This window comes from Gopherus evgoodei, chromosome 9 (assembly GCF_007399415.2).
Source record: "Gopherus evgoodei ecotype Sinaloan lineage chromosome 9, rGopEvg1_v1.p, whole genome shotgun sequence".
In the NCBI taxonomy this organism is placed as follows: Eukaryota; Metazoa; Chordata; order Testudines; family Testudinidae; genus Gopherus; species Gopherus evgoodei.
Window position 1 is genome coordinate 8,613,284 of NC_044330.1, and position 67,618 is coordinate 8,680,901.

Consider the following 67,618-nt stretch of genomic DNA (forward strand, 5'->3'; position numbering starts at 1 on the left):
GTGACTGGGCCCAGGACTGCACGTTGCTGCCCCAGGCCACAGCAGTCCCTGCGTTGGAGAGCACTCCTTAGCCAATACAAGCCGGCTAGTAACGCTGCCATCACAGAGCCATGGCGGCTGCCGGACTCGGTGACAAAAGCTCCCCAGCTCAAAGCTGCATTGCTGGAGACTTCCATGGCCCTGAGGTCAGGGCATCCCGGAGCCAACCCCAGGGGTTCCAGTCCCTAGACTGTGTTTCCTGGGACCAAGGCTCCGTGTTTCCGGCCGTGTGCGTTTCTCTGCTCTCCCTCCGTGGAGCTTTCCACTCGGCTCTGCGCCGATCCCCAGCATCTGGGCTCCCTAGCTTCTGTCTGCGCCACGCTCTGAACCTGCAAAGGGCTCTGGGTGGCAGGAAGGAGCCACGCTGTGCAAAGGGAACAGCGCCCGGCCCGGCCGGTGCTCCCATTTCCTTGCTGTGCCCTAGGCTGCTTCCCCTCCGCCTCGTGGCCAGTCGGGGGTGATTTCCCGGCCGACGAAGAGGTGCCCAAAGCTGGGAGGACTTCGGAACTTCCAGCGTGGACTCCAGTGACTCACGGGGTTGGGGGAAGAAAGAGCCAAGCCTTCCCCAAAGTCTTGTGACGATCCGAGCACTTTCCCATGACTAATCCCCCCGCTCGGCATCTCCTCCAGCGAAGCTGCGCTGGGCTGGCTGCTGGCACTTTGCTTTGGCTAAGGCCTGTAGGCCTGGGGAATTACTTTTCGTAATCTGTGGAAACATCTCATCATTCATGTTAGACACGGGGATTACGAATATTCCAGCAATATTTGCACAACTGGCTCTCGGCACTCACCCAGCCAAGACTGAGGGGAGGGGGGGACTCTCAGGTATGGGCTGGGGGAGGCGAGGGGGGAGCAGCTGTCTTTCATCTGCAACACATGGACTTTATTATTTTTGCATGTTCGCTCTGGAGCTGCGCTCGCTTCTTGGCTGCTCTGCGTGGCACCGTTCTCCGGGGGAAGTCAGGCTGGGATGCCTGCATGGCTCCCTGGGCTGGGAAACAAGAGGCAGAGCCGGGCCAGAGGCGTGCCCGGGCACCGAGAACCGTGCTGCAGGCTTGCGTCAGGCCTGAGCAACAGGATGCGAGAGAGGCCAAGCATTACTGTGCCAGAAATCCGCTGGCTGTCAGTCTGTCTGTCCTGTGCTGGTGCTAACCATGGCACACAGGGCACACGCTGGCTGTCAGTCTGCCTGTCCTGTGGCAGCACTAGCCCTGGGCACACACTGGCTGTCAGTCTGCCTGTCCTGTGCTGGTGCTAACCATGGCACACAGGGCACACGCTGGCTGTCAGTCTGTCTGTCCTGTGCTGGTGCTAACCATGGCACACAGGGCACACACTGGCTGTCAGTCTGCCTGTCCTGTTCCAGCACTAACCATGGCACACAGAGCACACGCTGGCTGTCAGTCTGCCTGTCCTGTTCCAGCGCTAACCATGGCACACAGGGCACACACTGGCTGTCAGTCTGCCTGTCCTGTTCCAGCGCTAACCATGGCACACAGGGCACACGCTGGCTGTCAGTCTGCCTGTCCTGTGGCAGCACTAGCCCTGGGCACATGCTGGCTGTCAGTCTGCCTGTCCTGTGCTGATGCTAACCATGGCACACAGGGCACACGCTGGCTGTCAGTCTGTCTGTCCTGTGGCAGCACTAGTTCTGGGCACACGTTGGCTGTCAGTCAGATGCACATTATGGAGGCAGACTCTGGCCAAAGGGCGAGTGGGGTCTGCACCCCAGAGGTGGGACTTGGGAGGCCCCATAAGCTGAGCAGAGTCTGTGGGCCAGAGGAGAGTCTGGGCTGCAGAAGCTCGTCTCCTCCTACATCCCAAACAGGAGGAAGGGATTTCCCCAGGCTGCCAGGAACCAGAGCCGATGGCTCATCCACATGCAGAAAGGAAAAACTGGGCCGGGCCTGGGGGATGGGGAGAGACAGCAGCGAGGCGCCCACTCCATGCAGCGACCTGCCACTAGGTCAGGAAAGGAACCACAAATGGACCCTGGGGCTTGGGCCCCAAACACACCCTATGACCCTGTCCTGGGTGGGTTGTGCCTACCCACCCCGATAGACACTAGAGGGGCCTGTCTTTTCCCTTGGCAATGTTTTATCAGCCTTGTGCCTGCAGTCTCTGAGTCATCTGGCCTGCTCCTACCAGACTCTTGGGCAGCTGGGGTGGAGGATGGTTCCTTGGTGCTCTCGATAGTGGGCATCGAGCTACAAATCTGGGGGACTAAATCCCAAGCAATGAGGCTCCCTGCTTGGGTGTGGGGGGCAGTGGGGCTGGAGCAGTGCCTGTGTGTGCTCCCGTGGGAGCCTGGTAGGGAGAGGGCATTGCACTGGTGGTGGGGTGGTGGGAGGACCAGTGGGAGGGGCCAGTTCTGAGGACTCCAGTTCCCGCTAACCTCGCTTGGAGGTTTCCCGGCGGGAAGCACCAGCCACACGACGCATGGGAGCACGGCCCCTTTGTCCCCGTTTGGGATGAAAAAGCCTCAGAACTTGAAGGTGAGAGCTACCAGGCTGGGCCAGCCCAGCGGCTCTGCTAGCCCACTCCCCGGGCTCCGACAGTGGCTGGGGCCAGCATACGTCCACCTAGAACCGCATTAATTAGTGAAAAGGCCACAGAGCACTCCAGGCCTCTGAGGGTGGCCAGGCCTGTGATGTCCAGGCTGACAAGCCCGAAACACCTTTTGTCAGAAATTTCATTTCACGGGGTGTTTTGAAATGTCAGCTCTTCGTTCTGAGTTGGCGCGAAGGGACGTCTCAGTGACCGGCAGCTCTGCATCTCTCCTCACTCTCCTCCAAACGCACGGAGCTGGGATTTGCTCTGTCATGTAACCCTCCAGCTGCCCCGAGCACAGGCCCCCGGGAGCCCTGGAACCACAGGAATCTACAGCACCCGCAGAGGGCTTCCCCTTCCGCTGCATAAATTGGTCCAGAACAGAGCCCCTGGGAGTGGATTCAATAACACCTGAGCGTTAGGGAACATCTTTCATCCAAAGAGTCCCCAGGCGGTTAGCTAAGTCCAGGAACTGCTGCATCTGGCACTGAGGCTCAGCCACCTCTGGGGTAGGATGCGGCAGCTGTTTAACAGCTCACGGCAATACTGGGACGTATTCTCCCCACCACGCTGTCTTCACTCAAATCCCTGCTTGGAAAGTCTGGCCCTGCGAATCCCCCAAAGGAAGGAGATTGCTGCAGAACGTACACAGCAGTAGAGCTTCGCGCCTAGCCCACTGTCCCAGGCCCTGCCGTCAGAGCGGTTCTGGCTCCCTTGGACAAGGGCTGCACCCCCTGCCCCGGATTCGGCGCAGGGTGGAGCAGGTTCACAGCACTCAGAGAAAGAGAAATGTTTGGAGAGGCAGCAGGCAACGGCAGAGCCGTGTCCAGTTGGGACACCAGGGTTACGGCTTGTGTTTTTGTGAAGAGTGTTGTGGGATCTTCACATCACATCATCTCCTAACACCACCCTGAGATCAGTTCTGGCAGGATGGAGAGCACCCTCCGCTGATCTTTCCCACTGCTCCCTGCAGCCCAGCACCCCTGTAGCACTTGCCTGGGGTCAATCCTGGCTGGCTGGAGAGCACCCTCTGCTGATCTTTCCCATGGCTCCCTGCACCCCAGCACCCCTATAGCACCTGCTTGGGGTCAGTCCTGGCTGGGTGCAGAGCACTCCTAATGAAGCGGCTCACACCGCTCCCTGAATTTTCCTCAGCAGTCTCCCACCCGCCTGCTGCCCTGGTGGCTCTCTGCTGAGCTAGCCAGGCCGGAGGGGATCAAAGCCTGCGGAGTCCGTTTCCTTTCCTGTGCCCAGCAAGGGGCATTCTCGCTGGAGGGGAGGGGCTCTTGTTTGGAGTCAGGATTAGCAGCATTAGAAAGGGAAGACTTAATGACACCAGTTGTGCTGGGGAATTGTGTTTCCCAGGGGATGGGCGGCGGTGGGTTCCCAGCCTCCACCCCCCCAGGAGCCCTGCCACACAAGCAGAGCCAGGACGCACAGGCAAATATTTGTGCCCAGACTTCACAGGACAGTGAGAAGGAATTTCATTCCTGCACCCACCTGCTCCCCCCACAGGACGGCATTAACCCTTCAAGGCCAGCTCACCCAGGGGCAGGCTCCGCTTAAGGCTCATGAGCTCAAGAAGGAGCTCCGGCCTTGCTCAGACTCACCGGAAACCAGACCATGGCAGGGCAGAGACCTGGGGAAGGGTGGGGTGAGGCAGCTCGGGGTCCAACAGACCGTGGCAGGACAGAGAGCCGGGGGGCGGCTCAAGGTCTGACAGACCATGGCAGGACACAGAGTCCTGACATGGCTCATGGTCTGACAGAACCGTGGCAGAACAGAGAGCCCCGGGGCAGCTTCTGACAGACCGTGGAGGGACAGAGAGCCCCGGGGAGGCTTGGGATCTGACAGAACCGTGGTGGGACGGAGAGCCGGGGTGCGGCTCATGTTCCAACAGACGGTGGCGAGACGGAGAGCTGGGGGGCGGCTCAGGGTCCGACAGAACCATGGTGGAACAGAGAGTCCTGACACCGCTCAGGGTCCGACAGAACCATGGTGGAACAGAGAGTCCTGACACCGCTCAGGGTCCGACAGAACCGTGGTGGAACAGAGAGTCCTGACACCGCTCAGGTCCGACAGAACCATGGTGGAACAGAGAGTCCTGACACCGCTCAGGGTCCAACAGACTGTGGTAGGATGCAGAGCCCTGGGGCAGCTCGGGGTCTGACAGACCATGGCAGGTCAGAGAGTCCTGGGGCAGCTTGTGGCCTGACAGAACCGTGGTGGGACGGAGAGCCCTGGGGCGGCTCGGAGTCTGACAGACCGTGGCAGGACAGAGAGCCCTGGGGCGGCTCGGGGTCTGACAGACCGTGGCAGGACAGAGAGCCCTGGGGCAGCTCGGGGTCCAACAGACCATGGCAGGACAGAGAGCCCTGGGTCGGCTCGGGGTCCAACAGACCATGGCAGGACAGAGAGCCCTGGGGTGGCTCGGGGTCTGACAGAACCGTGGCAGGACAGAGAGTCCCGGGGCGGCTCGGGGTCTGACAGACTGTGGCAGGACAGAGAGCCCTGGGGCGGCTCGGGGTCTGACAGACCGTGGCAGGACAGAGAGCCCTGGGGTGGCTCGGGGTCTGACAGAACCGTGGTGGGACGGAGAGCCCTGGGGCAGCTTGGGGTCTGACAGACCGTGGCAGGACAGAGAGCCCTGGGGTGGCTCGGGGTCTGACAGACCGTGGCAGGACAGAGAGCCCTGGGGTGGCTCGGGGTCTGACAGACCGTGGCAGGACAGAGAGCCCTGGGGCGGCTCGGGGTCTGACAGAACATGGCAGGACAGAGAGCCCTGAGGCAGCTCGGGGTCTGACAGACCGTGGCAGGACAGAGAGCCCTGGGGCAGCTCGGGGTCCAACAGACCATGGCAGGACAGAGAGCCCTGGGGCGGCTCGGGGTCTGACAGACCGTGGCAGGACAGAGAGCCCTGGGGCGGCTCGGGGTCTGACAGACCGTGGCAGGACAGAGAGCCCTGGGGCGGCTCGGGGTCTGACAGAACTGTGGTGGGACGGAGAGCCCTGGGGCAGCTTGGGGTCTGACAGAACTGTGGCAGGACGGAGCGCCCTGGGGCGGCTCGGGGTCTGACAGACTGTGGTAGGACAGACAGTGTCCCAATCCCCCCCAAAAACCCCTAGCTCAGGCCTCGGGCTGGGAACCTACTGAGATGGGTTGGGGGCTGCAGCCCCCCCAGCAGCATCAAATGAAGGACGCCTTCCCCACAGAGCAGTGAGCAGGCACTTGCTGTGTCGCTCTCCAGCTCTCTCGAATGGGCCGGGCTCCAGTTCGGTTTCATCCGGAGCCCAGGTGGGTCAATGCTGGGCTGGGGAGGGTGCTACTGCCTAGCCCCACTCACTGGGAAGGGGCTAGGGTGCCAGCCCCACACTGGGGCCAGGAGTGCCCCATGTGCTTATTCCTCTCTATTCTTTACCCCGTGCCGTTCCGTTCCCCAGCCATGGCGAACGATGGCACGTGGACCAGCAGTGGCCACTTCCCTGGGCTCCCAATGATCCATGTCAGACCTGGGGACAGACCTGGGTGCCGCTGCGGTCAGTCCAATGTACTATGGGCCCTGTGGAGCCCGCCCAGTGCTTCCCCCGCTCACTAGCGGCCTGGGGCTGCACCCGCAGCAGCATTCACATGGCCAAGGGGCCCCCTAGCATCTCAACCCCCCATGTTGCATGGGCCTGGCCTGCCCTGCACAGAGTGGGCAGCTCAGTGGTCAAACCCCTGAGCACCAGGCCTGGCTCCGGGGAAGCTGCATCACCCTGGGGCAGCAGGTTCTCTCTCTGTGGGGACGTTGCTTTCAAAGTGCCCTCCACATCCCCGGTCCTGAGAGAAGGGGGGCAGAGTGTGTGTGGGGTGCTGGGGGAGGTTGGGAAGGGATTGGAGCTGGATCCTCAGGGAGTCTGAGAGGCGTAGGGCTGTGAATGAGGTGCCTGCGGCTGTGTTTGTCCTCCAAAGGAATGTTTATTATCAATTTGCAAATGTAAAATCGGCGTGAGGAGGGGGTGGCAGCTCATCAGGGCGAGAGCTCGCAGGGCCAATGAGGTGCTGATGGGCTCCATGGCTGTGACCCGAGAGAGGGGCCCAGCTGAGCTCCCTGCCCACCCGGGTTCCCCTGGGATGATCGACCCTCCAGCAGCCCCAGCTACATGGTGCAAAGACTCCAGGGCAGAACAGTGTGATGTGGAAGCCGGTCAGCCTGCGAGTGGAGGGCGTGCATAGATTGGCTCTGTCTGCACCCCCCCACATGCTGAACACCCCCCCCAACACACACACACACAGATGCCCTGTTTGCCCCAGGGGCAGAATCCTGAGAGCTGCACCCCCATTTGAATGGCCCCATTGGCAGGTCCCATGGGGCCAGAGAGGAGAAAACCAGAGGGGTGCACCCTGCCTCCAGCCTGTTGCCTGTGCTGGGCTCCAGATTCGTGCAATGGCATTCTGCACTCCCTGCCCGTCTCCTGGTGCTGATCTCCCCCACAGCAGGGAGCCCCGACCCCTCTGTGAGCCCCCTTTGCCCAGCTGCCCTGAGCGCAGCTGGCCCATGAGCAAACAGAGCTGTTTGCTTTGCTGCCAGATTAGCAGCCCCCAGTCAATCCCCTTTGTCCCCTCGACTTTCTCTTTTATGATGGGATCTTTATGGTAGCAGGGGCTTCAAAGGGCCTGGGGGCTTCCCCTCAGCTCCCCCCACGCCAGGCACCTGGAAGTGGCCTGTAGCTTCCCAGCTTTCCCTGCAGCTAGTGCTAACATCCTGGCCTTAATGCCAGTGTGGGAACGCACCAGGGCAGCAGCTGTGGGTGGCCTTCCAGATGCCTCTGGGAGGGGGAAGGCAGGCGCCGCTGTGGGGTGTAGGACAGGGAAGGGCTCAGAGGAGATGGCACCTGACTGCACCGGAAAAGACATGAGTGAAGTTGCAGAAGGAATCTCCCAGAGCCACTCCCCCTTCCTGGCCCCTGGCACGGCCATTCACACCCGTGCAAACTGCGTGCAAATGGCTCCCACCATGGGGGAAGAGGAGAATCCTGGCCTGGGAGCAACTGTCACCCACTCTGCCCAGGTGTAAATGACGATGCCAGGTGCCAGAGGGTGGCGCCCATTCCTCTGTCATCAGTGCAGCAGCCATGCAATGGGCCCCTGCCGCCCACCTGCACCAAGACCCCCTCTGCCCCTCGCCCAGGCCTTGGTTTGAGCGCTTCTCTAACCTGGAACAATTGGTCCCCATATTCCAGCAGCTGTGACCGGGCAAGCGCTGGCAGGGCAGGGCCTCGGAACAAGGCGACACCCCTGAGCCCAGTCTCCATAGCCGCTGGAAGATGGGCACTCATGTTCCGAACACAGAGGCACTCGACCAGCCTGGGGGCATTCGGTCCCTGGGGCCCATTCGCTCCTTGGGCTCTGCTAAAGCTTCCGGTACCAAGCAGGGACATATGCCACTCATCAGCCCAGCAACTGGGTAGAGCCCCACCTAGCTTATTCACACAGGGACACCAAAGGGAAAAGCCCTGCTGGGATTCATGCCAGAGACCTATAGGTGACAGGCCCTATATCCAGGGCCACCCAGACGATTCAGGGGGCCTGGGGAAAAGCAATTTAGGGGGCCTCTTCCATAAAAAATAGTTGCAATACTATAAAATACTATATTCTTGTGGAGGCCCCTGCAGGACCCGGGGCCTGGGGCAAATTGCCCCACTTGCACCCCCCCTCTGGGTGGCCCTGCCTATATCCCATTCCCTGACCCCCACCCAGCCCCCAGCCATTCCCCCAAACCAGAACAGATTGCAGCACTGGCACCACATGGGTTACACCTAGCAAGGAACAAAAGCCAACAAGAAGAGTTCTTTAAATACATTAGGAGCAAGAGAAAGAGAAAGGAAAGTGCAGGTCCTCTACTTAGTGTGGGAGGAAAACTAATAACTGCTGACGTTAAGAAGGCTGAGGGGTTTAATGGCTATTTTGCTTCAGTCTTCATTCAAAAGGTCAATGGTGACCAGATACTCAACAATGAATGATACCGACAAGGGGGAAGAAACGCCAGGGATGGAACAGGTTCGAGAATATTTAGCTAAGTTAGATGCATTCAAGTCGGCAGGGCGGCCTGATGAAATTCATCCTAGGGCAAGGAAGGAACTAGCGGGAGCAATCTCAGCTCCGTTAGCAATGATCTTGGAGAACTCCTGGAGGACAGGTGGGGAGCCAGAGGCCTGGAGATGGGCAAACGTAGGACCTGTCATTAAAAAAGAGGACAAAGAGGACTGATGGAATTCCAGATAGCCCAGCCTACCTTCAAGACCTGGAGAGATACTGGACCCAGTGATGACACACTCAATTTGTAAGCCCCTAGAGGGTGTCAGGGTGGTAAGCAATAGCAAACAAGGACGTGTCAAGAACAAGCCATGGCAAACCAACCTCATTTCCTTCTGCTGGCCCAGCGCTGGTGAGAGATCTTGATTTGAGTAAGGCTTTTCACACCGTCCCACACGGGACATTCACATAAGCAAATGAGGCAGCCTGGGAGGCAAGCAGGGCAGAGAGGGAGGTCTGGGAGCCCCAGGTGTAGAGAAGGCAGCAGATGAGGTCACCCACTTAAAAATCTAGAGCAGCAGGGGACCAAGACCAGCACCCTGAGGGGCAGCAGCTGAGCAGGGGAGAGATGATGCCGAAGGGGGGGGCCTAGCAAGACCATGGGTCTTGAGAGCTCCAGGAGGGAGGGGCAGGGGAGTACGGAGCAAAGGGCCTGAGACATAGCCAGGAGGAGGAAGTCACTCAAAGCAGGGTGACAAACATTGGTCCCCAGTACATACCCCTCTGTTGGGCCCATGTGATCTGCCCACCCATGGTGGCTCAGATCTCTATAGCCGATGCCCCCAAAAGTACCCAGAGCAGCCAAGACACTTTGCAAACCATCCTTCTAGACAGCACTTCACCCACCACTGACCTGCAGCCCCTTCTGAGGGACACCCCAGCAGCGGTTTAATAGCAACCCCGGGCATTGCTTTGGGATAGAAAGGGAGGAACATTCCCTCTGAAAGGCTGGGGCGATTCCTGGGATCAGCAGGATCTCCTAGAGCTGGAGTTTAGCCAGGACAGGGCAGGTTAAGCCCCCTGATTCTCAGAAAATGGTCCCAGAATCATATGAGAGGCTGCATGAAGCACCCTCTGGGAGTATGGGACAGCTGTAACTCAGCCTGTCCTGCAAACAGCCCTTGCCCCTAGTGGCAAGATTAATGCAGCTCTGGGTGTGGTCTTTTATGTAAATTCCACACATTAATTTGCGTACCTTGATTGACTTCCGCTTATGGTCAATACACCCTGCCCCAAGCAGTGGCAGGGGCAGGACATGGAGCTGCAAACATGGAGCTGGCAGCTGTAGCTGGGGAGGAGTGCATCTAGGATGAGTGGGGGCTGGGGAGCCAGGCTCCATGGGGGGTCTGAAGGGTGGGGGATGCTCTCGGGGGGAAGTGGGCGCTTGCTGGGATCTATCCCCACCACTACAGGATCAGGGGGGAGCAGCAAGAGGGGAGAGCCAGAACAGCTGATCCCAGCAGCCAGGTGGAGCAATTCTAGCTCTGCTGGAGGTGTGCCCATCCAGCTGATACACAGGTGGAGCTGGTCAGCCTGCCTCCACCAGGCCTGCAGCCTACACCACAGCTGGGGCTGGGGTAGAAATAGCAGGCTTTATAGGGGCATCTTATTTCCCATCAGGCCTAGCTTCCTTAAAGAAACAGGCACACTCCAAGTGAGAACCCCTGCTCTGAGTCCTCAGCTCATGGTCTCTGAAAGCCGCTGCTTTTAGGAGTCCGTCCACGCAAGCGCAAACCCTTCTGGTCACCCCTGCATATGAGAGAGTAATGGCACCTGGCACCTCCATCCACCTAGGAGACTAGGAAGAAAGAGGAGGCAGGAGACAAGGCCTGCAAGGAAGGGGAGAGACAGCACAAGCCTTCATTCATACCAGGTAGCCCCCTTCGCCTATTACCAAGGCCACCCAAAGCCCTATGGTATCATAGTGTCCCAGCCCCCTCTCCTGTAGCAGCTCTGTTCACCCCGTGCAGGAAGAATCAGCTTCTAGCTAACTGTGGCCTAGATTAAATTACTGTAAGGTGAGTGCATAACTGGTTGAAATACCATCCTCAGAGAGTAGTTATCAGTGGTTTGCTGTCAAACTGGGAGGATGTATCTAGCGAGTGCCCGAAAGGGTCTGTCCATTCAACGATGTCATTAATAACTTGGATCATGGAGTGGAGAGTTTGCTTATAAAATTTGCTGATGACACCAAGCTAGGAGGGTTGTGAGCACTTTGGAGGACAAAATTAGAATTCAGAATGACCTCGACAAAATCAATCTGAAGTCAAGAAGATAAAATTCAATGAAGACAAGTGCAAAGTACTTTGCTTAGGAAGGAACAATCAAATGCACAGCTACAGAGTGGGGAATAACTGGTTAGGCGGTCGTACGGCTGGAAAGGATCAGGGGTTAAGCAGATCACAAATTGAATATGAGTCATCAGCGCGACACATTTGCAAACAAGGCTAAGATCCTTCTGGGGCATATGTAAGACAGGAGTGTCATATGTAAGACACTGAGCAGTGCTCTACTCGGCAATGGGGACACCTCGGCTGGAGTACTCCGTTCCGGCCACTGCTTTAGGAAAGAGGTGGATAAATTGGAGAGAGTCCAGAAGACAGAAACAAAAATGATAAAAGGTTTAGATAAACTGGGCCTGTCTGGGGACCTGACAACGATCTTCAAATATGTTAGGGGCTGTTATAATGAGGACTGTGGGATCAACTGTTCTCCTTGTCTGCTGGAGGTGGGACAAGCAAGAATGGGCTTAATCTGCAGCAAGGGAGATTTAAGTTAGACATCAGGAAAAACTTTCTACCTCCAGGTAGTTAAGCTCTGGAACTTCCAAGGGAAATTGTAGAATCCTTGACACTGGAGGGTATAAAAACAGGTTGGATAAATACCTCTCCGGGGTGGTCTTCAGGGTTTACTTGGTCCTGCCTCAGTGCAGGGGACTGGACTTGATGACCTCTTGAGGGCCGGTCCAGCCCTGCATTGCTCTGATTCTGTGACGGTTCAGGACACGGGTTTCACGTCTCATTCAAAAGGCCGCACCTGCAGCCTCACAGCGCCCCCACGTGCTGCGCTGGGGCATTGGGGTCGGCGCCAACTGCTAGGAGAGAACCCCTGCCTGCTGGCTCCCCCACCTGGCTCCCAGCAGCACAGGTTCTCCCACATGCCACACCGGGGCATTGGATTGGAGAGGAGAACACCCCCTACCCAACTCCCTGCAGCTGGATCCTTTCTCCAGCTCCAAGGAGGCAGTGCCTGGAACGTGCATTCCCCACTCTCACAGGGCCCAGCACCCAGTCGCTCTCTCCCGGCTCAGAGATGGGGCAGGCTGGGGCTGGTAGATCCGGTGAGGAGATTTTCCCTGTAAGAGCCCAGCGTGAGCTGTCCCCATCCAGCTGAGGCTGCAGCAGGACACCATGACCTCTGGCCGCCAGTCCCTGTGTCAGGGATACGGGGAGCCAGAGGGACACGCGTCGCTGGACTCTGATTGGGCTGGCAGACAGGCCAAGGGGATGCCTAGGACCAGGACTGCAAGGCAAAGGTGACCCCCCACTCCCATGATTTCAGATGAAGCTACCTGCTGCCGCCTAGTGGCAAGCTAGTGACACTGTTGGCATCGTTTGCCCCTTCTCTGCATGGGATGGATTGGGATTTCATCCACTTCCCCCCGACGCTGTCCCCAAGGATGATCCCCTTTGGGATCTGGGCTGCTTTTATTCTGAATGCCCCTGTGTCACCCAACACCTCCCCCCCGCTAGCCACGGCCTCATGCACCGTCCTGCGGAGGGGTCTCTGTTGGGCACGTGCTGATCCAGCCCCACAATGCTGCATGCAAGGGTTTGGCCCAGACACCCTCCACTGCACACTACGTGGATCTGATATCCCGAGAGCCGGCAATGCTCAGTCTAGGCCCTGGGGAAAGGCCTGCAATCGGAGCCGGAGCATGGCATCAGCCTTAGAGTTGAGACACTCCGCAGAGTGCAGTTCGCCCTCAATTAAGCTGCTTATGGTGGGTGGGCGACACCAAGTGCTCCTGACAATGCAGCTCTTTGCACTATACAGACGTCCCATTCTGCAGGGATGGCCCTGGAAGCCAGAGAGCTTAGGGACCGTTACTCCTGAAGAGCTGCGAAACACCGGGCTTCCCAAAGCAGATCAACGTGCCAATTGCCCAGGCAGGATCCAGCAACAAACCTCTCTCAGCCCACGCACTCCTCGGCACTAACCCCACATGCAGCAGCCTGGAGTTCTTGCTTCTGGGCCTGGATGCGAGAAGGGTCGCAGATTGGAGACTCCGCTTGGTACATCCCCGTTAGCCTCGCTGCTGAGGCTGTTAAATCAGTCTGGATCTGGTTAGGAGCCCTGTCGCTCGGATCTGGCCCTTGCTGTTGGGATCGTGGCCTTTGGGATCCTGCCCTCGAGAGGTGTTCCCAGTGTCAGCCAGAACTGTACAGCAACCCCATGCTCCCGGCACTTCACTTTGTCCTTTCGAAGCTCAGTTTCTTCTGAGAAACCTCAGCCCCGACTCCCACTGGGAACCTGAGACGGGCGCCCCCAAAGACAGCTGCAGTTCAGAAATAACTCCCCTGCTCCACCAGGCCGTCCGTAAATCTCCCAGTGACCCTGTCTCACCTCTGGCAGTCACTGGGTGGCCACCTGTCTGCTCTTTAACTGACCATATGGGCAGATAGATCTTGGAGAAATGCTTCCTGTCAGCGGGGGAGCAGTTCATTTTCGACTCACCACTAATGCCTGGTTGTTACAAGGGCCCAGCCACACAGATCCCATTGCAAGACTGGGGCCTCCCCCATTCCAAGGTATTGAAATGTCCTCGCCCCAAACTTCTTCTGTCACTGTCTGGAGGGAGGTTGTGAGCTCTTTGCTTCTGGGGCCGGATGCGAGAAGGGTCGCAGGCTGGAGACTCTGCATGGTGCATCCCCATTAGTCTCACTGCTGAGCCCAAGGCTTGGGCTGTTAAATCAGTCTGGGTCTGGGTAGGAACCCTGGTGCTCGGATCTGTATAGGGGGCCGCTCGGCACACCTTGGGGTGCTGTGTTAGTTATTACTGTTGTTGCTGCTGTTCTGGGGCTGGTTCTAACCATATCCAAATTAATGTAGTTTCCCTAATTACAAAGGAAAATGTCGCCCCATTTAAAGCATCCGCACTCTGCCCCCTGGGCCGCTCAGTGGATTTGGTCCCAGCAGCAGATTGGCAGCTGCCTCTTCGGTCCATGCTCTTTGCTGTGGGGTTATTCCCTGCTGGCAGCCCACGGGCTGGGCAGAGGAATCCCCCATGGGCACGGGCACCGGCGGCAGTGCCTACAGGTCCAAGACGGGGTGTGGGAGGGCAGAGGGCAGATTTATGACCCGCTGCTAAATTCCAGTTTTAAAGAGACTCCCCTTTTGGGTTCAAGCAAGAGGACGAGGAAGCCAGTTCAGTGTGGAGGCCATGGCCTCCCCGTGGCAGCTTGGTGCCTTGGAGGCGGGGTCCGAGGCTCCGTGCCCACTTGCTGTTGGCACTATGGAGATACCGAACACAGCCTGTTGCGGACTGGGGTGGTACTGCTGTGCCCTGCACAGACCTGGCGCTTCTGCTCCTGGCTCAGACTCCCTGATGCCAGGGTGCCTGCAGCCCGTCACGTCCGCAGCAGGCAAGGAGGCCGGGTAAAGACGCCCACCGCAGCTCGGCTAATGTTTGCATTGGGCAAGGCCAGGTGTGTGGGAAGCCAGGAGTGTTTGACCCCAGTGTGCTTCACTTGCCTGCCGGCCCACTGCTGCGTCTGCTCAGAACCAGGCCAGAGCTCCTGCTGGCGCATTCTCTGCCCTCCAGATCCCAGGCTGCCCGCCTAGCTCCTCTGCAACTCTCCAGGTGGGCACGGCACGCCCTGGGGAGGGAGGGAGGTAGGTCATGGGGAGGGAGGTCATGGGAGAGGAGCGGTGTTTGTTTTTGCCTGGTCTGTCTTACATCCAACTGCCCAGGGAGGCTGCACCTTTGCTGGGAACAATGGCCCACATGGCTGGCATGTGAGCATGTGCAGGTGTGTGTTTTGTGTGTGTGCATGTGTGTGCCTGAGCGTGGGCTGGACTAGTCTGAGAGGAAAGGAAGGAGACACCAGCGAACCCAGCCCTGGGCTTCCCAGACGCAGGGCAGCTGGGGGGCAAGAGACGTGAGTCAGTGGTTGGTTGCCAGGATCTTTGCCTGGTAGCCCCGGGTCCCTGCCCCTAGGCGCTTGCCCTGCAAACAGCTTCCTCCTGCAGCCTTGGGTGGAGGAGCCGACATGTGGCTGGGGTGGGTTCTGACGCTGGTCAGAGGGCCATACCCCGAGAAGATGCATGCTAGGAACCCAGAGTCCCCAACCCACAAACGGCCTCCCTCCGCCCAGCTCCCAGGAGCAGCTGGCACCCTGAGCTGCAGGGAGATTGCACGCGGGCAGAGATTTGCAGATCTGTTCTGACTGAGCCCCTCAGGCCCCGGAGCGTGTTGTGCTCTCTGTGGGACGGGCACCCAGCACAATGGTCTCTGACCCCACTTGGGCACCCCCGGTGCCAGCACGAGAGGTGGCCGTGGGGATCTCCAGCAGCATGCCCCATGTGCAGGGAGCTCCGGAGCAGAGGAAGGCTGGGGGCCCGCTCCGAGGGGCGGGGGCAGTGTACAGCCGAGGGGGTCAGGGCTATTGGCACAGCTGCGGGCGCTCGTTTTCCTCCCCGGACGGGTCATTACCTGGCAGACAGCTCCCCTGGGGAAGGGGCTGGGGTGCATAGGCATCAGGGCAGCACCCGACTAGACATCCCAGTGTGGAAGCAGGCCCTACCATGCTGTGAAGAAGGAGCCTCACCCCATCCTAAGAGGCACCTGCAACCCTGAGGATGCTGGGGGGCACAGATAGGGCCCTCCTGGGGGACACTGGGGCGTATCCAGCTTCTGCATATGCAGGAGCAGCTCTTCACTGGGGGCGAATGTGCTGGGGGTGTGTGTCTGCCCCTCCCCATTCGCGCTGGCATCCTGGCACTCACCAGACAGAACTTCGTGGGGTGGAGGGGGGGTTTACAGGCCCCCCACCTGGGCAGGGGAGCTGAGGGTTCGGAGCTCCAGGCTGGCTGTGTTTCACCCCTTCTCTTACTGAGCAGGGGGCAGCCTGGGTTTTCCACAGTTAAACCAACCCTGTGGGACTTTCATTAACAATTAACATTGAGCAAATAGCTCCAAAGTCACTTCCCTGCAGAACCCCTGCCTGGCTCCTGCAGGCCACCCGGCCTGGGCCCCGCCTGCTGGTCCCCTGCCTGGCTCCTGCAGGTCGTGTCTTCCCTGGGCTGGGCCCTGCTGGCTGGGCTCCTGAAGGCCACCACTTCCCAGGGCTGGGCCCCTGTGGGCTGCCCCTTCCCTGGGCTGGGCCCCTACTTGGTTCCCACGGCCACCCCTTCCCTGGGCTCTGCCCAGTCCCCAGGCTGCCCCTTCCCTGGGCCTGGGCCCCTGCCTGGCTCTGGCAGCTGGGCCCCTGCCTGGTTCCCACGGCCAGCCTTCCCCAGCTTGGGCCCTGTCTGGCTCCTGTAGCCGCCCTGTCCCCGGGACTGGGCTCATGCCCGTCTTCCGCGGCTGCCCCTTCCCTAGGCCTGAGCCCCTGCCCCACAGTTGCCCCTTCCCCAGGCCCTAAGGATTCCACCAGCTGTCCCCTGGCCTGGGGGCTCTGTGCCTGCTCCAGATTCCTCCCCTGCCCCTTCCTGACCTGCATTCTGCTCTGGGCTCCCATCCCCAGCAGGTCCTGCACCCAAGGCTCACACCTCCCAGCCCCACCCTAGAGCTGTGTGCCCCCTCCCCCCTGCACAGACTACTTGGCTGTTTGCGCCTGGTCTGGACTCAGCACGGGATTTTCCAGCAGCCGCTCGTGGCAGGGAGTCCAGACGGACTGGCTAGTTTGGCTGGGACGTGTCGGTCACATGGTATCAGCTAGGTTCCCTGGCTGGCTGAGCACAGAGCTCTGGCGCCTAGAATCCGATTCCTTCCTGCAAATCTTCTCAGCTCTGCCCTGCGCTCCCACTGAGTCCAAGGGTGACCCCAGAGATGACCAGGGGCCCAGTGCAGAGGACAATGCCTGGATGCACTTTGAGGGCGCTTGGGTGCAGGGCTATGGGGCAGCAGGAGCTGGGTAGGTGATAAAGCCCAGGGATGGGGCTGGGGGTAGCTCTGGGGAGGCTGGATATGGGGCTGCCCATTCTTTGCATTAGTGTGAACCCGGCAGGGCTAGATAGGCTCACACGGACATGAGGGTAACGGGCCCCTTAGAGCTCCCAGGGCAGGATGGTGGATGGCGGGGTCTGCGGCAGAATCATCAGCATCTCTATGTGTCACTTAGGGGACCTTGCAGGGTGGGGATGGGGTCTGCAGCCCTGAACCCACAGGCAGGACTCCGGTGCCAGGGGTAGTGAAGGGGGTGCTGGGAGCCCTGCTCAATGACTGCACCGTCTCCATTCCAGGTGTCCCGAGAGCAGCCCTTGACCCCTGACCTCCTGGCTGGATCGCTGGGGCTTTCTGGGGGAACCAGCCAGCTGTGCAGCCGAAAGCAGACACCCTTCCGGGCCCCCAGCTTGCATGCCGTTCACGCTTTGGGGCGCTAAGCTTCCCACAGTCCGTGCTGCGAGAGCCGGTGGGCAGGAGACGCAGACCCAGCGGAAAGTGAGGCTTGCCCGGCTCCTCGCCTGGCTCGTGCAGAGGGAGAGCTGGTGGGGCCAATTCATGGCACGAGTCGTATCGTGCGCCAGCGGGTGAGTGCAGCGAGGTGCCTGCCTCCGAGCTCCCAGCCCGTGTGCAGGACTCCAGCGCTGCGAGCCAAGGAGGAAGCCGGGGGAAGCAGGAAGCCTTCCCAAGGGCTCACGCTCTGTGACCCAGTGCCTTTCCTCGGAGGTCAGGCAGCACAACAGGAAGCCTTGCTGTGGTCACTCGGCAGCGGGAGCCGTGTGGCGTCACTCAGGGTCTCTCCCAGCCCCTGCCTTGCGGTCCGGTCCTCATGCCCCGCCAAGAGCCTGGGTGAAAGCTGCCCTAAATGGAAGCCGGATGGGAGCTGGACAGCAGCCGCTGGCCCCGGGGAGGAAGATGCAGTGCAGAGACGGCCAGCTTAGCATGGAGTTGAACCGTGAGTGCTGGGCTGGGCCACTCCCCAAGTCTGGGCATGGGGAGTGGGGTGGAGTCTCACACCTGGGCAGGGAGAGACAAGGCTCCAGAGGGGGCAGAACTGGTCCCTGCAGCCCAGTGTCCAGGGCTGTGCCCGTGACTGCAGGGATGAGGCTGCAGCCCGTGCTGTCCTCTCCTGCATGGGGATGTAGGGCTCAGAGCTATTGGCCGGGCCCCTCCCAGACCTGTAACATCAGTGACTGTGCTGTCCCGGGACATCCCAAGTCGCGGAGCACAACCCCCGGGGGCAGGGCTTTAGGAGCATGCCCCGGGGTGCCACAGACTGCCCTCCAGCCCCTGGCTCACACAGAACACCCCATCCCCATGGGCGGATGGGATGGGGCATCTCTCACTGCTTCCCCCACTCCCAGTCCTTCAGGAAAGGGAATCCCCAACCTGCCTGCCCCTGCCTCAAACAGCCTCAGCACCGAGGGCCAACAGGGGGTAGGCCAGGCCCTGCTGGGCTCACAACCTTGTTACCGTCACACGGACCAGATGTGGGATCAACCCGTTCGTGTGTGTCGGAGACTTTCACGCTGCAGGGCACTGGGGATGGGCAGGTGGGACTGGGGGGGCTGACAGGGACAGGAGGGCAGGGCTGTGCTGATGGGGAGGGAGGGGCAGGGGCCAAGTGGGTCTGGTGGCAGTGAAGGGGCAGTGGCCAGGGAATGACAGGGACGGAGGGGGCAGGGCAGGGCAGGGCTGGTGGGGGTGCTGGGGACGGAGAGGCAGGGCAGGGCTAGTGGGGGTGATGGGGACGGAGGGGCAGGGCAGGGCTGGATGTGGGTGATGGGGACGAGGGGCAGGGCTGGTGGGGGTGATGGGGATGGAGGGGCAGGGCAGGGCTGGTGGGGGTGCTGGGGACGGAGAGGCAGGGCAGGGCTGGTGGGGGTGATGGGGACGGAGGGGCAGGGCAGGGCTGGATGTGGGTGATGGGGACGAGGGGCAGGGCTGGTGGGGGTGATGGGGATGAGGGGCAGGGCAGGGCTGGAGGGGTTATGGGGACGGAGGGGCAGGGCAGGGCTGGAGGGGTTATGGGGACGGAGGGGCAGGGCAGGGCTGGTGGGGTGATGGGGACGAGGGGCAGTGCAGGGCTGGATGGGGGTGATGGGGACGAGGGGCAGGGTTGGTGGGGGTGATGGGGACGGAGGGGCAAGGCAGGGCTGGTGGGGTGACGGGGATGGAGGGGCAAGGCAGGGCTGGTGGGGTGATGGGGACGGAGGGGCAGGGCAGGGCTGGTGGGGGTGATGGGGACGGAGGGGCAGGGCAGGGCTGGTGGGGTGACGGGGATGGAGGGGCAAGGCAGGGCTGGTGGGGTGATGGGGACGGAGGGGCAGGGCAGGGCTGGTGGGGGTGATGGGGACGGAGGGGCAGGGCAGGGCTGGTGGGGGTGATGGGGACGGAGGGGCAGGGCAGGGCTGGATGGGGGTGATGGGGACGAGGGGCAGGGCAGGACTAGTGGGAGTGATGGGGATGGAGGGGCAGGGCAGGGCAGGGCTGGTGGGGTGATGGGGACGGAGGGGCAGGGCAGAGTTGGGGGGGTGACGGGGACAGAGGGGCAAGGCAGGGCTGGATGGGGGTGATGGGGACGAGGGGCAGGGCAGGACTAGTGGGAGTGATGGGGATGGAGGGGCAGGGCAGGGCAGGGCTGGTGGGGTGATGGGGACGGAGGGGCAGGGCAGAGTTGGGGGGGTGATGGGGATGGAGAGGCAGGGCAGAGTTGGGGGGGTGACGGGGACAGAGGGGCAAGGCAGGGCTGGATGGGGGTGATGGGGACGAGGGGCAGGGCAGGACTAGTGGGAGTGATGGGGATGGAGGGGCAGGGCAGGGCAGGGCTGGTGGGGTGATGGGGACGGAGGGGCAGGGCAGAGTTGGGGGGGTGACGGGGACAGAGGGGCAAGGCAGGGCTGGATGGGGGTGATGGGGACGAGGGGCAGGGCAGGACTAGTGGGAGTGATGGGGATGGAGGGGCAGGGCAGGGCAGGGCTGGTGGGGTGATGGGGACGGAGGGGCAGGGCAGGGCTGGTGGGGTGATGGGGACGGAGGGGCAGGGCAGAGTTGGGGGGGTGATGGGGATGGAGGGGCAGGGCAGGGCTGGAGGGAGTGATAGGGACGGAGGGGCAAGGCAGGGCTGGTGAGTTGATGGGGACGGAGGGGGCAGGGCAAGGCAGGGCTGGTGAGGTGATGGGGATGGAGGGGCAGGGCTGGTGGGGGTGATGGGGACGGAGGGGCAAGGCAGGGCTGGATGGGAGTGATGGAGACAGAGGGGCAGGGCGGGGCTGGTGGGGGTGATGGGGACGAGGGGCAGGGCTGGTGGGGTGATGGGGACGGAGGGGCAAGGCAGGGCTGGTGAGTTGATGGGGACGGAGGGGGCAGGGCAGGGCAGGGCTGGTGAGGTGATGGGGATGGAGGGGCAGGGCTGGTGGGGGTGATGGGGATGGAGGGGCAAGGCAGGGCTAGATGGGGGTGATGGAGACAGAGGGGCAGGGCGGGGCTGGTGGGGGTGATGGGGACGAGGGGCAGGGCTGGTGGGGTGATGGGGACGGAGGGGCAGGGCAGGGCAGGGCTGGGGGAGACAAGGCCCCGCATCCCCGGCTTCCTGTGATTCACCGTAACTCTCGGCCAGCCAGTAGAACAGAAAGTTTATCAGACGACGAGAACACAGTCCCAAACAGACCTTGTAGGCATAAAGAGGACCCCTTAGTCAGGTCCTTCTGTGGGTCCAGGTCTCTCTGGCCTCCCCTCCATTTTCCCAGCGGCTCCAAACTGAAACTCTCCAGCCCCTCCTCTCTGGCCTTTGTCTCTTTCTGGGGCTGGAGGTCACCTGATCTCCAAGCCCCCTCCTGATTCTCATGTTACGTGCTCAGGTACCTTCCCTCAAAACCAAGTCTCCCATCCCCGGTGCAGACGGGCCCAGCCAAACTCCCCTGCAATCTTCCCACTCCCTGCTGCATCACAGGCACCCAGCCCGGGGGTGACGGGTGCTGACGGGCAGAGCAGGGCCACTAGAGCAAAGGCCTGGGATGCTGAAAGCAGCTGACTAGCAGGGAGCCTCTCCCAGGGAACTCAAGGGGAGGCACCAGGCTCCTGAGCTCCCAGACTCACTGGCCAAGCGGAGCGAACTCACCCACAGGCCAGAGAATCCCTGTCCCGAGCCCAGGAATCCCGCTGGAACTAGTGTGTCTCTGTTAGAGACCCAGGACTCCGAGTGCGGGGAATCGGCCCCAGCAGAGCGGTGTCGGAGCCGTCCCTGCAGGAAGGGGCACTGCCTCTGGTGGCTGCTGCGGCGGGGCGGGGGTTCCCAGGACACAGTGTACAGAGGACACTGGCATTCCCCGAAATGCTCTGAGCCGTGTGTGACGTAGAGCCTGGCCAGGCCTGCGCCGAGGCCACCGAAGAGAAACCTGCATCCAGAGTCGCTCGCGGTGCAAACACGCATTATCAGTGGGGTGGGAGTGCGATGCACACGGCCAGCAAAGGAAGCCATTTATCCTCCCCTATCACTGCCCCACTTCCTGGGGATGGAGCCCAGCAGGAAACAAGGCCCCATTTCACTTTTGTGGTGGATACGTGCGGTTCTCCTGCCAAGGGGCACTGTCGAGTAGGTTGGGGCCAACGTTTCAGGGTGTAGAACCCCTAATTCTAGGGGGAGCTGGCGGCCTATTGCTCATGGCCTCCCTTTGGGAGATCTTCTTTGCCACACTTTAACCACTCGTGATGAAATTTTCCATGCCCAGGGTCTGCCTCCGGCTGAATCTTTGGGGAAAGTTTCAGCTAAAATGATTCTGCTGTTAGATTAGAGGAAAGGATGTCATTCTACCCATGTTAAAAAAAATGCCTGCAAGCGTTTGGCTGGGAAGCCTTTGCGCCCCCAAGCTTCGGAGTAGGGCTTTGAGATTTTCCAGAGGGCTTGCCCTGGTGGGAGTGATTTGCCTTTTGCTGACCCTGTGAAAACCAACCCCAATTCGGCCACGTTATAAGCCTCTGAAAAATCTCTGTTTGCAAAAGAGATTTTGTTGGAGTTTGGCAGCTAAATTCCCCAAAGATTCCATCTGCGCTGAGCACGCTCCAACCCGGGCAACTCCTACGCAGTGCCCAGGCTGCAGCCAGACGCCACCCCCAGAGGGCAAATGAGCATGGCCGCCCTCCGCTGGCCCTTCCCTGCAATTGCTGCTCTGCAATCAGTGGCCGCTAGGGTGACCAGATGTCCTGATTTTATAGGGACAATCCCAATACTTGGGGCTTTGTTTTATATAGGTGCCTATTACTTCCCACCCCATCCCGATTTTTCACATTTGCTGGCTGATCACCCTAGCGGCTGCTATGGCATCTAAGCCTGTGGCCTGCTAAACCCAGGGTTATGAGCTCAATCCTTGAGGGGGCCATTTAGGGATCTGGGGCAAAAATCTGTCTGGAGATTGGTCCTGCTTTGAGCAGGGGTTGGACTAGAACCTCCTGAGGTCCCTTCCAACCCTGATATTCTAAGGAGATGCTCTCGGTGCGGCACTGCTGGGGCCCAGGCGGCAGGGGAACTGGCCAGGAAACTGGACAGATGCAGAGGAGAGAGGATTGGGGGTGCAGGGAGACTGGCTGTAGAAGGGGGCAGAGAAGCTGTTCGAGAGGGGACAGGCAAGGAGTGCGGGACAGAGAGTGGCTGTGTGTGTGGGGATATAGACAGATGGTGGCAGAGAGCCTGCAGCGGGTATATGCTGGGTGGACTGTTAAATAAGTGGTTGTAACCACTAGATCACACTCCCCTCTGGAATTGATCCCAGAAGTCTTGCGTCTCTCCATTCCTCTGTTGTCAGCAAGCAGCTGTGACGCCCGCAGTGCACAGGCACAAGGAGGCCAAGGGAAGGCCGCAGGGCTTGACTTTGCAACCGTAATGTCCTTCTAGGCTTTTACCATCGTTTTTTGGCTGTAATATTCACATTTGTTCCGCTATCGTCTCAGCTGGCCTCTGCCTTCCCCTGCCGCATTCCCACACCTGCTGTCTGAGAAACCGAAAGTGAAACAGCGCAGGGAGAGCAGGGGGACACTGCCCTGCCCAAGCTGAAGCGGCTGCGAGTGGGCGGGAAATAAGCTGGGTACTCTCCAGGAGTTAGCAGTGCAGGGAAGGGCTTTTGTTTGGAAACAGGCTGATTTTCAGCCTGCACCGTCCTTCCAAAGCCCCTTACCAGTATCGGCCATGTGGCCTGGTGAGTAGGGCTCTGGGCTAGGAGACCTGGGTTCTGGTCCTGCCATGGACCTGCTGCAGGGCCTCGGGCCAGTCACCTCTCCTCTCTGCTCTGCTCCCAGTCCTTTGTCTGCTTGGACTGTGAGCTAATCAGGGCAGGGACCGTCTCAGTGTGGTTGTACAGTGCTGAGCACAGCAGGGCCTCCTTTGGTAGAGGGCTGTAGGTGCCACTCTAGACCAGTTCAACACACCAGTCACCAGCACCAAGGAGCTTTCTGCCTGGAGGTGCCCCAGCCTGTGGTGCAATGCACGGGTTAATCCATCTCAGCGGCCTGCCAGCCCCGTGCCGGGGTCAGACCTTAAAACCGTTTCCCTCTTGCTCGGTTTCTCCTCCTCACCTTTCTGCCGCCCCTTTGCCTGGCAGATCCCCTCCCCAGACCCGACTTCCTTTGGAAAGGAACAGCTTTCCCCAGGACCCAATTCTTCCTGCCTGGCACCGGGGGTCACTGACACCTGTGTAGGTGGGTGTATCGGAGACTTTGTGTTTGATGGCATTTTACAGCCACTGTCTGCAGCCGTGAATGGAGATGGGGGGGCCCACACAGGGGCGGTCAGGCCCAGCCCCTCCTTTGCCCTGGTCTTGGCTAGACAGGGGTCAAAGCTGTGTAGACGAGGTGCTGTGGGCTTTAACGTGAGCTAGGCTGGTGGAGTTAAGGTTTAGGCCCCAGTTTGAACGTGAGCAGTTTCACACGTGTTAAAGGCCGAGTGCATGGGCTGCATTAGCCTTTTCACACACATTAGAGACCATGCTCCAGCGCAGGGTAGGAGGGTCTGGGGATGGAGGAGGGGGTGGTCCCACGCCCCATGGGGCAGGGAGCTAGGCAGGTGCCCAGCAGTGGGCCAGGAGTGACTAGCTCAATTTTGGAGCTCAGCTTGGTTCGACTTAAAGCGCCGGCCTCAGGGCTGACAAGTGAATCAGTGTCTTGCCGGCAGGTCGTGGGTGGGGTGATGGGGAGCCCACAGGCTCCAGGGAGGGGGCACGGAAAACAGGAGAGGGCAACTGAGGCAGGGCCAGCAAGTAGTCAGGTAAGAGCCTCAGGGGACTAGAGCCGTGACAATAGGCCTGTGCTAGCCCTGGAGAACAGCCCGCTGGGTGTGAGATGGGGGGACGGCTCTCCTTGGGCAGGATGGGGGTAGGGGAGAAGGCGAGCTCCGGGATATTCTTGAGCTTTTCTCCCTGAAGCGCTGGGCTCTGCCCTCAGGGAAGTCTGGCCCATGCTGTCTTTCCCTGTGGCTGCTCTCAGGGCTGCTGCTCCTCACAGCCTTCCTCCTCCACATCAAGCTGTCCAGGCTGAGCCCGGCCCGGCTGGTCTGCGACAACCGGCTGATCCAGAAATACATCAGCGAAGCCAAGGACATGGAGAAGAGAGTGGTAAGGAGACACGCTCCAGCCCGGCTAACCAGGAGCTCCCCCACAGCCAGTTCCTGCCCTGCCCCCTGCAGCACCCCCTGCTGGGAGAGGCTGGGACTGGAATAGCTGGGAGCTCCCCCACAGCCAGCTCCTGCCCTGCCCCGCCCCGCCCCCTGCAGCACCCCCTGCTGCAAGAGGCTGGGACTGGAATAGCTGGGAGCTCCCCCACAGCCAGCTCCTGCCCTGCCCCCTGCAACACCCCCTGCTGGGAGAGACTGGGACTGGAATAGCTGGGAGCTCCCCACAGCCAGCTCCTGCCCTGCCCCTTACAGTGCCCCCTGCTGGGAGAGGCTGGGACTGGAATAGCTGGGAGCTCCCCCATAGCCAGTGTCTGCCCTGCCCCCTGCTGGGAGAGGCTGGGATCACACAAGCTGCAGAGTAAGGAAGGCAGGGAAATATCTTGCCTGGCCATCTGTGAGGCACAGCCCCAGCGCTGCCTCCGCTCCTCCTAACGGAGCCTGAGCTAATTCCTTCTCTTGCCCCTAGAGCCGGCCTCACGGCTGGGCTCTCCTGGGCCTGTCGGTGGCTCACTCAGTGCTTTCCACCTCCTCTCCCCGTAGAGCCAGTGCCAGGAGCTCCCCTTGCTAACCCAGCCCCTTCCTCTGCCCATGGTGGACTTCAGCCTCCGGGAATGGAAAACGAAGCCAGTGAGTGAGGCCGGGGGCCCCTGAGAACAAGTGTGGAGGGGGGGAGCATCTCTAGCAGCTGCAGCCCTGGAGTTCCAGCTCTTCCCTGGCCACAAGGAGAAGATGATCACTCAGCCCATCTTAGAGGGGGCAGCAGACACAGAGAGGAGTCCCTGAGGGGAGGGGGATATTTGTCCCTTCGTTGGCTGCTGCCCATGGGCTCAGCAGGGGGCAGTCCTGCTCCCTCGGGATCCCCCTGGCAGGCTCCCTCGCCCCATGCTGGTGGGGTGACGCCAGCATCCACGTTCCCATCATGCTGCCGGGTTAGGAGACCCCTTAGTCCCTGCAGCACTGGGATCAGGCACTCACCGCCCCCCTTCTCTGTCCCCGTCAGAATGAGACGAAAAGGCAGGAGATCCTCTGGGACCTGGCACTGCTGGTGGATGCGGTGACCGCTGCGCAGGGCCACGTGAGGCAGGAGTGTGCAGCTGCCCTCCTGGGGCAGCTCTACAAGAAAGCCAACTCCTTCCTCCTGCTCCTGAAGACCTTCAGCTGGCAGGTGAGACCCCTTCTGCCCAGTCCAGCCCAGCCTTGCCCCAGCCCCTCTATCCCCATCAGCCCTGCCCCAGCCCAGCAGGGTGAAGCGCTCGCCTTGCTCCTCTCTAAGCCTGAAGGCCCAGCTGCAGATTTGGCCCCGGGTGGCGATGGTGACACCGGAGAGGATTGCTCAGGGCGGGTGAAGCACTGTGTTTGAGGGCCCATTCTCTGTCTTGGGACAGGTCAGTGCCTGGCAGCCGGACCGCGCCTCCCGGACAACCCTGCAGAGCCACCCCAGTGTGATATTTCTGGTATACCGGCAGCTCGTGCAAGGCAAACTGCGCTTCCTCTTCCATGACCTGGCAAAGGATTTCTGCCAGGAAGGAAGCCGGGGGGTGCCAGAGCCCCCAAGCACCCCATGTCCCCAGCTGCCTCAAGGGGACAGTGAAAGCCCTGCCTGCTGATGGGGGTGTCCACCAGACCACAGATGGAGACCGAGTGGGAAGGAAGCAGATCCTGGCCCCTCACTCTCCAGAGATGGGGGGGGGGGAAGAGCAGGACAGAGAGAGCGGTGCTGGAGCAGAGGAGAGGTCACGCCCAAGGACATTAACAGCTGGCAGAGGACGAGAAAGGGGGCTCCTTCAGCCCTAGAGAGGCCCCCTACTGATGGGTCAGTGAATGTCGACCCACAGCAAAGACTTGAGAGCTGAGCAAAAAGGGGCTTGGCCCCGAGACTGGGCAGGGCCAGAGGATGCGGTTCTCAGCTTTGCACATGCCAGGAAAGGGAGAGGACTCTGCCCTCTGAGGAGGGGCTCCTGTGGGTGCACGGCGAGGCAGGACTCATTGGCATAGGCCTCTGAATCCAGTCAGCACACATGCAACACACGCGGACTCGTCCCCACCACAGGCCACGTGTGAGAGAACTCACTGCCCATCCACCAGCCGTCTGCAGCCGACCACTGCGTACTCCAGGGGTGGGGGACTCGCTGTGCCAGGGGATCAGCTGGCAGAAAGCAGCTGTGGACTTACGCACTTGCGGGTACATGACCCTGCGGCCCCAAGGCTCATGCCCCCAGGTCTCCATGCATCATCCCAGCCCAGAGGGTAATGCTGCACTTGCAGTTTATCGCGACTGCAGAAGTGGAAAGGAGACGGATTCGGGCTGCTTGCTAGAGTTAAGGAGCAGGGAGGGGGTGGGTGTCTTTTACCGGGAAAACGTCTTACGATTAAAGAGCTTATTTTTCTAAAGAGCCCCGGGATCTCGCTTAGCAGGGGGCAAAGCTCAGCTGAACAGAATAGGGATAGTGGGGGGGCACAGGCCTGCTCGCTGGAGGCCCATGCACGGGGGGGCACCAGCCTTTTTATTCTGGGGACTTCAGTGAGAAACAGACTCTCTTCCACCCACCTCCCTGTCCCGCTCAGGGGAGTGTGTGGGGCGGTGTTGGGGGCAGTGCTCCACCCTCCCCTGAGAATTAGGTAGCGAGCGCCCTCCTGTGGCCAGTTCAGGAACAGCTGGCAGACAGGTGCCTGTCCCAGAAACAGAGCGAGCTCTGGCTCCCACCCCTTCTCCTAGCCTGGCCCCTTCCAAGGCTAGCACCTCTCGCAGGCATCTCCCCTCTCACCCCTCCCCTGCAGCAATTTCTAGGCTGAATTAAATGGGAGGAGGCAGCATTAAGGAGACTAAGGCCATGTCTACGCTAGTCGACAGGTCTCCTTGGGCACTGGTGTTTCAGGGCCCTTCACACCTTTGATCGTGGTGGAGTTTTCACTAAGGAAGCTCCAGGCGGCAGAGAGGAATCTAAGGGCCAGGATTCAGCCCCCGAATGAAACCAGCGAGCCTGAGTATGCTCAACAGAGCTGTGTTTGCTGACCCCGACTCTGCGTCTGGCTTTCAGGCCTTCCCTCCACCCGGAAGGGCACAAGCTCCTGGGCTGGCGGAGCTTGTCCCAGTCCCCCATACAAAAAACTATTGGCAAAAGGCTGTTTTTGCCGGTGCCGAGGACCTTTATTGCCATAGCTGCATTGGCCAAACTCTACCTGTGGCTGGTCACTAAGGCCCACCCCATGTGTTGGAAGACTTGGAGCACACGTTCTCCAACAGGGGGCGCTCTCCCCTTTTTAGTGCGGCTGGACAAGCAGCGGGCCCCAAAACTTTGCACAGTCGTAACCCAGGGTGACGGTCTGGATATAGCCAGCAATGACCGGCGTGGGTAATGGAGGACAGCAGCAGAGTCAACTCAGAGACAGAACCAAGTGTCTCTAGCCCTTAGAGTCACAAAGGAAACCTTCCAGTGTAACTAGTGCAGCGAGGCCTGAAACACGTGACCGACGCAGTCCTGCCTGCGCACCAACAAGCCATTGTGCGGAAAGGCGTGAACTCGTCTTAAACACCAGTGGTTTTAGCTGCGTCACTATGTTACGGTCTCACACTTGCTAGCGTGATCTAAGCAGAGACAAATCCGAAGCACCCACTTTAGTAAAGAACCAGGTGGGGCTGGCTCAGTAACGGCTCCCTGTCCTGCTCCCAGCCACCAGAGAGGCCACAAAACACAAGGCCTGCTGGAAATGGTGCAGGCTTTTGCCATGCATCACTCCAGAGGGTCCAGATGGGCCAATGGAGCTGAAATCCAGCGGCCGTTGAATACAAGGGTCCCGGTCCCGGCCAGCAAGACCGTGTCTATTTGCAAAGCCTGTGTGTGAGGCAGGGTCCCAGGTGCAGCCGCGGTCCCCAGCTGCTCGGCCCCCTGCGGTTAGAAGGCCAGTTTCTTCATCAGGAGGTAAACCCTGGAATCCACTTCGAAGCCGTGCAGGTTGTTGGCATCTCCCTGGAGTCTCATGAGCAGCCCCCCATAGGACACGTAGGCAGAACTAGGGCAGGAGAGGGGCAGAGGTGAGAACAGGATCCCACGAATCAGGGAGGGGGCATCACCTCCAGGCTCCAGAAGCCTTAGTAGCCAAGAGACAGCCATAGTTGCTCACCTCCCCGGTGTCAGAGGGCCCACTCGTGGCTAAAGGGAGCCCCTGGCTACCGCCTCCATCCATCACCTCTGGGAATTAGGAGCCTGCTAGGTGAGAGGGCTGTGGTGGGCAGAGCTCAGTGTCCCAGTGTTTCCCTTAGGGATCCATTAGCGACTCTAGACCATGCTGTCCCCTCCCTTGACTACTCCAAGCTCTGGGCACCGTGCTCTGGAGGGGCACAGAACTGCACCACCTCTCGTGGACAACAGGGAAGTGGCATGGGGGGTAGGGGCAAGCAGGATACTTACAGGCGTGTGGCTGCCTCCGTTGATGTTTCATCTCCCTCAATCCTGTAAACCTTCCCGTACATCACATACTCAAACTGGTCGGCCCTGCGCGCAACAAGACAGTGGGGGTGGAGAGAGGTGCACACCCACAGACTTGACCCTCCTGCCCAAAGCAAACATCCATCAGGGTAAAGCACCAGATGGTTCCTGGAAAGCCACCTGGCACCCTCTGCACTCCTGCAATGACCCTGAATGTAGCACAGTCTGGCCTCTGCCCCCACAGCACACACGTGCGATCCAGCCCTATGGAGCCACCAATGGCCACCGCCAGCCCAAGCAACAAGTAACCCCCTGGCGAATAGGGAAAGGGAGCTACAGAAGCAGGGCCGCCAAGAACAGGCAGGGGCTGCCCAGATACAACTGCAATGATGTAGAAATGGTCACGGACACGAGAATTTAGAAACCAAAAAATAAACAGAGGACGGATAAAAATGAAAGATGAGAAGGAAAACAGAGAGAGAGAGGGGGGAAAAGTGAACGGGGGAAGGACAAGAGAGTGGGCACCAAGCAGACGTGCCAGGAGAGCCAGCAGTGCCCAGCTGCCAACTGACCACAAGGGGACTCCACCAGACAAAGGCTGGGAACCCTTTAGCTCCTTCTCCCAGGGTTTACAGGCCACACTGTTCAGGCAGCGACACTGACCCAGGGCAGCTCCCCAACTCCACGCATTCCCCACTGCCGGTACCCCTTTGTTCACTGTCCTCGGCCAGTTCGGATCCCCATGAGAGTTAACCAGACCCAACCCAAGGGGAATTCATACTGGGGACTGCACGAGACACTATTGAATTCTTGGCTACTTCCTGCCGTGTTACAGCTCCGTGCAGCATCCTGCCCCATTACCTGGACGGCCTGTCGTCAGTGGGGTTATACTCCCCATCATCCAGGGTCCCATCTTCATACAAGGTGCTGGCGATAACTAGGCGGAATTTGTCACCTGGAACACACAATAGAGGCAGGAGGTAAAAGGAAAGTCTCCAGTCACTGGCCACATGATCCCACGCACACAAGGGCAGGGGAAAGGAAGCAACACAGAAACTGGAGCACACCAGGAGTCCTAGCTGTATGGCAGTTCAAAGGTGCTCAGTGGCAAAGATGAGCGAGTCACATGTGAACTGGCTCCTAGCCCGATCTGGCCAGTCACCAGGGCCCACAATATTCAGGGCTCCCAGTTCCAGAGATGGGTGGTCAGGGATACTCAGCAGCACATCCAGGTGATGCACTCTTGAGTAGCACGGACTCCAGAGGTCATGGAGCTGTCAGGCAGGTGAAGAGCATCTCTCCTCACATCACAGCTGTTTGTGGCCACTGGATGCAGTGAAGGCCCCTTTCCTTCAGAATGGCAGCATGCATGTGAGGGCTTACTGCACTTTAAAATCACACACTTCAGATGCACACCTTTCCTTAATCTGAATGCATATCCTGGGCAGACAAGCCCCCAGTGTTATGGGCTCTCACTCAGCAGGTGCTGCCTGTTACAGGGATTATCAGTTGCCAGCCTGCGAGCACTCTACATACGTACCCAGGTCCACGGGGTAGATCTGTATATTCACATCCAGGATTAGGTCCATCTTGAAAGACTCACTTTCACAATGCAGGCGAGAAACTGGAAGAGAGGGAGCCGAACCAGTGACACATGAGATGATGATACAGCCCAGATACAACCCCAGATCCTGGGGGGAGGGAATTATGGGGCCTGTCCTCTCAAGAGCCTCAATCCCAATTTAGCCTCCAATCTGGGGTCAGGGGGGTTATGGAACCTGTCCCCGACTCGGTCCCAATCCAGCCCTCAAGGGGTGTGTGTGTGGGGGCCTGCCCCCTGCAGAACCTGGGTCCTGATCCAGCCCCAGATCTGGGGTGTGTGAGAAGGGGGGGTTATGTGGCTGTTCCTCCCTATGGCCTGGGTCCCGATCCAGCCCCGGCCCTGGCGGGCGGGGCGTAGGGGGCTGCCCCCCTAGGGCTGGGTTGGATCCAGCCCCAGACCCGGCGGGGGGGGGGGAGAATATGGGGCCGGCCCCCCCAGGGCTGGGTCCCGATCCAGCCCTGGCAGGCAGGGTGTATGGGGCTGCCCCCCCTGGGGCTGGGTTCGATCCAGCCCCAGACCCGGCAGGGGGGAGGATATGGGGCTGCCCCCCCAGGGCTGGGTCCCGATCCAGCCCCAGATCCGGCGGAGGGGGGGCGATATGGGGCTGCTCCCCCTAGGGCTGGGTCCCAATCCAGCCCCAGATCGGGGGGCGAGTGCAGTATGGGGCTGCCCCCCCTAGGGCTGGGTCCCGATCCAGCCCCAGATCCGGCGGGGGGAGGGTACGGGGCTGCCCCCCCCCAGGGCTGGATCCCGATCCAGCCCCAGATCTGGCGGGGGGGAGGGTACGGGGCTGCCGCCCCTAGGGCTGGGTCCCGATCCAGCCCCAGATCCAGCGGGGGGGAGGGGGTATGGGACTGCCCCCCCCAGGGCTGGGTCCAGATCCAGCCCCAGATCCGGCGGGGGGGGGGGGGGGGGGATGGGCTGCCCCCACTAGGGCTGGGTTCGATCCAGCCCCAGACCCGGCGGGGGGGAGGATATGGGGCTGCCCCCCCAGGGCTGGGTCCCGATCCAGCCCTGGCGGGCGGGGCGTAGGGGGCTGCCCCCCCTAGGGCTGGGCCCCGATCCAGCCCCAGAACCGGCGGGGGGGGGTTTATGGGGCTGTTCCCTCCGCGCCCTGGCGGGAGGGCCCCGGGGGAGGGAGGCCCCGGCCCCGGCCCCGGCCCCACTCACCCCGGTCGAATTTCTTGCCCTCGGGGTCGATGTCCTTCACGTCGAAGATGTCCTCGAAGAGGATCCCGGCCATGGCGAGCGGGGGGCGGCGAGCGCGCACCCAGCGCAGGGGCTCGGAGCCTCACTTCCGGCCAGCCCGCGCCCGCTCCAGCCCACGCGGAGCCGCCATGTCAGTGCGGGGCGGAAGCACGTTGCCCGGGAGTGCGCTGCGCATGCGTACAGGGTTCCTCGTGGCTTGCCTCAGGGGCGGAGACAGGGCTCGTTCACCTCCCCCGTCGCCCCTCTGCCTGTGGCGCCCCGGACGCCTGGGTTGTGTCCGCGTCCGCTCCACCTGCGGGCAGCGCCAGTAGGGGCGTTAGGTGCCCCGCCCCAGAGAGCAGCCTCCCCCAAACCACTCCCGCCCCCCTTGTCCCCTGAGGCGCGAGAGCCAGACAGCGCCGGGCACCGCGACCCTACACAAACACCCAGGGCAGCAGCAGCAGCAGCGACCCCCGCTCCGCACAACCCCCGCGGGGGGGAAACCACCTGGCTGCGGGGGTGTGAGCCTCACCCGATCTCACGCGGGCGGGGGGGGGTCTCCTGATCTCTCAGGCCCAGGGGTGTGTCTGGGGGCGGGGCCGCCCTTTAAACTCCCGGCTGCACGCGGACATTGTTTCAAAACGCCCTGCGGTTCCCACGCAGGTGTGGTGTCTGCTGAGCTGTCGGTCCCTACCCGGGAGGGCAAGCCAAGGCCCCTGGCCGGTTCCTGCCTGACCAGCGCCCCCCGTGTGTCAGCCCCTGCTAGGTGGGGCGGGGGCTTGGGGGCCCGACTTGCAGCGGAGCAGATGCTGTCCAAGTGCCTGGGCTTCTCATTAACAAATTGCAATTAAATATGTACACAGATTTCTCTGTCCTGCTGTCCCTGAGACTCCCCCGCCCCCCAGATCTCCCTCCCTCCTGTCCCTCCCCTGCACTAGGGCCAACAACAGCCCCCTGCGCGGGGAGCCGCTAGCCCCCAGCCCGCTGGTGAGGAGCCCAGCCCCGGGGATCGCAGGAGGCGGTGCTGAGCCTCCCGCATTCCCGGGGGGGGGGGCATAGCAGCTGCTTCTCCTTCAGAGGCGCCTGCCCACAAGCGCTGCACACCTGGTAGCCCCGGGAGAGGAGGAGCCGGAGCTTTGCCCTGTCAGCTGCGGGCTCGCTCGGTTCCGCCCGGGGCTTGGTGGATCCTGGTGCAGGCCGCGTAGGGGGGCTGGGGCGAGCCGGGGCCTCCAGCGATGTGCACCTAGGAAGGGCTGGCGAGGGGCCACGGCTGCCCGGCTAGGCACCGAGGCTGTGCGCAGCAGCAGCAGCGATGGCCCCTGGCAGCAGAGACGTCGCAGCCGGGTTCTGAGTCCTGCAGGGAACCGGCACCTCCACAGCCACGGGCAGGAAAGCAGCAGGATCTATGGAGTATCAGAGGAAGAAGAAATTGACCAACTTCACCATTGGGCTCCTCTTCCTGTCGGGAGGGATTGAATACGGTGAGCACTGGGGGCAGGGGGTGATGGGTAGGGGGCAGGGGGTGATGCCCTGCCAGCCAGGCCGGGCACTCAGTGGTAGACCATAACCCGGAGGGTGACTCCAGACACCTCCACTCTCTTTGCCCCCCCACGTGGCCTCTGCAGAGCTGCTGCGCCAATAGGGGGCACCCACCCTCCTAGTCCCGCTTTGTCCATGAATGACAAACCCGCTGGTTTAGGTCCTATAGGTGGAAGCCCTGTCCCTGAGGGTGGGTTTGCGAGTCTGGTCCCATCAGTGTAGCGACTGAGCCTTGTGGATGTTAGTGGACCTGGTGGACAGGGTGAGTCTCTGTCTCGACATGTCACAAATGGGGAAACTGAGGCACGGTGGGGGGAATGACTTGCCTGAAGTCAGGCAGCAAGTTGGCGGCAGAGTTGGGCTCTGATTCTGGCCTGCATTCTGGACCCTTTGTGCTGCAGTGGGGTCCCCCCCACCAGTCAGGTATCCCCCTGGCCCAGTGGGGTTCTGTGGATAGGGCTGGCACAATGGGCCCAGCTCTTGTTATAGGGGTACGGCTGCCCCACTCTGCACTCCAGCTATTCTAGACGGTCACAGGTTGGGTTAATAGATGTGAAGGCTGGAAGGGGCCACAGTGCATGATGCAGGCCATTGGATTTCACCCAGTTAGAGTAAGCCCTGAGCTGAGCCTGGATGGAGGACTGGAGGGGTAGGGGGAGAGGTGAAGGCTACGAGGATTGTCATCATTCTACTAGAGAACAGAGCAGATTGCCTTTGGAGTCATGCTGGTCCCCCCCCCCCCATAGTCCCCCTTGTGCATCTGCCGTGTGACCCTGCAGTGGGTCTGGTCCTGTCTCTTGCCAGCACATTGGATCAGCCTGTGCCCTGCCTCTGGCATGCGACCCTGTTCCGCCTTGTTTTTCTGGCTGGGTCAAGCAGCGAGCCCTTGTCTGAAACCCCGGGACTAGAGACTGTTTTAATGGCAATGCCTTAGGCCACGTGCTTGGGCCCCTCCTCCCCTCACAAGCTGGTGGAGTAGCAAAGGGATTGGTACATTGCAGTAGCTGTTTAGAAGGAGATATTGGCATCTTAGATCAGTTGTGGGGAGTCTCCTGCAACTCTCCTGGCTGTTATTGGGACAGGAACGATGGTGGATGAGAGCCATGGAGGGGTTTGGGGAGCCCAGCAGGCCCTGCAATGGGGCTGGCTGGGTATGTGCGTTTGTTTCTATATGGATTTTTAGATACATTGTTCTTTTCTCACTGGGACATTTACCCCTTGGTGAGATGTTCCCCAGTGCTCCCCAAAGTGCTGGGAATTTTGCTAGGCCTGGAGTGGGTCTTGCAGGCCCCCCAGCTCCTCCACACAGCCTGGTGGTGAGGGGCGTCTGGAGGGCCCCTGCTGAAGCTGAGCTGGCCTCCCAGTTTCCTCTGTTAATATTTCACAAGCTGCAATCTGAGTCTGTAACTCATCCTCCACCGTCAGCTAAAGGGTGGGACTGGAGGGGGCACTGCTGCTGGGTGCCAGCCTGCCAGGCTTCGGCACCCCTAGCTGACTGACATCAGCTGACTGCTGCTGCTAACACTGGGGTCACACAGGCCTTGTCCTCGGCCTGCTCTGCTTCTCCCTTCACACCCTTAGCTGACTGACATCTGCCAAGTCTGTCAAATGTGATGAGAATTCCTACCCCACCAGGGGGCACTAAGGCAGCAGGGCAGGGGCACAGGTTATAGGTTATAGGCGTTTTCTGAATCCTTGGGCCTATCAGCTCCAGTTTCCCTCCCCCCTCTCGGTACCGTTGTTTGGTTTTCCCTTATCCGAGAGCCCTGAAGCGCTCAGTGGTTTTAATGCAGGAAGGGGCCAAGGATGGCTCCAGACCCTGTGGAGCTGGGTTTTGTTACTCTACCTTTCCCAGCTGCTATTTCACTAGCTAGGATAAGATTGCAAGTGCTATCGCTCCTCCTGCTTCAGGGGATAAACCGATACCCATGACGAAGCAAAGCGTCTCCCACTCCTTCCATGAGCTGATACTACATCATCAGAGCCTTGGGATGGCCACCGTTGCAGGGAGGATGCCAGACTGGATGAGCCATTGGTCTGTTGTGATGAAGAAGGCTGCTGGACTACAGGCGCCGGGGCTCTGCTCTGGTGGCCGGTGGATTATATTACTGACCTGTTGAGCAGGTTTCCTGGATATCCTCATGCTTGAAGCTGGGATGCACAATGCAAGGGCCTGAGTCGCTGGCATCCCGAGAAGTGTCTGTAATTAAGTTTTTGTGTTGAAACAGTGAAGGTTTGATTGAGGCACATTTGCCACTGTGCACATCCCAGGCTCTTGGGTGCACAGCCTGTGGCCTGTCCCACGAGGACTGACAGGCAGCTCTCTGCGTTCCCTGATGCAGCACAGGGAGCTTCCCCCTTTCCTTGTGCCCCGCAGCTTAGCGGGCTGAGCAATCACCAGGCCTTCCCGTGGCTGGGTGTTGAGATCTGCAGCTGAGATCAAGGAGATGGCCCCTGCTCTGGAGAGCTCACAGTCTGTGTAGCCATGACAGACAGAGGGGGCAAGGAGAGAGGGGCGGGGAAAAAGAGCATTTGCCTACAGTCAGTGGCAGAGCGAAGGCTAGAGCCTAGGTCTCTGGGCTCCTTATGTGCCCTGGGCCATGGTGCTTCTCTTCAGGGTGTGGCCACAGGTGCTCCAGGTCATTCTGGCCCCAGCTGAGCTCTGGATCCACAAACGTCGCTCAGACACACAGCGTTCTGCAGTTCGTGTGGGACCTTATGAAAGGGACGAGCTGAAACTGTCCTGCCTGAAGGGTCCTTCCTGTCCGTCCCCCCTCCTGTTTGAATCCAAAGGTCTCTCTCCCCACCCCCTTGTTTTTATTAAGTATTTAGTCTCCTCTTTTGTCAGCTTCCAGCAGAAACTGGGGCTCTTGTTCCCTCCCCGCCGGTCCTGATTTGTGGCTTGCTAGAGGCAAGTCATGCCCTTCGTCTCTCCTTGTCATTCCATCTCTCCTGGCAGCTCAGACAGCAATCCAGAGCCACCTCGATGCCCTTATCTGCGTGGCTCTCTCAGTCGCCCATCCACAGAGGGGCACGAGACTTCAACCTGGAGTACAAGCCTCATCCCTGTGCACAGAACTAACATTCCAGGCGAACACTGCAGACCAGGGGAGGGAAGAGGGGCCTGTCTCCACAGCAGCCACTTTGTTTCCATCCCCCTTGTCGGTGACTTTCCATCCATGCCCAGCACAGGGAATGTGACGTATTGCTGAGTACATCTCCTCTGCTTTTGAGAGACCCAGTCTCCTAGCACTTGCAGATTCACCCAGATCTCTGGCCTCTTCCCTTATCCCACAAAAAACCATGCGTGGGTTGCCCAGCTGGAGGCCACCGCCTGGGCAAGGTGCTGCCCTGCTGTTGGGATGGCCGTTGTGCCGTTAGCTCACCGTAGAGCACCGCGTATGGGAAGAGGAAGGGAGAACTGAGCCCGCCAGGAGCTGATTTGCTGCTCCCCTTGGTCGAGCCAATGTTCCTCCAGTTCTGGTGATAACTGAGTGATGGCGCTGGCTGGGGTTCACTGTCCCCGTGGGAACGTGACCTGCGATGATGGCGCTGACCACACTGTGTGCTCAAAAGCTGGTTAGTGCCTGGAATTTAAGCAAGAAGGAAAAGGCCCCAGGTACACAGAGATGATCTGCAACTCAGTTACAGATGGGGAAAATACACGAGTTAAACAATTCCCCATTCTCCAAGCTCTCCCTGAACCTAGCTTTCCTCTCCAGCTCCCCCCTGCTCACTGATCCCCTTCATCTGTGCCAGTTACCTCGACTGCTTTGAGCTCCCCGCTGGATTCAACCTGCCCGCTGCCCTCCACTGCAACCATCTCACCAGACCTCGGGGCCTCCATGCCGTCCTCCTTGTTCTCTGCTGCTGCTAACACTGGGGTCACATAGGCCTTGTCCTCGGCCTGCTCCGCTTCTCCCTTCACAGCCTCTCTGGGGCTCTGCGCACACTCGCCCTGACCATCTAGGCCAGGGGTCAGCAACCTTTCAGAAGCAGTGTGCCAAGTCTTCATTTGTTCACTCTAATTTAAGGTTTCGTGTGCCAGTAATACATCGTAACATTTTTAGACAGTCTCTTTCTATGTCTATAATATATAATTAAACTATTGTTGTATGTAAATTAAATAAGGTTTTTAAAATTAAATTAAAATTCAATTAAAATTACATTAAAATGCAGATCCCCCCGGACTGGTGGCGAGGACCCGGGCAGTATGAGTGCCACTGAAAATCAGCTTGTGTGCCGCAGGTTGCCTACCCCGATCTAGGCTGATGACTCGTGGAGCTCCCTGTTCCCTCCGTAAACCCCACCTGTCAGCCCCTCTCTCCAGCGTGTCCTGCTGGCTTACTGCCATTCCAAACCCAAGCGGAGCACCTTGCTGTCCTGCCCCCTGTTCCGGCGCTGCCCACCACACCACCCTTGGCCCTGTCACTCAGGGTTTGGCTGCGCAGGAGCTGCTCTATTCAGCACGCTGGCTCCAGCAGAGTATAAACGGGGGTGGGTGGTGTTCATCTCCAACCTCTCCCTCTCCTGGCCAGCATGTCTCAGTCCTGCCTCTCTTCCTTCATTACCCAAGGTCTCATCTTTCCTTTTCCCAGGGAAAACTCTCCGCTCTGGGGCCTTCCTGTTCTCCTCCTCCTTCCCCTCCAGACCTGGGGACAATGGCTGAGCAATGCTCCCTGGCTGGTGGAGGTGGGGGATTGAATCCCACCGAAGGGCAGCAGGGTGGGCGCTCTGAGTACGTGGGATGCTACAAGCATTGGCTCCCGAAGGGGAGATGTCAGTGAGGTCTCAAAGGGTGGCAGCAGAGCCTTGAGGCTGGTTCTCGTTTCCTGGGGCAGCCGGTGGAAATCATTAACTAGGAGGCTGTGACGCAGGAGGGAGCAGGGTGGATTGGCCTGGGTGTGTCTGCATGGGGGATGGGAGAGCAGGGGTGACTTCAGGTGAGGGACGGTACCTGGGCCAGGAAGGGGGTTGGGGCGAGTCAACACCTTTGCCAGGGAAACTGGACAAAGTGTGGGGGGGAGAGATGGAGGGGGGAGAGCCTGCTGGAGGGGTTTTTGGTTTCAGTTTTGGGCTGGCTGGAAAGAGGCAGGGAACCCCAAGTCTGGGCTCTAAGATCCTTGTCCCCCAGAGGGACCTGGCTGAGGGGTCCTGGTTGTCCCTAGAAGCCCTGCTTGGGACCATGTTCCTGTCATCTAATAAACCTTCTGTTTTACTGGTTGGCTGAGAGTCACAGTGAATCACAGGGTGTGGGGGGCGCAGGGCCCTGACTCCCCCACACTCTGTGACAGGAGGGACGGTGAGAGCGGGGAGATGCTGGCGAGTTGTGGGGGCAGCGGCGCTGTGGCTGTCTGGTGCGGGCTACAGGGTAGTGGGGAGTGCCCGTAAGCAAAGCGGGGGATGTCTTCTCATTGGCCATCCTACTATGGCTGCCCAGCTAACAGTGAGACCTGCCTCCTGGCCGTGTCCTGGGGCACGGAGGGCATTGGGCAGCCTGGCACTGGTGGCCTGGTATTTCTCATTCTGGCAGCACTCAGACACTGGTGGTGGGTGCGTGTTAGATGCCTATGCAGACCAACGGGCAGAGACAACCGACGTGGTAGAAGCTGTGACAGGCAGGTAGCTATGGGAAAGGGACCTGGGCTTCTTGCCTCAGATAGAGCAACTAAGCTCTGCTTAAAGAAGGTGATGACGGGGCTGGTGGTGCAGGGAAAGCGTGTGAGGACTTCGATTCTGGACCTTGTGGAGCTTCATGGAGTTTCTGTGTCTTCCTCCTGCAATACCTGTTAAGTGCAACGTAAGACGGCAATGACTGGGTGAGGCGCACGGCGCACTCGCCCAGCTGAGGGGCTTGGCTGCTGCATAAATACCTTGCAATAAGGCCTCACAGGAGCTCTAGGGTAGCGGGTGAGGACCCTTGACTGAGGGAAGGACAGGCTTGGGTGTGCCCTCTTAGCAAGGAGAGCAGGGGGCCGAGGCCATGGGGTGCTGCTGGGATCCACCTGTGTCTGGGTCTGAAGAGCTGCTGCAGTCTCCAGCATCCATCCAAGGGAGGGTGACATGCCCAGCAGTCACTGGGGAGCTCCCAGGGCCCGGGGGGCGGTGGGGTTTGAGCCATTGGGTGATTGGCATCTCCCTCTTCCTGAGCAATGCAGCAGTACTGGTGATCTGGCTGCATAGCCGGCAGTCGCCATGGGCATGGGTCAGAGGCCCGGCTGGCAGGCCTAGGGGACCCCAAGACCTCTGCCCTCTTAGTCCAAGGCCAGCCAGGGAGGGTCTCATGCTGCGCCGGGGCTGTCCATTTGCTCCAGGGAGGCAGGAGCCTGGATTCAGGGCAGGGCCGAGCACCCGTTTGAGGTAGTCTGGCAGGACCTATTCTAGCGCTGTGGTGTGAGACCCCTGCCTGACTGTCTGTCTGTCTCTGCTCCCCATTAGCGGTGATTCTGCCTACGATCTGGGCCTACCTGCAGACGCTCCATGCTGAGCCGTACTTCCTGGGCTTGGGCATCTCTGCCTTCAGCCTCACTGGCCTGCTCACGGGGCCCCTCTTCGGGCACTGGTCTGATCGGAGCCAGCGCACCAAAGCCATCATCCTCTTTGCCAACGTGTTTGAGATAGTGGGTGAGTGAGCAAGCGAAGGCCGGCTGGGGGTCGCCGGCTGGGCTGCTTCGCTGGCAGGAGCAGTCCAGAGTGAGTCTGTGTCCCGGGCATTGGCCCCCCGGGAAGGGTGGGAGGGCAGGATTAGCCCCACTTATCACAAGAGTGTAAATGTGCAACTCCAAACTCTAAATGCAGGCACCTGAGGCCCTGATTTACAGAGATCCCGAGCCCCTGCTTCTACCAGGAGCCCTGCAGAGCCAGCCCAGCTACAGCAGGGATCTGGGTTCTAGTCTGGCTCGAACATCAGATGAATTCATTGTTAACCAAGGTCCAGCTGCAGGGCCCAATCGTGCCCTCAGTTACGAGGCTCCGGGGGATCCCTGTGGGGCAGAATCCAGCCTGGAGAACCTCTGTTGCTGGTGCTGACCCATCAGCCGGGCAGAGCTCAGCTCTGAGCATGCCGCAGTGGCAGCTAACGAAGTGCCCGTTTACATCAGCCCCGTGCTCTACTGCCCAGGTGGGTGGTGGTGCAGGATGGCGAGCGTGGCGCCTGCGATGCCATTTTAACACAGGGGCTCTTTTCAGAGCAGGATCGCAGATAATCTTCCTGCCCGCAACACTAGGGTGCAGAAGCCAGGAGTTCTGAAGGACCCTATCCCTGCTCCAGCCCCATGGGATGAGATCCCCACAGGTGTATGTGGGGTTGATTATAGTCAGCAGGGACAGCAGTGCCTACCCCCCTTCCCCCACGAGGCTTGCTCTTGGGTAGCCTCGCTGGCTCCAGGGATGCACCTGCACCCTGTTCCTGGCGTGCGTGTTCCTCTCTGCGTTACCTGTTGCTTTTTGTTCCCCCAATTGCAGGGAATTTCATGTACTTTATGGGCGTCTCCAAGTGGCTCCTCCTGGGCAGCCGACTGGTGGCAGGTAAGAGCTGCTGTGGAGGAAGCCGGGGGCCATGTGGATCTAGGCTGAGGGTGTCATGGAGTCACCGGGCGATGCTCTGGAACTACTCCCCACAAAGCCAGTCAGGACTTTGAGGAGCCTCCTCTCCCTTGGAGCAGACTTGTTCAGGGCAAGAAGCTCACACGCTTCACCTCCTGGGTCTCTCCTTGGAGCATTCAGCATCCTCTGCCCCTCTGGGCGCTTCCCACAGCGAGCCCACCCAGGCGGGGTCCTGGGGAAGCCACAGGGTCCTGCACCCCCACTTTGCAGTCAGACGTGACTCTCAGGCAGCCAGTAAAACAGAGGTTTATTTGATGACAGGAACAGGGTCTAAAACAGAGCCTATAGGTACAGCGAACCGGACCCCTTGGCTGGGTCCATTCTGGGGGTCAGTGAGCCAGACCCCCACATCTGCCCTCAGCCAGCTCCAGACTAACAACCCCTTTGTCACGGAGTCCCCGGGCGATGCTCTGGAACTGCTCCCCACCAAGCCAGGCACGGCTTTGGGGAGCCTCCTCTCTCTTGGAGCAGACTTGTTCAGGGCAAGAAGCTCACACGTCTTCACCTCCTGGATCTTTCCTTGGAGCATTCAGCATCCTCTGCCCCTCCGTGCGCTTCCCACAGCGAGTCCACCCCAGCGGGGTCCTGGGGAAGCCACTGGGTCCTGCACCCCCACTTTGCAGTCAGACGTGACTCTTAGCCAGCCAGTAAAACTGAGGTTTATTTGATGACAGGAACAGGGTCTAAAACAGAGCTTGTAGATATAGCGAACCGGACCCCTCGGCTGGGTCCATTCTGGGGGGCAGTGAGCCAGACCCCCCAGGTCTGCACTTCACTCGACCCCAGCCAGCTCCAGACTAACAACCCCTCCAGCCCCTCCTCTCTGCTCAGCCCCTTTCCGGGCCAGGAGGTCACCTGATCCCTTTGTCTCCAACACCTTCAGCTGGCACCTTTGCAGAGGAGGGGCCCAGGCCATCAGTTGCTAGGAGACAGAGTGCCAGGCATTTAGGTGCACTGGCCCTTTGCTCTGCCAGATACTTAAGAACTGCCATGGGGACACTGAGGCACCAACACAGTATTCAGAGAAAACATTAAGAACTTTCCCAGTTCCTCACAGAGGGTCTCTAGATCCAGGTGCTTGTGCCAGGGGCTTTCAGCGCCTGCCCCGTCTGTTGCCCCTGATTGTCCTTGTTTCTGGCAGGTATTGGGACGGGAGCGGGTGCCTCCATCTTTGGCTATCTCACCCGCTCCACCACCTCGCAGGAGCGTGCCACGGTGTTTGCTGCAGTGATGGCATGCCGGCAGGTCGGGCTGCTGATCGGTAAGGTACCCTTGGACCCCCGCCACGCCCTGTCCGCAGAAGGCCCTCAGCATGGGGGGAGTGGTGGGCCTGACCCATGAGCTGGGGTTCTGTTGTCCAGGCACAGTCTGTGTTCAGGAGGCGCCTGCCCCACGCCCCAGACTTTTGCCCCAGTGTTGCCTGCTTGGCTCTGGAGAGGGACCACTCCAGGGAGCTGGCTCAGCTCTGGCTACCCTGTGCCCGTGAAAGCCTGCTGTGGTAACTAAGCGTGGATGCTGTGGTAACTAAGGGTGGATGCCACGGAGGCTGGTGTTTCTCAGGTTGGGAAGGATACGGGGCCAGGCCATGGCAGTGCAGTGCCAGACCATGGTCGCGTTGCCTCTTGGGGTCTGGGGGGGCATGTGACAAAGGATCTCAAGTTCCCGGGGCTGTTGCCAGAGGCAGTGAGTGGAGGTGGCTTTCAGAGCCTGGCGAGGGTGTGAGAGGCCCATCATCTCCTTGATGGTGCCCGTTCTTGCCCCTCTTGCTGCAGAGGGAGGTGGTTGGTGGCAGTGAGGGGCATGCCAGTCCCACCGTCCTCCCAGCGCCCACGTCTGACCCGCCGTCTCTTTGTGCTCAGGACCCGCCTGTAACCTCTTCCTGCGGCTCTGCAACTTCCGGCTGGGGCCCTTTGAGGTCAACAAGTTCACCTCCCCGGGGGTGAGTACTCCCCGGGTGTTACTCGCAGCCAGCGAAAGAGGGCCGACTCACACGGCCAGGAGTTCCCCGGGTGTGGGGTGGGCTGCGGTTCCAGGCTCTCAGGTGTCTGTCTGTCTGTGCAGCTCTTCATGTGCCTGCTCTGGATCCTGCTCCAGTTTGTGGTGGTGGCGATGTACTACGACCTGCAGCCCGTGCCCCACCCGCTACGAGCGGCCCTGGCAGCGCAGCAGGAAGAGGAGCGGGAGCCCTTGGTGCAGCACGACAGTGGCCAGGAGGAGCCCGCTGAGCACCGGAGCTATGGCGGCACCATCCAGGGGGTGCCCGCTGAGCCCCCCATGGGGGACGAGTCCCGCTATGTGCCCAACGGGCACCTGGCCGAGGAGGAGGGCGGAGCAAAGGAGAAGAGCCCGTTTCAGAACTTCAGTGCCATGCGAGGTGAGCGTTTTGGGCGGGATCCAGCTTCGGGCCCTAGAGGCAGGCAGCCTGGCATGCCCCCATTTTGATTAGTACCGTGCTGGGCAGTACGTGGGGAGGGGGGGATTTGTCATGGGCTTCAGTCCAACCAGGATCCTACCCTCGCGGGAGTCTGGCAGGGCTGGAGTCGAACCCACGCCGCCTACGACCTAGTCCCAAGGCCAGCCGTGTGCTCCGTAATCAGAGGGTCTGAGCTTCTAGGGCAGTGGTCCCCAACCTTTCTCATCTGGCGGGTGCCGGACGATGAGCCACCGAGGACCGTGCCTGGCGGATGAGCATCCGCTGACATGCTGCCGAGAAGCATCAACGTCAATAGGCGTTGCCGCCGACAAGCAGCATCATTCAGAGGCGTCACCGCCGAAAATCAGCAGCATTTGGGCAGTGACGCCTCTGGATGCTGCTGCTTCTTGGTGGCATTTTGGCGGATGCTCATCCACCGGACAGTACGCAGGCGCACTTAGGTGTCCGGCGGGCGCCATGACACCTGCGGGCACTGTGCTGGGAACCACTGTTGTGGGGGAAAGGACAAACCCTCCTTGTCCCATTGCACCAGCCTGGCAACTGCATAAGCCCACAAGCTGTGCACAAAGGATCGTGACGCTGCGGGGCTGTCGCTGGTGGGTCTCCCGCTGCTCTGGACAGCTACGTGGGAATGAACGGTGAGCTGCTTGGGTGCTGAGTGGCGAGAGGGCCTGTGGGCACCGTGGGGCCTTCATGCTTGTCCCCAGGGTCCCATGCCCTGCGCCAGAGCAAGCAGATGGGTCAGCCCCAAGTGTCACTGACTTGTCAACCTGGACCCAGCGTCCCGCGGGCACCATGGTGGGCAGGGAGCAGTCCTGGGCACAGAGCGGGGAGTGCAGGCCCAGCTGTAGGAGACCCTGATGGTCTCTTCCCTTCTCTGGGCACTGAGCCTTAGCCCCCTCCTCCAGGGCTGTTATCCCTGGGTTGCAGTAGGGGAAACTGAGGCCCAGAGAGGGGAAAGAAGTGGCCCAAGGTCAGCCAGCAAGCCATGGTGTGAGCCGGAAGGACGGGGCTGTGGAAGGGTTGGCATGAGAGGGAGTTGGGTGCTGTGCCAGCCTGGTGGGAAAAGAGGCCTGGACTCTCCAGCTGGTGCTCCAGAAAGGCTGGGCTCTGGGGGCCGGTGGACAGTGGAGGAGGGCAGCGCCCCTGTCACAGAGTCCCCGGGCGATGCTCTGGATCTGCTCCACAGAAAGCCAGGCAGGACTTTAGGGAGCCTCCTCTCCCTTGGAGCAGACTGTCTTCAGGGCAAGAAGCTCACACGGCTTCACCTCCTTGATCTGACCTTGGAGCATTCAGCATCCTGTGCCCCTCCGTGCGCTTCCCACAGCGAGTCCACCCGGGCGGGGTCCTGGGGAAGGCAGAGGGGCCTGCACCCCCACTCCGCAGTCAGACGTGACTGTCAGCCAGGCAGTAAAACAGAGGTTTATTAGATAACAGGAACATGGTCTAAAACAGAGCTTGTAGGTACAGAAAATGGGGCTCCTCAGCCAGGTCCATTCTGTGGCCCAGCAAGGCAGACAACCTCATCTGCCCTCAATTCCCGTCCCCAGCCAGCCCTAAACTGCAACCCCCTCCAGACCCCTCCTTTCTGGCCTTTGTCTCTTTCCCAGGCCAGGAAGTCACCTGATTTCTTTGTTCACCTTTAGCCATCCCCTTGCAGGGGGGAAGGGCCCCAGACATTTGTTGCCAGGAGACAGAGTGTCGGCCCTTTATGCATGCTGGAGACTTAAAAATGCATAGGGGAAACTGAGGCGCCCACACAGTATTCAGAGGAAACATTAAGAACAGTCCCACTTCGTCACAGCCCCCTCTTGCTCACGCCCGTGTCCATTGGGAGCCAATGAGTGAAGAAACTGGCATGCAGGAGACTGCGGGTCTGCTGCGGATTGAGTTCAGGGCCCGAAAAGGATCAGACTCTCCCGGCTGGCTCCCTTGCCCAGCGTGTCTGGTTACAGCAGCATCGCGTTCCCCACCCTGAGGAGTGTCCAGCTCTTTGCTTGTGTCATGCCCTCCCCCCCCCCCGCCTTCCCTGTTGCCTGGTTGGCCCACTGACCTGTTCCACTGGGCAATGCCTCTCCCATCTCCACCCCCTGTGGGAGACAGGGCGGGCTGGCTGCTCTCCTTCCCTGCAGGCCTGGCCACTCTCCTTCCAGTGCCCCAGCCCCGTGACGTCCCCGTGGTGTCGTTGCAGAGTACCTGCGGGAGGAAGTGGTGGTTCTGCTCACTGCCCAGTTCATCACCCTCTTCAACCAAACAGCCCTGGAGGTGAGTGCCTGGGAGCTTGATGGGCAGGTCACTTCGTTCCACTCCCACTGCGATTGGGGGGCAGGGGTTCTTCTCCATGTCGGCAGTCGCGGGTACAGCTCCTCTCACAACCAGACTAGGTCCACGGAATGTCTCCTGTCCAGCCCTTCCCAGGTTCTGGATATGTGTATGGGGGTGAGGGGGACAGGGGATCTCCTCTCCCCTCCATGTGGTGCTCTGGCCTCTCCCGGATCCCTGGTGGGGTTCACCTTTCACCTGCGCCTGGTGCCCAGAGAGTGGACATCTCTCCCCGGGCCAAGGTCTCCTTGCGAAGCCCAGAATTTGGGTGAACGTTGGGCATGACCCAGGCCTTCCTCCATCTCAGGGAAGACAAGTGGGGACAGAGACCCAACATACTGGTCAGGAGAACCCTCCCACTGGGGCAGAGCAGGGGAGGGGCACCTTGTGGGCGAGGGTCTGTACCTGCCCATCCCATGCAGAGGGGGCTCCTCACAGCCGTGAATGGAGGGTGGGCAAACGTGTGACTCTAGGTTGCTTTCTCTGCCTGTCTGTATCTGTCTCCAGACCATGGTGACTCCCATCACCCAGCGCTACCTAAGCTTCGGGGAGCTCGAGAACAGCATCATGTACTTCCTGTGCGGCATCGAGGTAGGTGAGACCCCAGCCCTCGGAGTCTGTAAAGATGGGGGTCCTGGCAGACATGGTCTGGGGCAGGTGACCAGCCCCCATCCCACGGTGCGTGTGCACATGTACGATCCGGCCATGCTGAGAGCGCTCACGCCCTATGAATGTCTGACCCTCTTTCTCAGCACTCGCTCCGGCCTGCCTGGTGACCTCCCCCACCCCTTTGGGATCCTTCAGATATTTGCAGGTGCTTCTTGTTCTCTGCCCCATGCTTTAGGTGTGTGTACAGTCAGATTGGGGATGGGGTGGCAGGAGGTCTAGGGCAGGCCTAGAGCCACATTTGGTGCCCCCCTGTCCTCTGAGTCATCCCTCCAGCTCCGATCTCCTCTGTCCAGTCCAGGCAGTGAGGGAGGCCTAGTGATGCTGGGGTCCCGTCCAGCCAGGCCTCTCCTGCGTAGCCCATAGCGGCAGCCCTGTTCCAGCCCCTCTGGGAGCGTTGGTGCAGATAGGTCTCATACTCCCGTGTGGACGGGGCTGAAATGCCTTTGCCCTGGCCACACCGGCACACTCGCTGTTCTCACGGGTGGGGCTGGCTGTGTGAGTGCGGGGAGGGGAGAGTACCTGTGTAGACGCTCCCAGACAGAACTGGTTTGGGACGTCTCCTCTGCCCTTGCTCCAGCAACGTGCGGAGCGGGGCATCCTTGCCAGCGGTCTCCGTTTGCAGCTAGGGCAGGGTGGGCTGCAGGCTGGGGAAACCTTGTGCTCTGCTGGCAGAGAGCCTGTGGCCTAGCCCTGCCAACGGCACCAGTCTGCATGGCACAGGCCGTTTCCTGGAGCCTCGCTGTGCTGGCTGGCACCTGTGCCCAGGCATGGCCTGCCTGTTGGCCAGGGGAAGGGCGAGTGGTGGTGCTGAGGCTGTGAGGGGGGAGGGCAGACTGCAGAGCCCTGGCGAGCAGTGACTCCTGATGAGGGAATACAGGACATGTGCTCATGTGCCTGGTGCTGGCTGGATCTTGGGCGCTGCTAGCCCACAAGAGGCTCTGTGCGGGGCTTGCTCTGCCCTCCTTCCCTTCAGGCCCCCACCCTCAGTCACCCCTCCCCCCCCGACTCTGAATGGCTCCCCTAGCAGCAGTAAACTCCCACTTCTGACTAGTCTTTGCACCCAGCCCGGGGGCTGTGGAATAACTCATTTCCCTCCCCACCTACAGGTGATCTGCGGCTTCTTCCTGGTGCGCTGCCTCAGCAGCCGCCTCCCCGACCGCGTGATCCTGGTGCTTGGGCTGGTCATCTGCAACGTGGCTTGTATCTGGTGCTTGCTCTTCCTGGCACGGCCCCAAGGTAACTGACTGCCCCTTCCCCTCCCAGCTAACTATCCTGCTGGGATCTCCAGTTCCTCTCCTCCTGGGCACTCCCACTTGAGGGGGATCGTTTGGCAGGGGGTTGGGTTCGCTGGCTAGGGATGATTGGGGGCAGGAGCCTGGCATGGCTCTGGAGTGTTCCCCTGGGCTGCGTGGCACCTTGCATGGCTCAGGCTGGCCCAGCAGTGCCCTGAGGTGGCCCAGCAGGGGCTGTGTGGTGGAGAGGAGACCCATTGCCCAGAGTGGTGGCGATGTGCAGCAGCTGTGGGTAGCATGGGCACCATGACGGGCCCAGTGCCTTGCTGGTGCTGCAATTCCCCAGCCCCTTTACCTGCTCAGTGCCCGGTGAAGGGAGCAGTGGGTGCTCTCATGGGCGCCCAGATTCATGCAAGTCTGGTCCTTTGCTGATTAGGAAAGCTAGCAACTGAGCATGGAGCATACTGGGGCCGGGCAGAGCATGCCAGGGACTTGCCCCTCTACCGGGCAGGAACGAGCATAGGCCCTGATTTGAGTCTGCCAGTGTCTGGGGCTCTTTGCACACTGGTCCCATCCACCCCCTGCCATGTCTGCTTTGCTGCCCACAGGAAGCTTTCCTGTCCTGTTGTCCGAGCTGGTGGTCGGCGTGTTCCTGCAGGTGCTGGGGCTGCCTTTCGTGGCTGTCTCCCAGGTCTCGCTCTTCTCCAAGGTCACAGCAGAGAGAACACAAGGTGAGCCTCAGCGAGGGGTCGGTGCCCGGGCTGGGGCACGGCGCCCACTTCCTACCTGCCCTGAGAGAGATCAGGGGCACTCAGACTCCCCTTCAGAGCACAGTCCGCTCTGGGACCAGCTGAGCCGTGTCCAGAATGCAGATGCCTGCCTGCCCCTTCTCGCTCCAAGCCCAGATACCACAATGAAGGGCGCCCTAGAGATGGGTGTCACAAAACACACATGTGACCTCTGTGCGGTCAGCCTCTCCCACTCCTCCCGCCTTGTAGGGACACCGGGCAGCAGCGTGGGGCAGCTGGGATCTTGGATGGTGCTGTTAAGAGCACGGAGCCGTTCGCTTCACCTGCACAAGCTGGGCCAGACTCCTCCCTGGCCCTGGTGGAGCTGAGTTCCCCCGGGGCTGAGTCTGGCCCGTCTGTCAGGATCTTGGTGTCAGAGCAGGTAGCTCTGTCCCAGGGGGATGCTGTTAAACCGTGGCACCAGGCCTCCTTTCCAACACAGGGGTTTCCATTTCACATGGCTGTGTTGGGTTTCTGATCAAACGCTGATTCCCAGGGTCCAATTTCTATCCCACTTTAGCCTTGCCCACTCCAGCCGCCGAGTCCTGCATCCGCTTCATGTTGGCGGAGCTGGCTGGGTCCATCTCAGCTCAGTGACTGGTTTGCTGGGGTGATCTGAGCCACTTCTGCACCCGCTGAATGGGTTTCAGAGGGGTAGCCGTGTTAGTTTGGATCAGGAAAAACGACGAGGAGTCCTTGTGGCACCTTAGAGACTAACAAATTTATTTGGGATTAATCTTTCGTGGACTATAACCCACTTCTTCAGATGCATGGAGTGGAAAATACAGTAGCAGGTATAAATATACAGCACGTGAAATGATGGGAGTTGTCTTACCAAGTGGGGGCTCAGTGCTAACGAGACAAATGAATTAACATTAGGATACTAATGGAGGAAAAATCACTTTTGTAGTGGTAATGAGGGTGGCCCATTTCAAACAGTTGAATGGGGACACTCTTCTCCTTGTCAGGCCTCCCTGAATGACTCCTGGAGATCAAAGCTTGTTGGGATCCTTTGTGAGGCCTCGCTGCTGCCTGCCACCTAAAGGCTGAATGAATTTACAGGGGTGGGTGGAAGAGCTGGGGTGGCACAGGTGGGCAGGTAAAGCCCAGCATGGAGAAAGAGCAGCCAGGGAACCCCGCATGGCTCTGCCCATTGCTGTGACCGGGGGCCACTGACCTTCCAGGCCTGGCAGAAATGTAGGGCAGGACGGGCCCTCGAGAGCTTGAGTTCAAGCCTCCGGTGCTGAGGCAGGGCCCGATATACCTAGACCATCGGTTAAAACATGGTGGGGACCCCACAGCCTCTCTTGTTCACCTGGCTCAGAGCTTAACTACCCTTCGAGTCAGAAACAGCTGCCTGATCCCTTTCCTGATATCTAACCTTGATGCCGACTGCCTGCATTACTTCTTGTCCGACCTCCAGTGGACATGGACAACGGTTGGTCTTCGTCCTCTTTGCTCCAGCCCTGAACACATTTGATGTATGTTATCAGGTCCCCCCTTTTTCCCTATGTCATGGAGTCTCCGGGCGATGCTCTGGAACTGCTCCCCACAAAGCTAGGCAGGACTTTGGGGGGCCTCCTCCCCTTGGAGCAGACTGTCTGCAGGGCAAGAAGCTCACACGGCTTCACCCCCTGGGTCTGACCTTGGAGCATTCAGCATATGCCCCTCCATTCGCTTCCCACAGCGAGTCCCTGCACCCCCTCTTTGTAGTCAGACGTGACTCTCAGCCAGCCAGTAAAACAGAGGTTTATTCGATGACAGGAACACGATCTAAAACAGAGCTTGTAGGTACAAAGAACAGGACCCCTCAGCCGGGTCCATTCTGGAGCCCAGCGGGCCAGATAACCCCATCTGCCCTCACTTCCCGTCCCCAGCCAGCTCCAAACTGAAACCCCCTACTGCCCCCTACTTTCTGGCCTTTGTGTCTTTCCCGGGCCAGGAGGTCACCTGATCTTTGTTCACCTTTAGCCATCGCCTTGCAGGGGGGGAAGGGCCATGGCCATTTGTTGCCAGGAGATAGTGCATCAGCCATTTATGCACGCTGGAGACTTAGGAAATGCATTGGGGAAACTGAGGCACACACACAGTATTCAGAGGAAACATTAAGAACAGCCCCACTTTGTCACACTCTAGACTAAACATGCCCAGTTTTATAACCTTCCCTCATCAGTCATGATGTCTAAGCTGTTTCTCTCTGGCCCCACCTCGACTTGGATTTGACCCAGAACTGCGGCCTCCGACTCCCAGGGCTGTCTGTGAGTCTTTGATGGAGTATATTCCGCCACCCGGTGGTGTGAGCAGTGGGGAGGAGGGGGACTGGGTGGAGCTTGGGGACGGACGCTCTTCGAAGCAGCTGGTACTGTTGGCAGACCGGCGCTCTGGTCCAGTGGGACAGGGAGGCAAGGACGCACTACAGAGACCACTGCTCTGCTTCTTGGGCCAGTGCAGAAAAGTGTGTGGCCCCACGTCCTGTGGGACTTCCTTTTGGGGGAGTGTGGGGGCTGCGTCTCTCTCTCTTTTTCCTCTGTCGCCGACCTCTCCTCTCCCATTCTGTCTTTCTCTGCAGTCGTGCTGGGCTGGCCCACCAGTCCCCCGACCTCGCTCCTTTGGTTGGGGGGTGGAGGGGGGGAGATATGGCCCAACACCCAGGCAGTCTCATTGGCTCCCAGATGGCCATTATCTGCTTGTGTAGTGCCACGTGATCGCTCAGGCTTCCCTACCAAGAGAAAGGCAAGGTCCCCACCTGCGGAGAGGCTGCCAGCGGGAGTGGAGCGTGCCTACCTCTGGTCACACCCCAGGCAGGCCAGTGCCCTCGGAGGCTTGGTGCCCTCGTGTGGTGAACTGGGAATGTTCTTAATGCTTTCTCTGAATACTGTGTTGGTGCCTCAGTGTCCCCTATGCAGTTCTTAAGTATCTAGGTGGTGGAATAAGGGTGTGTGATTGCTGCAGAGCAAGGGGCCAGTGCACCTAAATGCCTGGCACTCTGTCTCCTAGCAATGGATGGCCTGGGCCCCTTTTCTGCAAAGGTGCCAACTGAAGGGGTTGGAGACAGAGATCAGGTGACCTCCTGGCCCGGGAAAGGAACTGAGCAGAGAGGAGGGGCTGAAGGGGTTGGCAGTCTGGGGCTGGCTGGGGACGAGGAGTGAAGTGCAGACATGGGGGGTCTGGCTCACTGCCCCCCAGAATGGACCCGGCTGAGGGGTCCAGTTCACAGAACCTACAAGCTCTGTTTTAGACCCTGTTCCTGTCATCTAATAAACCTCTGTTTTACTGGCTGGCTGAGAGTCACGTCTGATTGCGAAGTGGGGGTGCAGGACCCTCTGGCTTCCCCAGGACCCCGCCAGGGTGGACTTGCTGTGGGAAGTGCACGGAGGGGCATATGTTGAATGCTCCAAGGTCAGACCCAGGAAGGTGAAGCGTGTGAGCTTCTTGCCCTGCAGACAGTCTGCTCCAAGGGAGAGGAGGCTCCCCAAAGTCCTGGCTGGCTTTGTGGGGAGCAGTTCCAGAGCATCGCCCAGGGACTCTGTGACATCCTGGTGTTAGGAGCTGGGGACGGCAGGCAGCGTTAACCCTTTGTGTTCTTCCCATACTGTAGGTTTCAGCCAGGGCCTGCGACGGTCAGTGGGAGGAATCGCCACCATTCTGGGGCCTCTGTGGGCTGGAGGCTTGACCGAAAACCTCTACATCATGCTGGGGGTGATGATGGGCCTGCTGAGCCTGCTGATGGTGAGCAACCCGGGGATGCCCGCCTACCCCTTGCCATCCTGCCCCTGGGGGAGCCAGGGCTCCAGCCCCACAGGCCGCATGCTGATGGCTCTTCTGCTCCCATAGGTCATGGTCGGGCTCTCGTACTCTTACCTGGTGGAGGTACCCAGGAGCTACGTGCCAGGACCGTCCCCGGAGGAGCGGTGCTCATGACCTCCCACCCATCCACCGCACACCCAGAGGGACTGCACGGGTTAAAGCCACCAAGGTGAGAGCGTTGGGTGCCTCCTTTGCCCCGGTGGTCAAACAGTCCTGGGTCAAGTGCACCAACATGCCTGGAAGAGCCTGGGTGAGGCCAGCAGCTCCTGCCTGAGGGCCTGTGTGGTCCTGCTGCTTGGTGCTGGGGGGTGTGCTGAGCTGTTCAACTGCCGGGGAATCAGCACAAGCTGTTTTATGGGGGAAGACGTTTTACAGAGAATAGTTTGACCCTCAGAGGTCTGCAGAGCCACAGCAAGGTACCGGGGAACCCGCAGAAGAGCATTCGACCCTCCCGGCCTGGGCTGTTGTCAGTCTGTACAGTAGCAAACGATCACCTTCCCAGGGTTTCACATGTCATGTAAAAAATCTCTTGGTGGCAAAAATATGGGGGAAAACGAAGGAAATTCCCCAATAAAAAAGTCAGTGTGATGGTTTGAGGAGCTGGTTCCTTTTAGTAAACACCTTCATGCAATGTAGATGCACTTGCCCCAAGCACCCTTAACTCTGCCCTCCACCGTCCGTCCTGTGCCTCTATCCCTGATACCCATCCTCTACACCTTGTCCCCACTTCCACTAGGACCTCTGTAGTTAACGGGCAAGCCACCCAGCCACTGCTCCAGCTCCCCTTCCCTTTCCAAGCCCCTTTGCATCCTGTAACCACACTGGTGCATATATCCACCGTCGCTGAAGGAGGTCTGAGAAGAAGCTGCTAGCTGAAACCTGCCTGCTCATTAAAACCAGCTGCCGTTACAGAGGGCTGGAAGGCAGCGTATATTGTTCCTATATTTAGAAAAGGCTGTAGAGGTGGTCTGAGGAATTATGGCCTCTGGGAACATGGTTGCAACAATAATTTAAAGGTAGAATAATAAATCAGCTGGAAGATCGTGATCTGAGAGAGTCTAGCCAGCACCGATCCTGCGGAGGAAAAGGTTGGCTCAGTCATCCACTAGAATTCTTTGTGTGTGTCAGTAAAACAGCGGCTAACATGATATATCTATAGACTTCCAAAAGACCTTTCACGAGGCCCCTCACACAAGGCTGTGTAAAAGCTAAGTCTCAGAAGGTGCGTGACCAGGTACTATCGTGGATCAAAAACAGGCTAAGTGAGAGAGCTCAAAGAACAGGAATAAACGGAATTTTCATCATGGCAGAAGGGCCCAGGTCCTCAAAGGCGCTTAGGCGTCCCTTGAAACCAGTGGGAGTTAGGAGCCTAAATAGTGTGAGAATCTAGGTCGAGATGCAGGGTGCCTCAGTACTCTGTACTAGTGCCGCAAAGGGGCGGGGTGAGAGGTGGCAAAACTTGCAGTGGCCACACATGTATTTAGGTTAGTCATGGCCAGCAGGGAGTGTGCAGAACTTCAGAGAGTCTTACCCAGCCCAATGAAAGGGCCCCCTGAGGGCCTGAATGATCAATACAAAGGACTGTGCGCTGGAGGGCGAAAACTCAGCTACCCACCGGCTTCTCACTTAACTGCATTGACTCAGCTACAGGTCCTGTGGCCAGCTTGGTGGCGAGCGCTGCTCAACGTACAGCTGTGGCGAAAAAAGCCAACCAGATGCTAGGCTGTGGAAGGAACAGGCTAGTGAATAACCTGGAGAATATTGTGGTGTACAGATTAGGGGTCTGGCTTCAGCTGGCTCCTGGCTGCAGTGCTGGGCACCCCATCCCAGAAAGGAGAGTGAGAGGTGCTGGGGCGGAGAATGGAAAAAATGGGGATTGTTACCTTTGAAAAGGGGCCGTGCCAAAAGGCTATAAAGTGGCTGGATGAGCCTGTGGAATGTCCTGCCACAGGAAGTTGGTGAGACCCAGCGTTTAGCACGATGCAAAGAGAGATTGGATGCTTGTAAGGACCCCAAGAATCTGGCTATACTGCTTGATGCTAACAAAGAGTATTAGAGGGCGGGATGGTGGTGATTGGTGGGCATCGGGGATGAATTCAGTCACTGGGTGGGGCAGGTTATTCCGTATCTGCTACTGCAGCACTCTTCCACCTACCAGACAGGGCACTGCACCTCGGGTCTGTTCCAGCCTTTATCCTCCATCTACAGACTACAGGCCCCCTCCCCGGGAGCTGGGAGAGACCATCTTCCCTTCTGCACACCGCTCCCCTGCAAGCCTGCACAGCGTCACTAGTAAATGCCCCTTGGGCCTGGGCCAGCCTGGTGTGTCTGCCTCGTGCTGGGAGGCATTCCACAGGGCCCCCCCAGAGCACTCAGGATCTCCGAGTGTGTGGGAGGGCGCAGCCCCCCCGACACTCTCCCCACTTCTCTCCCATGCAGGTATTGCCCTGGCTGGCACCATGTGATGGGGAGTGAGACCTGAGCTCATGGCCTTGCACAGGACAATGTTCAGCACAGCAGGACTGTCAGTAGATGAGCCCACACCCCTGCCCTGCTGGATTAGCCTCCTTCCACATCCATCCTTCCTTCCCCTCCTGGACTGGCACTCCCCACCACCCTGGACTGGCCCTTCCTGCCCCTCCCTTCCTGTGCTGCTGGCCTGCTGCCCCCAGATTGACCAGGCCCCGGGCCCTGCCCCAGGCGGCTGCTGTCTCTCTGGACAGAGGGGAGAGGTGAAGTCCCGGTGGGTGGAGATGCTCCTGGCCTGCTGAGGGTGCGGGAGGCTGGATCTCCCCTAGACACAAAGTGGTGTTGGTACCACCTTGCCATAGGCAGGGGGCTGAGCTGTGGGCCTGACATTGGGGGTGGCGGTGTGGCTGTGGCTAGGTGCTCCTTGCTGGAGCCGTGGCTGAGGTGCACCCTGCAGAAGGCAGCCTAGGGGGTAGAGCCTGGCCCATGGCATCAAAGGAAAAACAAGGGCCATAAAACTGCTGGCCTCTGCCCCCACCCCTGCTCCTCCCTCAGGCTCAGGGCAAGGGCGGCCCGGCTCCCCTCACTCCATGCCTGGTGGGGGTGGGGGCGGGGGCTGGGCAGGGCTCCCCCTGTCTCTGTAACGTGTTTGTGGAAGAAAGACTAAAGCCAGGTGAAGGGCAGAGGCTGACGTGCAGGTTCATCCTGCCAGGCAGGGGCCTCAGGGCACTGCTGCACTGGGGGAGAGTCTGAGAGACCTGTGCCATCCCAGGGGCACCACATGGGCACAGGCACTGCCAGGCTGGCCCAGAGGGGGCCATCAGCAGCACTAGTAATACCTTCCCCTTCCCGCCCCTTCCTCTGCCAGCAACCTGGCCGGGAGGGGCCAAGCCCCACCAGCTGGCAGATTGCTCAGAGCTAGGTAGCGGGACTGATGCAGTGCCTGCTGCAGTACTGCCTGTCACCACAGGGGGCTCCCCTCTGGAAGCTGCAGTGCCTGGCTGCCACTTAGGTTGCCAACCCTCCAGGCTGGGCCTGGAGTCTCCAGGAATTAAAGATTGTTGTGTGGTTAAATCTCCAGGAATACGTCCAACCAAAAGTGGCAACTGTAGCTGTCACTAGGGGACTTCTAGCCCAGGAGGCAGTGGGGGGAAGGGGGTTGCAGTGGGGCCAGCCCCATGGAGGCAGAAAGTAGGGCTGTGTGTGCACCCCCTGCTGCGCAGCACCTGCCTTCCCAGACCCAGGAGCAGGGAGGTGCCCAGCTGGCGTTTCTGAGCGTGGGGCTGGGTTGGCTGAGGCTAGCAGGCGTGGGGTGCATACCAGGGGCAGGGCCGGGTGTTCAGAGCTGGGGGATGGGGGTCTTTCGGGGGGGAGGTGTGAGCTGGGAGGAGGCTGTGTCGGGTTGAGGGCAGGGGGATGGAGTCCATTGGTGAAGGAGGGGGATGCTGGGAGGGCCGGGGGCTAGGTTAGTGCTGTTGTATGTGGCTGGGCCTGGCCTGTCCCTCAGGCAGCAGCGACCCGGACCGGTGTGAGAGGAGCACCTGCCCTAGTGCTGGGAGGGGCCCGGGCAGCGTGGCACTGGAGGAAGGACCAGCTCCAGGACACAGCTGACTCTGCCAGGGGGCGGCGTCCCTGTGCTCCGCACTGGCAGGTGGGCATGGGGCACTAAGAGTTGCCAACAGTCCCATGTTATAAGGGACATCCCTGATTTAAATAAAAAATGGCCTGGCCTGTATTAAATCAGCGCAAGACGCCTTCACTCCTGTATTTCAACCAGGCCAGGGAGTGGCGCTCTGGCACTTTGCTTTGCATAGAGCCACTGCCTGATTCCCAAGCTGAGCTGGCCACGGGAGCTGAATGCTGTTCAGACTGGGCCAGCTGCCCCTGCGTCCTGCCAGGCAGAGGGGTGGCCGGGCTGCATTTGAGTGGCTTTGGAACCAGGCAGCTGGAGCTGTGCGTGCGCGACTCCGATGTGACAATCTTCACGACTGGTGGAACCCAAATGCCCTCTATGAGCATCAGCAGTGGTTCCCGGGGCAGTGCTGGGGGCAGAAGGGACAAGGGTGTGCACTGGTCCATTTTCATTCACTGGGGCGCTGTGGCCAGTCCCCCCTCCCACAGGGTCTGTGTGTCCCTGGGGCACTGTGACCAGCCCCCCCCCCCACTAGGTCTGTGTGTCCCTGGGGTGCTGTGGTCAGTCCCCCCGGCTGGGTCCGTGTGTCCCTGGGGTGCTGTGGTCAGTCCCCCCCGGCTGGGTCTGTCTGTCCCTGGGGTGCTATGGTCAGCGCCCTCCCTCCCCCCCTGCTGGGTCTGTCTGTCCCTGGGGCGCTGTGGCCAGTCCCCTACACACACGCTGGGTCTGCCTGTCTCTGGGGCACTGTGACCAGTCCCCCCCCGGGTTATGTCTGCTCCTGGGTTGGGGTCTCTCCTCCCCAGTGTGTGTCATGAACATGTGGCTATGTTCCCCACACTTAGTGCCTGGGGCTGGTGGGAGCCCAGACCCCCCACCTGTTTATTGATGTAGCTCAGAGGGAGGTGTTTCCTGCTCAGTCCAGAGGCATGGGAAGGGTTAAGCAGCCCAGGCTGGTACTGTCCCCCTGGGGCAACCCTGCTGTGAGTCCCTCTGCTGTGAGCTCCCAGGCTCAGCCCCCCCGCCCCCCCTGCTCAGCTCTTGTGCACTATGGGCATTTACTGCCACCACCAGACTGAAACTTGTGTTTTAGACACAAGTGACGTGAGTTTATGGGCCTCAGCTGGGTCTGGGCCCCATAAGTGTCTCGCATTTCTGTAGCCCCGGATCCTGGTGCCTGCCACGCCCAGCCATTGAGTTACCTCGCCATGGGCATGGGGCAGAGGCAGCTGCTAACAGGTGGATGGAATAGCAGGGGGGCTGCAGGAGAGCTGGGAGCCCAGGGCTGGGATAGCAGGGGGCTGTGGGGCAGGATTGAGGGGTATCAGCAGAGCTGGGGGTGGGGAGCCCAGGCCTGGGATAGCAGGGTAGGATTGGGGGTAATGAGGAAGCTTGACAGGGCTCTTTGAAGATTCCCCTCCAGCCCTGCATTTGTGGGTGCAGAGCACATGAACAAGTGACTCTTTCTCCTTCCCCAGAGCACAGTGTGTTGTGGGGTGGGCTGCTCCATCCTCTCCCCACAGCACTGCCCCCCAAGGGAGGAGGGGCTGCCTGGCAGCAGGGGGGAGGGGAATTTGACTGCAACTCCAGCCGCAAACCCAGCCCCTGCTCCCCTCCCACCTTCCCCATGATCTTCACCCACAACCTCTTGCTCCATGCATCTTCCACAACAGTCTGGCCCCAGGGCTGGCCAGCTCCCCTAGCAGCTGCTGCTTCCCACGCCAGGCCTGGGGCAGCCCCGGCTGGAGCTTCCAGGGCCCCTGCTCCCAGGAGGACGTTGGCCGGGAGCTGACCTTCCCCCTTGCCCCTGGATGCTGGGGACCCGAGCAGGCCAGCTAGGCACTCATGGGCCCTTCCTGTGACTCACCAAAGGAGTGTGGCTGTCTCTGGGGCCAGATATCATGGGGATGGGCCCCTCGCTAGGGAGCAGGGCAGCTGTCAGGCCCATGGCAGCACGGAGCGGGTGCTGATGTACGTGCCACTGCCCGAGAGGCGAATCTCCTGCCCATGCCTGCAGCCCCCGTCCTGGACAGTGGGGGTGGGGGGAGCTGGGAAGGTGGGCCCAGGTGCACTGTGGTGGTGGGGGGTACAGGAGGAGCAGGGAGACTGAGGGGGAGGGGCAGGCGAAGCAGCCAGCTGCACAGGGGCACAAAGGTTAACCCCTCCCATCTGGCATGCCCCTCCCCATGCCCTGCCACTCACACTCGACTGAGACTCTGACCTGGCATCCAACCCGAGCCGTTGCTAAAAATAGCCCTGATTGCGGGCCGGGGGCGTGAAGCAAGTGCCATGTCGACTCACCCAATGGCCAGGCAGTGAACCGGAAGGGTGGCTGAGCGGGCGGTGGGTGGAGGCTGACTGGAGGTTACGTGAACCGATCGGGGCCTGGTGGCAGCGCTGCAGGCGCCCAAGCACTTGGCATCTGGTCGGGGTGTGTGTGTCAAAAGTTCAGCTGTGGCACTTGCTCCCCCCCTTTAATTCCCAAAAGGAGTGTGAGCTGGTTTAACCCCTTCTTCCCCGGCTGGCACAGCGGAGCCTCCGCACCCAGCAGCCCTGGACCCTGCCAGCCCTGGCCTGCAGGGCTGAGAGAGAGATCCCCACAGCTGCACCTGGAGGGATCCGAGAAGGAGCCGGAGATGCTCCTGACCCAGCCAGGGAACCGGGTCCCTTGTGAGGGTGGGGAAGTGCAGTGCTGCCTGCTGGGATGGGGCGCTTTGTGGCTAGCCCCTCGGCTCATGGTCCCAGGGCAGGAAGGGGCTGGGCTCCCTCCTGAGCCTCATACAGTTGGCGTGGTGCCTCCATGGCAGGCAACCTTGGTGACTGCTGGAGGCCAGTGGGTCAGGGATCTGAGGTCTGCCTGGGCACAGTGGCCCCAGTGCGGTGATGGGGGCACAGAGGGCAGAGCCAGAGGTGCAGGGGTGGGAGCAGCCTGGATTCCAGGGCAAACCGGGCCTCGCTCCCCCGTGCTGGTGCATCTGAGCTGGAGACGCCAATGTGGGAATTCAGAGACTCGCCAATGGCCGTGGCTAATGTGGCTCCCGAGGGGCAGAGATGAGCGGGAACATCTGCTGAGAGCGCAGTGATGTAGGTGAGTCAGGGCCACGCCTGGTGCAGGACTTGTCTTGGCAAATAGATGGTGCATCCAGGGCACCTCTGCAGCCTGTCTTCCTCTGAGAGCCGGAGCTTCCCACGTGGGCAGATCGGTGTCAGGTGCCGAGAGCTGGGACATCCCACGCGGTGGGATCAGTGTCGGGCACCGAGAGCTGGGGATTCCCACACAGGCAGATCGGTGTCAGGTGCCGAGAGCTGGGACATCCCACGTGGTGGGATCAGTGTCGGGCACCGAGAGCTGGGGATTCCCACACAGGCAGATCGGTATCGGGTGCCGAGAGCCGGGACATCCCACGCGGTGGGATCAGTGTCGGGCACCGAGAGCTGGGGATTCCCACACAGGCAGATCGGTATCAGGCGCCGAGAGCTGGGGATTCCCACACAGGCAGATCGGTATCGGGCGCCGAGAGCCGGGACATCCCACGCGGTGGGATCAGTGTCGGGCACCGAGAGCTGGGGATTCCCACGCAGGCGGATCGGTATCGGGCGCCAAGAGCCGGGACATCCCACGCGGTGGGATCAGTGTCGGGCACCGAGAGCTGGGGATTCCCACACAGGCAGATCGGTATCGGGTGCCGAGAGCCGGGACATCCCACACGGTGGGATCAGTGTCGGGCACCGAGAGCTGGGGATTCCCACACAGGCAGATCGGTATCGGGCGCCGAGAGCCGGGACATCCCACGCGGTGGGATCAGTGTCAGGCACCGAGAGCTGGGGATTCCCACACAGGCAGATCGGTATCGGGCGCCGAGAGCCGGGACATCCCACGCGGTGGGATCAGTGTCGGGCACCGAGAGCTGGGGATTCCCACACAGGCAGATCGGTATCGGGCGCCGAGAGCTGGGACATCCCACGCGGGTGGATCGGTGTCAGGTGCCGAGAGCTGGGGCGTCCCACGGGGGGGGATCGGTGTCGGGTGTCGAGAGCTGGGGCATCCCACGCAGGGGGGATCGGTGTCGGGTGTTGAGAGCTGGGGCATCCCACGCAGGGGGGATCGGTGTCTGGCGCTGAGAGCCAGGATGTCCCATGCAGGGGGTGGATCTGTGTCGGTTGCCAGGAGCTGGGGTGTCCCACGTGGGCAGATCGGTGTCGGGTGCTGGAAACCGGGGCATCCCACGCAGGCGGCGGATCAGTGTCTGGCGCCGGGAGCCGGCACGTCCCATGTGGGTGGATCGGTATTCGGTGCCGAGAGCCGGGGCGTCCCACGCGGGCGGATTGGTGTCTGGTGCTGGATGCCGGAGTGTCCCACGTGGGCGGCAGATCGGTATCTGGCGCTGGAAGCTGGGGCATCCCACGCGGGCTGCGGATCAGTGTCTGGCGCTGGAAGCCGGGGTGTCCCATGTGGGCGGATCGGTGTCTGGCGCTGGAAGCCGAGGTGTCCCATGCGGGCGGATTGGTGTTCAGTGCCGAGAGCCAGGGCGTCCCACGCGGAGGGCGGATCGGTGTCTGGCACCGAGAGTCGGGGCGTCTCACACGGAGGGCGGATTGGTGTCAGGCGCTGGAAGCCAGGGCGTCCGACGCAGAGGGCAGATCGGTGTCTGTTGCTGAGAGCTGGGGCATCCTACGTGGAGGGCAGATCGGTGTCTGGCGCCGAGATCTGGGGCGTCACAGGCAGAGGGCGGATCAGTGTCAGGCGCTGGAAGCCAGGGCGTCCCACGCAGAGGGCAGATCAGTGTTCGGTGCCGGGAGCCGTGGTGTCCCATGTGGGCGGTGGATCGGTGTCTGGCACTGGAATCCGGGGCATCCCACGCGGGTGGATTGGTGTTCGGTGCCGAGAGCCAGGGCGTCCCACGCGGGCGGATCGGTGTTGGGCGCTGGAAGTCGGGGCATCCCACATGGGTGGCGGATCAGTGTCTGGCGCTGGAAGCCAGGGCATCCCATGCGGGCAGCGGATCGGTGTCTGGCACTGGAAGCCAGGGTGTCCCCTGCGGGTGGATCGGTGTTCAGTGCCGAGAGCTGGAGCATCCCACGCGGAGGGCGGATCGGTACCTGGCACTGACAGCTGGGGCGTCCCACACGGAGGGCGGATCTGTGTCGGGTGCTGGAAGCCGGGGCGTTCCACGCGGAGGGCAGATCGGTGTTCGGTGCCAGGAGCCGTGGTGTCCCACGTGGGTGGCAGATCGGTGCCGGGTGCTGGAAGCCGGGGTGTCCCATGTGGGCGGATCGGTGTTCAGTGCCGAGAGCTGGGGCGTCTCACGCAGAGGGCAGATCAGTGTTGCGCGCTGAAAGCCGGGGCGTCCCACGTGGGCGGATTGGTATCGGGCGCTGGAAGGAGGGCGTCCCACATGGAGAGCAGATTGGTGTTTGGTGCCGGGAGCCGTGGTTTCCTACGTGGGCGGCGGACTGGTGTTGGGTGCTGGAGGCCAGGGCATCCCACGTGGGTGGATCGGTGTCGGGCACTGGAAGCCGGGGCACCCCATGCGGGTGGATTGGTGTCGGGCGCTGGAAGCCCGGGCGTCCCACGCGGGCAGTGGATCGGTGTCTGGCGCTGGAAGCTGGGGCCTCCCACACAGGCAGATTGGCGTTTGGTGCCGAGAGCTGGGGCGTCCCACACGGGCGGATCGGTGCTGTTGCTGGAAGCCGGGGTGTCCCACGCAGGCGGCGGATCGGTGTCTGGCACTGGAAGCTGGGACCACCCACGTGGGTGGACTAGTGTTCGGTGCCGAGAGCTGAGGCGTCCCACGCGGGCGGGTCGATGTCGGGCGCTGGAAGCCGGGGCGTCCCACGCGGGCGGATTGGTGTTGGGTACTGGAAGCCAGGGCGTCCCACACGGGTGGATCGGTGTCGGGTGCTGGAAGCTGGGGCGTCCCACGCGGACGGATTGGTGTCGGGCGCTGGAAGCCGGGGCATCCCACGCAGGCAGATTGGTGTTCGGTGCCGAGAGCCGGGGCACCCCATGCGGGTGGATCGGTGCCGTCGCTGGAAGCCGGGGCGTCCCACACGAGTGGCGGATTGATGTCGGGCGCTGGAAGCCGGGTCGTCCCACGCGGGGGGATCGGTGTCGGGCGCTGGAAGCCGGGGCGTCCCACGCGGGCGGATCGGTGCCGTCGCTGGAAGCTGGGGCCTCCCACGTGGGCGGACTAGTGTTTGGTGCCGAGAGCCGAGGCGTCCCACGCGGGCGGATCGGTGTCGGGCGCTGGAAGCCGGGGCGTCCCACACGAGTGGCGGATTGGTGTTGGGCGCTGGAAGCCAGGGCGTCCCACGCGGGCAGATCGGTGCCGTCGCTGGAAGCTGGGGCCTCCCATGTGGGCGGACTAGTGTTTGGTGCCGAGAGCCGAGGCGTCCCACGCGGGCGGATCGGTGTCGGGCGCTGGAAGCCGGGGCATCCCACGCGGGCGGCGGATCGGTGTCTGGCACTGGAAGCTGGGGCCTCCCACGCAGGCAGATTGGTGTTTGGTGCCGAGAGCCGGGGCATCCCACGCGGGTGGATCGGTGCCGTCGCTGGAAGCCGGGGCGTCCCACGCGGGTGGCGGATTGGTGTCGGGCGCTGGAAGCAGGCCGGATGGCATGGGAGGATTCTGAGTGTGCAGGAGTTAGGGAGTTAGGTTCACAGCGGGGTCACCCTGCAGCACGGCTGCCAAATGCAGGGACGGCTCAGCCCGGCTCCCATCCAGTCGCGCTTAATTCATTTGGACGTAAACTGCACATGCCGTTCGCTTCAATCACCATCTCAGTGGTTAGACCAGCCCCCTCCTGTCCTCCCCTGTCCCCAGCCAAGCCCTTTCCCTCCTCCTCTGCCCCCACAGGGCCCCTCTGGTGGGGCCAGGGACCTGGCTACTGAGGGGCAGCGAGCCCCTAGGGGAAGGGTGAGTGGTCAGGAAGGGACGACCCTCCATGGCAGGCACATGCCCTGCCTGGCTGTGTCAGGGCTGAGCTCCGACCTGCTCCCTGTGGGTGTTATGGGCCATGCTTAGCCCAGGGGCTGTGGGTTGTGGGCAGAGTCTGTCTGACCCCCAATGTCCCATCATGCAGGTGGCTGATAGGACCCTGAAACCAAAACCATGTCCCCTGCAAATGCGCTCTGCTCTCCCTGCCGGCTTACAGAGGCTGCTTCTGTCCCCACAGTGCAGAGGGACATCCCTCCCGGCCCAGTGCCTTGATCCCTCCCAGCCCCCTGCCTGGCCCCCTTGCCCGGCTCCCTCCTGACCCAGTGCCCGGCTTCCTCCTGGCCCCTTGCCCAGCTCTCTCCCAGCCCTCTGCCTGGGTCTCCCGGCCCCCTGCCCGGTTCCCTCCAGGTCCCCTGCCCAGGTGCCTCCCAGCCCAGTGCCTTGATCCCTCCCAGCCCCCTGCCTGGCCCCCTGCCTGGCTCCCTCCTGGCCCAGTGCCTGGCTCCTTCCTGGCCCCCTGCCTGGCTCCCTCCAGGTCCCCTGCCCAGGTGCCTCCCAGCCCAGTGCCCGGCTCCCTTCTGGCCCAGTGCCCGGCTTCTTCCCAACCCAGTGCCCAGCTCCCTCCTAGCCCACTGCCAAGCTCCCTGCCCGGCTCCCTCCCAGCCCAGTGCCCGGCTCCCTCCCGGCCCCCTGCCTGGTTCCCTCCCAGCCCAGTGCCCGGCTCCCTCCCAGCCCCCTGCCCGGCTCCCTCCCGGCTCCCTATTGGCCTGGGCATGCAGCTTTCCAGCCTGGAGGCTCTATCTGGCCGTGGCCATGGCCCGCTCCATGGTTGGGAGCAACTTCAGCCTCACTGGGCCGGCAGGGCTGGGCCTTTGGCCCACATGGCTGCAACTTTGCTTCCCTCTGCCCGGTTCACTGACCCCAGATGAGTTTCCTTCGCCCCAAACTGGCAGTAAACCTGGCTCTGGTCACTGGAGTGCCTGACCATGGGGGCAGGGAGCCCCTGGTGGGCTAGAGACACCCCGTTCCTTACAGTGCCCTGCTGTGGGCCTGGCTCCCGGCCTCCTCCCCAGAGGTGGGCACTCTGCAGTGAGTCCCGTGCTTTGCGATGCCAGGAGCTGCGGGGCTGGAGCGGGTGTGAATTGGGGAGGGGGGTGGAGATGCCAGGTACTGCATTACCCTGTGGTTTCCTCCCCGTCTCCCCTGGCACAAATCCCCCCCGAGTCCCTTCGGGCTCGGAGGGCACCCTGTGGGAGTCAGACAAGGGGGAGCTGTCGGAGACTGTTTGCCAGGTGGAGAGGGGCCATTTCCCCACCTGCCATGCTAGGGGCTGGTGCCCGCCATGCCTCCTCCTGTGCCCAGGACACTAGGTGCTGCAGCAACGGGCACTGGGTGCAGCCTGGGGATGGCTAGAGATGAGCACGGCGGGGGAGGGGAGCAGAGCTGTGCCCGCTGGTGCACCGTGGTGGTGTCTCTGGGCAGGAGCTAAGAGGTCACAGGCTTCCCTGGGGCCCCTTCTGAGATGAGCCGGGGCCACTCCCTGTCACCCCACAAAAGGCCTCGTCCCCCTCGACAGACGCAGTCTCATTCAGCTGGGTACCCCAGGGAATAAGTGGCAGTCGAGGCCATGCCCAGAGCCAGCTCCCTCTTGCCCCCGCCTTCCCCAACCCTGCAGCACAGGCTGCATCTAAGGGGGAAGTTGCCATTGATGTCAGTGTGTGTGTGGGTCCCCTGGGGAGGGGGAGCGGCAGGCGCTTTGTTCCCCGAGCAAGCTCAGAGCCCATGACCCTGCAATAGGTATAGAGGGGAGCATAGGTGAGGAGGAGCCAAGCCCCGGGGGAGCGATGGGGCACGACCAAGGGCCAGGACTGATGGCTTCTAGGCTAGCAACCATGGCAAGGGGAAATGAGGGCAGGGGGGAGGCAGTGGGGGCAACAGGAGTGCATGGGGGCAGTGCAGGGGATGGGGTGCATGGGGCAGTGCAGGGAATGGGGTGCATGGGGCAGTATAGGGGATGGGGTGAACTGGGCAGTGCAGTGCATGGGGGCAGTGTAGGGAATGGGGGTGCATGGGGACAGTGCAGGGGACGGGGTCTATGAGACAGTGCAGGGGACGGGGGTGCATGGGGGGAAGTGCAGGGTATGGAGTGCATGGAGGCAGTGCAGGGCACGGGGTGCATTGGGACAGTGCAGGGGATGGGGTGCATGGGGGCAGTGTAGGGGATGGAGTGTATGGACAGTGCAGGGGATGGGGGTGCATGGGGGGAAGTGCAGGGTATGGAGTGAATGGAGGCAGTGCAGGGGACGGGGTGCATGGGAACAGTGCAGGGGACGGGGTGCACGGGGCAGTGTAGGGGATGGGGTGTATGGGATAGTGCAGGGGATGGGGTGCATGGGGGCAGTGTAGGGGATGGGGGTGCATGGGGGGAAGTGCAGGGTATGGAGTGAATGGAGGCAGTGCAGGGTATGGAGTGTATGGAGGCAGTGCAGGGGACGAGGTGCATGGGGGCAGTGTAGGGGATGGGGTGTATGGGACAGTGCAGGGGATGGGGGTGCATGGGGGGAAGTGCAGGGTATGGAGTGCATGGAGGCAATGCAGGGGACGGGGTGCATGGGGACAGTGTAGGGGATGGGGTGTACGGGACAGTGCAGGGGACGGGGTGCATGGAGGCAGTGCAGGGGACGGGGTGCATGGGACAGTGCAGGGGCTGGGGGTGCAAGGGGGGAAGTGCAGGGGACGGGGTGCATGGGGGCAGTGCAGGGAACGGGGTGTATGGGACAGTGCAGGGGACGGGGTGTATTGGACAGTGCAGGGGATGGAGATGCAAGGGGGGAAGTGCAGGGGACGGGGTGCATGGAGGCAGTGCAGGGGACGGGGGTACAAGGGGGAAAGTGCAGGGTATGGAGTGCATGGAGGCAGTGCAGGGTATGGCGTGCATGGAGGCAGTGCAGGGGATGGGGGTGCATGGGGGCAGTGCAGGGGATGGGGGTGCATGTGCTGGAGCTGCAGTGCAGGGGATGGGGCTGCATGGAGGCAGTGCAGGATACGGGGTGCATGGAGGCAGTGAAGGGGACGGGGGTGCATGTGCTGGAGCTGCAGTGCAGGGGATGGGGTGCAGGGTTTTGGGGTCAGTGCAGAGAGATGAGGAACATGGGGGTGGGGGTGCTTTTCCCATACCTTTCTGCCGCTGGGGGCCTGCTCCAGGTCTCACAGGAGAGGGGGTCTGAGCCCCTGAATTCCCGGGCAGTGGGGGAGGGGTGTCTCCCTTTCTCATCCCAGGTCTGAGTCTGGGGGCCCCTGCAGCTCGTGGGATCCGATTGCTCTGAGCCTCCCCGGCAGGTGGCAGCATTGCACCAAGAATGGTCCCTCTGGTGGGAAGTGGGCGCTGCAGGGCCTGGGAGCTGGGGCTGCCCTTGGGGAGGGAGCAGGGATCCTGCTGGGGGTGCTGCACCCCCCACGAAGCAGGGGCCTCCCCTGGGCTGCATCAGGCAGGGGAGTGATAGGGTCAGAACCCCACCGAGGGGCTGTGCCCCAGTGCCACTCGCAGCTCCTGGCTCCCCAGTCGGGTCCGCTCAGCCGCATCCCCCATGCTCCCCATCCTCGTGGGCACACCTGCCTGAGACATGCTGCTGTCATGCCCTGCACCCCCACACCAGGCTCCCCCCAGGGCAGCCCCCAGACCTGCCCGCTCCCTCTCCTGGCCTGGCCCAGCCCTGCCGGAGCAGTAGGAGTTGGAGGCTCTCTGTCCTAGGAGCTGGCGGGGGAGACATGGCACAGCCTTGGCCCCATCGGGTCTCCCGATGCTCCCTGCTCCAAGTTCTGGCTGGTGCCCCGGCACCGGGGGCTCCAGTCTCAGACCCAGGCCCTGCTGGGCTCAGACCTGATGCCTTGGGGCAAAGGCAGAACAGAACAGACATTCAGCTTGTGAGCCAGGGAAGTCCCCAGCCTTGTCTCTCTGCCAGTCTGTCCCTGGGTCCCCAATCCTAGTCTCTGCCACTCCAGCCTCAGGTACCCCCACCCCATCTCTCTGCCAGCTGAGCCCCAGGTATCCCTATCCCCATCTCTCTGCCATGCTGTCCCCCAATATTCCTGTCCCTGTCTCTCTGCCTCCATCCCTGGGTACCTGTCCCTGTCTCTCTGCCAGCCCAGCCCATGGCAGGATGCCAGGCGAGCTGCTGGGTCTCAGCTTCACCCTGGTGAGGATTGACTAACGAGCTCAAATCACCGTGACAGCTGCAGCCTGGGAACATGCCCTCGCTGCAAGTGCCGCTGCCCCCATCCATCAGCTGCAGCCAGGCAGGGCGGGCGCGGGAGCCCAGACAGGCCTGGCACTCACCACTCGCCAGCTCATCATGGTCCTCGGAAATGTGACAGGCCGGAGAGTTATGGGGGGATTTACTGGTGGGAGGCAGTGCTGGAGCCAGAGGGTGAGTTCCGGGAGACGAGGAGGGGGTTGGGGGTGGGACTGAGGGCAGC

At 61.0% G+C, this 67,618-nt stretch overlaps 3 protein-coding genes across 4 annotated transcripts; 2 read left to right on the forward strand and 1 right to left on the reverse strand.

The window, feature by feature from the left end:
- The first annotated feature begins 17,613 nt into the window (after positions 1–17,613).
- Positions 17,614–28,411, forward strand: THPO (thrombopoietin). Of its 2 annotated transcripts, none has more exons than XM_030575613.1 (5): positions 17,614–17,786; positions 24,305–24,432; positions 25,032–25,118; positions 25,492–25,656; positions 25,877–28,411. In XM_030575613.1, exons 1-5 carry the CDS (start codon positions 17,708–17,710, stop codon positions 26,096–26,098), a joined length of 681 nt encoding a protein of 226 aa, XP_030431473.1. In that variant the 5' UTR covers positions 17,614–17,707; the 3' UTR covers positions 26,099–28,411. The 2 variants fall into 2 exon arrangements, with proteins under 2 accessions (XP_030431473.1, XP_030431474.1); XM_030575614.1 differs by lacking the exon at positions 17,614–17,786 and adding an exon at positions 22,247–23,022.
- On the reverse strand, positions 28,095–31,860 carry POLR2H (RNA polymerase II subunit H). Its single transcript, XM_030575616.1, has 5 exons — positions 31,692–31,860; positions 30,459–30,542; positions 29,780–29,873; positions 28,901–28,984; positions 28,095–28,502 (listed from the first exon to the last, which is right to left on the reverse strand). Exons 1-5 carry the CDS (start codon positions 31,762–31,764, stop codon positions 28,385–28,387), a joined length of 453 nt encoding a protein of 150 aa, XP_030431476.1. The 5' UTR covers positions 31,765–31,860; the 3' UTR covers positions 28,095–28,384.
- A 106-nt stretch (positions 31,861–31,966) lies between these two features.
- Positions 31,967–52,693, forward strand: LOC115657570 (major facilitator superfamily domain-containing protein 8-like). The gene is made up of 12 exons (XM_030575612.1): positions 31,967–33,190; positions 39,687–39,872; positions 40,713–40,775; positions 41,995–42,114; positions 42,713–42,792; positions 42,915–43,227; positions 45,479–45,552; positions 46,117–46,200; positions 47,385–47,514; positions 48,119–48,241; positions 51,897–52,027; positions 52,133–52,693. Exons 1-12 carry the CDS (start codon positions 33,115–33,117, stop codon positions 52,217–52,219), a joined length of 1,467 nt encoding a protein of 488 aa, XP_030431472.1. The 5' UTR covers positions 31,967–33,114; the 3' UTR covers positions 52,220–52,693.
- Positions 52,694–67,618: the final 14,925 nt, after the last annotated feature.

Excerpts from the sequence above, each read along its gene's own strand:
- THPO (XM_030575613.1), top strand. The coding sequence starts at position 17,708 with ATGGGAGCTGGACAGCAGCCGCTGGCCCCGGGGAGGAAGATGCAGTGC. Across the intron at positions 17,787-24,304 it reads GCTTAGCATGGAGTTGAACC|GGCTGCTGCTCCTCACAGCC; the intron begins GTGAGTGCTGGG and ends GGCTGCTCTCAG. Across the intron at positions 25,119-25,491 it reads GGGAATGGAAAACGAAGCCA|AATGAGACGAAAAGGCAGGA; the intron begins GTGAGTGAGGCC and ends TGTCCCCGTCAG.
- POLR2H (XM_030575616.1), bottom strand. The coding sequence starts at position 31,764 with ATGGCCGGGATCCTCTTCGAGGACATCTTCGACGTGAAGGACATCGAC. Across the intron at positions 29,874-30,458 it reads GATCTACCCCGTGGACCTGG|GTGACAAATTCCGCCTAGTT; the intron begins GTACGTATGTAG and ends TGTGTGTTCCAG. Across the intron at positions 28,985-29,779 it reads ACTGACGACAGGCCGTCCAG|GGCCGACCAGTTTGAGTATG; the intron begins GTAATGGGGCAG and ends TGTTGCGCGCAG.
- LOC115657570 (XM_030575612.1), top strand. The coding sequence starts at position 33,115 with ATGGAGTATCAGAGGAAGAAGAAATTGACCAACTTCACCATTGGGCTC. Across the intron at positions 45,553-46,116 it reads TCAACCAAACAGCCCTGGAG|ACCATGGTGACTCCCATCAC; the intron begins GTGAGTGCCTGG and ends ATCTGTCTCCAG. Across the intron at positions 48,242-51,896 it reads CACAGCAGAGAGAACACAAG|GTTTCAGCCAGGGCCTGCGA; the intron begins GTGAGCCTCAGC and ends CCCATACTGTAG.